Source organism: Lithobates pipiens, unplaced genomic scaffold (assembly GCF_037356315.1).
Source record: "Lithobates pipiens isolate NorthernLeopardFrog02 unplaced genomic scaffold, aLitPip1_a1.2 Scaffold_8, whole genome shotgun sequence".
Classification (NCBI taxonomy): domain Eukaryota; kingdom Metazoa; phylum Chordata; class Amphibia; order Anura; family Ranidae; genus Lithobates; species Lithobates pipiens.
In genome coordinates, this window is record NW_027507903.1 from 491,985,051 (window position 1) to 492,057,139 (window position 72,089).

At 43.2% G+C, this 72,089-nt stretch overlaps 1 protein-coding gene across 1 annotated transcript; it reads right to left on the reverse strand.

Annotated features, from left to right (window-relative positions):
* Positions 1-1,360: 1,360 nt before the first annotated feature.
* On the reverse strand, positions 1,361-51,208 carry SSPN (sarcospan). The gene is made up of 3 exons (XM_077469088.1): positions 49,711-51,208; positions 7,613-7,699; positions 1,361-2,579 (listed from the first exon to the last, which is right to left on the reverse strand). The coding sequence occupies exons 1-3, from the start codon at positions 50,002-50,004 to the stop codon at positions 2,214-2,216; spliced, it is 747 nt and encodes a 248-aa protein (XP_077325214.1). The 5' UTR covers positions 50,005-51,208; the 3' UTR covers positions 1,361-2,213.
* Positions 51,209-72,089: the final 20,881 nt, after the last annotated feature.

Below are 72,089 nucleotides of genomic sequence, written 5' to 3' on the forward strand. Positions count from 1 at the left end.
CTCTTCTCTACTATCAGAGGACTGCCAGGAGTGAGTCACAATTGGTTGGCGTTAATTGCGGCTTTCATTAATCTCTGGACCCTTCACCCGTGAATGACACACTCTCAGGTCGAATTTCATGTGATTGGGATCTTGATTGGATGCCTGTAGATATTCACCAATCACGTGAGGATTAACCCTTAAACCTTTGCTGCTGTGGATGAATAAACATGAGGATTTCTATAATCTCCTACCTGTAGTTATAGACCATGGTGAATTTTGGTCACGCTATATCCGATTTTTTCCAAAAACCCTTTCTATCTGCTTTTTAAGTGTATCTCTAGCATAAACCATTTTAGTTTTGGAAGGAATGTGGGATGGTTAGAACTCCCCAGTTTATATTGCTGTCTGTGTCCCCATTGGAATAAATTAATCTTCTCTATGTCTCCTGGTTGCTATTGTCCAGAGTAAACATGACACCAATAAAAAAAAAATTAATAGTTTTAATAGCAAAGAAAGACTACAAAAGCGATGGCGAATCTATGACATGTGCTCCACAGCTGGCACACGGAACCTCTCTGCTGGCACGCAAGCTAAGCCGCCGGATTGCTACCCAGGTCACATGGCCTCTAGCCGGGCCGCCTTGTGATTGGTGCGCTGAGACAGATGTGGATGGATTGAAAAACCCAGAGTGTGCAGTCCAGTCCATTGATTGCAAGTAGAGGGAGATCCTCTGCCATATCCTTCGGCCTGGAGCTTTGCTACAGCTGATCCCAATCACCACACTCAGCTGACAGCCATCACCAGCTCTATATAACGGGCGGGCAGGGAGGAAGGGGCAGTGCTGTGCTCAATGAAGAGTGTGCGCTGGTACGGCTCTACAGTGCAGAGATTTACCATGTAAGTTACTTCAGTTCTATAATCTGATGCTGGATGGGTCAATGTAGTCTGAGCAGTGCTGGGTGTCACTGCTGCCCCTGGAAGATGGGAATTATTGGGGGCTCAGAGCGCGCTGCACAGGTGAGAGGGGAGGGGGTGCTGCACCTGTCGTGGGAGGTGGGCCATTACTGTAGTGGACCGTGTGTGATCTTCTCCCGGGATCGGTGATATAGTGGGGTGAGCGGAGTTCTGTTCCCCCCCTTCTTCTCTGGATGCAGTCACATGACTTTTGTCACACCGCTCTGTACACCTGTTGTAGTTGGGACACTCTGGCTCAAAAAGGTTCACCATCACTGGGCTAGAATATATTTTAACATTTTATAGCTGTCTGCGCTCACTTTGGAGTATCTTTGTTAATTCCTGCCCCAGTGGCTACACACCATCCAACTAAAAAGTAAAAAATTGTCCATAGGTATCAATAAAAAATAGAAATATATATCACTTATTTCAAAAATCATCTGTTTATTAACGATCAGCATTTATTTGCTTGACAAATTTTTTGGTTGAGGCCACCAGCAGGTTGACCCAACCCTGGTGGTAACTCATGTGTACAATTCAGAGCATAGATATGGCTTCAAAGTTCACACTAAAGGTTCCCATGAGTATAAAGTAAATAAAATACATTGCTTTTCTTCAAATAAACATTTCACCTCTCAGTTTTAAACACCAGCACACAAGGTCGCCAGTTTTATGACCCCCTTTTAATAAAATTGAAAGCAAGTCCCATTTTTAGCAACCAGGCCAGTAAATTATCAACTAGGGGCCAACCTTACATTCAGACCCCACCCAAATCTTTTCACCCACAGCCTTAGTCCTCTGAAATGTCTCCCATTTTTCATCACCCTCACCTTCCAGGGAGTCCAAACGATGTACCTTCCCTGGGAAAAAGGAGCTTGGTTTGGAGATGTGTAAACACCAAAGCCCCTGATCTATTTTACATTCAAGAGGTTCTATCAGAAATGGCCATAGGATTTGTTTTAGAAGTGGTCATCCATGGCAAAATAAGGCAAGAGGTGATCACCCAGCAACAGATGGTTCCCTTCCTGCAGAGACAGAACCGAAACTTCAGCCAAAAAGCTAATGAATGGTGTAAAGGGAGGTCACAAATTACTTGGTGGTCACAGAAAATGAAGGAATCTTATTATAATAACAAGTTTGAATGGGTCCTCTCTTCTATGGGACCCCAGTCTCTTTGGACTGCCCACTGTAATCTCATTTCTTGTATAAATATGACGTGATCTCTTTTCTTGCAGGAAGGTGAGTTTATAGAGTTCTTAAGTCCTCTGTACAAGATACTATACTTTTTGTTGTGGGGTCTCATTAGTGGCAGAGCCTTGAAACCAGGTGCCTGCGTAGAACACCTGGTAACGATCCTTCCACATGACAAAGCAAGCAGCTAGGCAGACAAGGGACAGCAGTAAGTTCAGTGCGATTTGCAGAAGGACGAAGAGCTTCATAGTGCTGGTGACCATGTTGCAGTCCGCCACAGTCTGGTAAAGAAAAGTGCGGCTTAGTGGGTCGGAAGGGTCCAATGTGCACTGGCAGGAGTCCTCTGCCATCTTGCAGGAATATTGTGTGATGTTGGTGTAATGGTGAGCTGCAAAGGCCACGGCTAGAACACAGATGATAATGCCAAGGGCACTCAGAAGGAAATACAAGAGCTGGAAAAGAAAAAAAAGACAATCATTTAAAAAAAGAAGATTTATAAAACGTGGAGCAAAGAAAAATGTAACTTTTGCATGGTTAATTGATGAGGTTCCTTATTTTTTCTCAGATGGAAAGGGAATCTTCCATGTGACCTGCATAATAAACTCCTTGCCTGCCATCTGGGGTGGCCACATTACTGAAAACCACCAAGATCATGGACTAAAGAGCATACCTCTCAACATTTTCAGATGGGAATGAGGGACATCTACTAACAAATGTATGTAGGCATAGGACACGCCCCCTACCACACCCCCTTAAAGGACAATTAACCAAAAAAAAAAGGTTACTTAAATCCACAAGGACTTTTTTTACCACTACTATTCCTTTATATCGGCTTTTAAAATGTACAAATGCAGCAATATAGTAATTGGATGAAAGGTTTAGCACTGGGAAACACTTTTTGAAAGATAAAAATTGCATTTTATATACAACTATATAGATCAGACCAAAATGAGGAGGGACAGATGAGGTGGAATGAGGGACAGAGGGACATTTCTCCAAGTCAGGGACAGTCCCTCGAAATCAGGGACAGTTGGGAGCTATACAAAGAGTGTTTGCTGATGTTAGGCTACTTTCAGACTGGCTCGGGCGGGTGCCAGTGGTAAAGCCCCCCCCCCACTAGCAGCCAAAAAAGGGTTAAAACCACCCATAAAGCACCACTTTGCCAGTGGGTTTGCGGCGCTGCCCCATTGTTTCCATGGGTAGGGGTGCTTTAGGAGCGGTAAATACACCGCTCCAATAGCGCTGCAAAGATGCGGCTTGCAGGACTTTTTTGACGGTCCTGCATGCACACCGCTTTCACACTGGAGACACAGAAGAGGTGCTTTACAGGCGCTATACAGGCATTGTGCTTTACAGGCACTATACAGGTGCTGTGTGAAAGTAGCCTGAGGGTTTCCCCTTAAAGTAAAATATCTAATTGGTTTCTACAAGGAATAGCTCTATTTTACCTCTGATAAATCATTACACTTAGAGACAGTAGGTAAGTGGAGGGAAAGAGGAAGTGAGAAAAGAAGAGACATGGGATGCAGAAATAGAGAATGAGGAGAGACATAGAGTGTTAGGGGGTTAGATAGATAGATAGATAGATAGATAGATAGATAGATAGATAGATAGATAGATAGATAGATAGATACGTAGGTAAGAGAAAATGAGTGAAGAGATAGGAAGAATAGTTTATTATTAATATATAATATATGATGTAGGCATGAAGTATAATGGATTGTGTTATATATGGATTATTTTTGCACAAAACATTTTTGTTGCAATTTTGGAACATTAGGAATATTACATCTGAACTATATCTAGGCCCCTTTCACATGAGGTGGATCCACCCGAGCGGGATCCGTCTGCTCAGAGGGGATTTTTCCTCTGATCCCCGCTGAGCAGGTGGATGACTGGTCCTGTCCGCTCCGCTATGCAGAGTTGACAAGGACAGAGCACGGTTTCCTCTTTGGGGCAATCAGGTGGAAATAGGCTTTATGTCCATGTCTATACGATTGTTATCCGGCTCGCTGTATGGATGGCAAACGTATCGCAACACATGTCCGCTAACATCCGCCTCCCCATAGTGGGCAATGAGTGGCCTGAGTCCGCCTGAAAAACAGACAGGCAGACCTGATCGGTCCAATCGCGTGAAAGGGGCCTAATAGTGCAGAAGACTGAACGAAAAAAATAAACTACTAGTGTGTACTAGGCTTAAAGGCTTTAATCAAAGTCCATGTAATTCTACAAGCCCATGAGTAGTGGCACAGACTGCACAATACAATAGAAAATGTATGATGTTCTTTTGTTCTGTACTAGTGGGAGTCATTAAGTCATATTGTCCTTAAATGGTGTGGAGTGAATACCGCACTCCAGAAAAAATATTTCCCACCCCTCCTAAAGTTTAGCACCGCAAAATTCCAAATCGGTTAATAATGTCTTAGGACATGAAATGTGTATAAATGACATTTTTGTCTGAAAATTACTTCTCGGATAAGGTTTTATTACAAAGGTGACATTTTTTGGTCAACTGGTTTACTTACAAATCACTTCATTTCGGTGCCCCTGAGGGGAGATTTTAATACCGCTTGGTAGATTAAAGATTTATTTAATGACATAATAAAGTGAAACCATAAAATTCATTTAATTGGCAGGAGATTTTTTTTTTTTATAATACAAACCTGTCGTATGTGAAATAGCTACTTGTTCCCTATCTTGTCATCCTGATCCTCTAGCATCTTTACTAGGTATGGCACTGACCCAAATATGCCAATTCACTCTCCCAGGGGAAACACTTTACTCGTGCACAGATGAAGGGGTCCACTGGCCGGTGAAGTTTCTCCACTTTGGGGCACCAGTCATGCAGCGCTTACTACCTTGACCTCTGCTCACCAACTAAATGGATCAATAGGAATAAAGCATTTTGGGAGCACCCTGTCATTATTAGGTCCATAAACCTGACTATCTGATTTTACAATATCTTTGAAAACTGCCAACACTTATTAAAACTCAACTCCGGGCAAAAAAAAAAAAGTTTTCCCATGCAGTGAGGCCGTGACTGCACTGCATAAGGGTTAAATGCTTGTTTTTGTCTAGGGAAGAGGAGGAAGGAGATATACTTATCGAAACCTCCAATCCTCCTAGCACAAGACCGGTCTGGCACCCCATGCTCCAGCAGTCTTGATTTGTGGACTGTTTCTGGAGTCATCAAGCCCAAAGCAGGCTCCATAGACCAGGAACAGTCCACCGCTGGCCTGTGGGGGAGCACCGTTTTCCAGTGGAACGTAGGATTGAGTATAAGCTTTCTCTTCATCCCTAGACAAAATGAACAGCTGACCCATGCCATGCAGCCATGGCCCCACTGCATGGGAATTTTTTTTCTTGCCCGGAGTTGAGCTGTAGGTATTAAAGTCTAGCTGATGGCACACAAATTAAATGTTCGGTGAGTGATTCTACCTAGTAGTTTTGGAGGATGTAACTAAGGTTGAAGAAAGATTGTACACCAAAGTGGTAATGTGTGAACTGGCCAAATATATAGGTCATCCAATATAATGATCATCAAGTGCATGCAGGTGAGGACTAGGAACCTTTGGCCTGGAGGCAAAAACAACCAACTAGTCCTTTCATGGTATTGACAGATGTCTGTGGACTAAATGAAGTGTACCTTTCAAAGTGTGTATGGAACCTCATTGATTGGTGGGGCATTCTGAAAGGACGTGGTTTGCTGAGACACAAGTATCCAAGTTTCCATTGCAGCTCGTGGCATTGGGGGTTATTTACTAAAGGAAAATCCACTTTGCACTACAAGTGCACTGAAATTGCACTTGGAAGTGCAGTCGCTGTAGATCCGAGGGGGACATGCATGGAAAATAAAAAAACTGCATTTTAGCTTATGATAAAATCAGCAGAGCTTCCCCCCATTTCAGATCTACCCCTCAGATTTACAGCGACTGCACTTCCAAATGCACCTTCAGTGCACTTGTAATGCAAAGTGGATTTGCCTTTCGTAAAATAACCCCCATTCAGTCACATGACAGAGCTCTGCCATATGATGGCAGATCGAACATGGAGCAGGTAGCTATATAACACCCAGCATGTATCACTGACTGTGGGTCTTGCTATGATTGATATCTGGCTGATAAAGTATCTCCACTTTGGGGCACCAGTCATGCAAATCTTATAGGAACTGACTCGGTGGGAAAATGCACTTTGCCCTCAAGCCCAGTTCTCCACTGAGTGTAAGTGTGGGAGGGGGTTTCAGGATAGAGATCCATCATGAGAATCTGAAGATTGAAGGGTTGGATATATTACCAGCAAGAGGATTTGCTAATCACTATAAAAGAAAAAAACAATATACTCACTTAGCTCAATAAACTGGAAATGGGAGCACAAAAATGTAATAATACCATCATAAATGGAGCTTTATATTATTGTTCTCTCTGGGAAGGGCACGCAGGTGCCTTCTGTATACAGAGAGCACGGACTGTCAACAATAACCCAATAATAAAACTGTGATATAAACTAAGCAGAAAGAGAGAAAGAAAAAATCACTTTATACAGTGTCATAGCCCGCCTTGTGTTACCAGCTGACAAGTGGCTGTTTGGTGTAAGGACCATATAGCAGCTATAGGATCACCCTGCATTGGCTTTTTGCTGCTACAAAAAAATGAATTGCAGTCAGTGAAGGGCCTGCACACTTGGAAACATGTGTCAGTGCGCATGCGGGTGCTTTACATAACCCACAGTTTACCACTGCGTACAGCCACCTCTTCTAATGCATTTCAATGGGTGGCTGTACGTAGTGCCAGCGGGTCCTGGGAGTGTCATTACATAGGCACTCCATGCTGTACGGCCCTCTACACGAGACCACACTGGCCAGATTAACAAATACACAATATGAAAAAAGGCTAGAAAACGAATGCAGCCACCACATCTAAGAACTGACAAAGCTGCAACATTTTTGTGTTTGTGTTTAATACTACTTTGAAGATAAACTCCAGGCTGAAAAAGTCAAAAATAAAATGCAGCACGGTAATCATCATTAATACATAATTTTTTTTTTTTTAAAGCAGTATCTGAATGTGCTCTGGCATTAGTATTTTGCAGCTGCTCTACAGCAGAGCTCAGACTGGGAGAGGGAGACAAGCAACATAAGGAACCAGTCAGTTATGCTGCAGTGCAAGGAACAAGCTGATTGGAGGAAGAGATCGGAGAGATGAACTCATCCATCTTCTGCTTCTCCTTTCACTGTCCAGTTATAGGTGAGGTGAGCCACAAAACTTGCAAGTGTTGCTAACCTGTAGCGGAGAAAAATCCTACACTGTATTCTTCCCCGCCAGACAGAGTTATGCTGTGTGGCAGAGCTGATTAAAGTGCAATCTTTACCAAAAATCATGTTTTTAAATATTTAAATAGAAAATTAGTCCTCAGCAAACCTTTAACATGCATGAATCACATCAAGTTATTTTCTTATTATAGGATGAATTATTTGGATTCTTCTTACCTTCAAGGCAAACTGGCCGGATGTCTTCTCATCTGGCTGATATGGGAGGCAGAGCAATATCAAACCTAAAATGGCCACCACACTGACCTGAAAGAAAAAAGGATTCGCTTAAAGGAACAATCCACTCCTCTAAATAACGAAACTAGGCCTGTCTTATAACAGCAAGAATAAAGAAGACAATTTTTCTTCACAAAACACTATTTTGCTTATAATGAGAAGAAAAAGAATTTTGGGACTTTAAATGAGGCAGGAACCAAAGGCATAACTGCCTCCATCCCTATCATTGATTAAAATTGAGAGCAAGTGGTGGGACTTTATATGAAGCACACAGCAGTACAAAAGGAAGTCAAGTGACTGGGAAATACTGTTTATTCATGTTGTATAATCTAACATACAACTAAATGGGTATATAACCTCCAAAAGCATTTGATCATTTACAACATAAGTTACATAGTAGTCCTCACTCATTGGAACAGTATGCAACCTGGTAACAAACCTTTATATACAATTTTTTTCTTTTATTTACCTAAGTCAAATCAATGATCCTTTTGACCATTTAGAATTAATATTTTTTGTTTTTAGATATTTTACATGGTTTATGCTTCTGATGAGCGGCTATAAGGCCACGAAACGCGCCAAGCCTTACATTTTACTACCATTCTACCGTGGACCAATTTATATTTTCTACAGTTTTATTCTTGTCTATAATCATTCAGTATAGGAATTATGCTTATTCCTTTTTATTTTTCATTTTCTTTCTTTTTACCCCTCATTTTTTTGTTATATTTAGTTTTGTTTTTTATTTACCTATGTTTGTAAAAATGTATCTATTGCCTGTTCTACAACTGTTTCAATGAGTGCGGACTACTATGTAACTTATGTTGTAAATGATCAAATGCTTTTGGAGGTTATATACCCATTTAGTTGTATGTTAGATTATACAGCATGAATAAACAGTATTCCCAAGTCACTTGACTTCCTTTTGTGCTGCTGCGTGCTTCATATAAAGTCCCACCACTTGCTCTCAATTTTAACTTTTTTTGTTTATAGTCATAATCCTGAAACAAGCCACAAAAGTCAAAATTTGAACGTGCAAACTCTGTATAGCCTTCTTTATATTAACCAACATCTATGCAATGTGTAAGCCTATCTGGTGATATATAAATTGAATGGATTGTTTAAGAATGCCTTCACGCTGCACGGCAGTAAGAAATGTTAAAGAACATTTTACAGAAATTGTACAATGTGTGTGTGTGGTTAGTTAGTTAGTGGTTAGTGTTCCCCTTCTCTCTGCTTTATAAAAGATTTTAGAGAGAGGTGAAGGAGCTGGGCCAGCACAGACAGAAAATAGACACTCCTAAAAGAGGAGAGGGATATGGCATGAAAGGAGGGAGTGGGGCTATGCTAAGGTATTGAAACTTCCTGAAGAAGTTGAATTTTTTGGAAAAAAAAGCGGCAAGCAATTATGTGTCCAGAACAAATGTGCAAATTCAGATCCAAAACAACCACCGTGGACCCCCAATGGAGTATGCTTACCTCCCAAATGAGCCCTAATACATTAGGGCAACTGGAGCTTTATATAACCCGAAATTTGGATCAATAACTTGCAGGTAGATGCCTCAGTGTTTGATCAATGGATTTGATAACAAACACCACACAGTCAAACGCCACTCAAATAAGAGAAAAAAGCCTCATAGTGTAGACCGCATTAAAAATGTATTGATTTAAAACATACATGCATTCGCATTTACATTTGCATTCTCAACAGCAGGCGCATCAAAGTGCCAAGCCGTCACCTCCCCAGCACTAACCACTAATTAACTAAGAATTCTCTCTGTCCATGAAGTCCATGAAGCTTCGCCCTATGCGTTTTGTCAAATTGACGTTGTCAAGGGTACAGCCAAACACTAACCAGGAGGGAGATTTATATGTGGAAAGCTTCAGCTCCACCTCCGGCTCTATCACTACTACATTGCAGCCTAAGGATTTCTTGTTGCGCAAACTAATTGAATAAAATAATAATAATAATAAAAAAAACAATAAAACTAATATAAGCATTTAAAATACTTGATTTTTCTGTGCTTTTACCTGCAGTGGATATGTGAAGGCCCTAGTCTGCACCTGATTATGATATTACTCTGTGATCGGAACTTCAGATCAGATTGATGTTTGAGTCTCTATAAGTGTGCTACAATGGATACCTATATATTATTGTGTGGTGGGTATCTCAAAGGTCTATTTGCTATACCTATCCTTTATATCTGCAGTATATGCCTTCTATTAAGGTAGCTTCCTTCCTTCTCTGTGAACTTTAACAAACATATACTGGTAAATTTTCTTCTCAACTTTCAACAAACTGACATATAATCACACTATGCATTTATACCTCTGTGACAAGTGCCCTTTAAGGCAAACCTCGACGGCGTGTTTACAGTTCACATGTCCGGGATCCTGGATATTCCTGGTTAAACTACAACCCCGCCCTATGTACAAAGAACACGCATATTTCTGATGATAATTCGTGAACCAAGATGACCTCTCTCGTGTTGGCAGTCTGCTGACTCCCTTGTGACAAATTCAGAAATTCGACAAAACAATCACAACATCAACAACAAAAATGACTGAAAAGCAAAAAAAAAGGTAAAGGCAAATCAGGTTGTTTCATTCACCTCTCAACATGGTAGAAAGAAAAAAAGTGGAACGCTCTATGCTTCACCCAAATGGCACCAAACCCATTCTATTCCTAGTCAGAAAATTGAGACCAATAAAAACTAGCCATATGTGGAGTGATCTGATAATTTCCCAATTAAAAACAAATAATTTGATGACTGCTTAGTAAACGATTTGTAGAAATCACATGACTGAGGGACCCGCAGATTGCAGAGGCTCCGATTATGTATAAAACTTTACACACTTGACCAATACCCCCTTCCAAAATTACCAGATGACACATTATTTGGAGTCGAATGGCCATAGCAGCCTTTTACTAAAAAACATTAAATACAACATTCACAAGAAAACAAGTTCAATGCATATAATAGTCAATGCATAACAAATAAACCAACCTCAGCTTATGCCTGGTCTAAGGTCTTTGAAGGCCTATATAATCAGGATTAACTGGTTGTATCTACCACCCAATCAAAGGCCCCCAGCGGCAACTACATCAGCTCAGGGACAATTAAACACTTACGTACAACCAGATACAAAATAATTAATACCCCAATGTTACCACCGTATTGTTAGAAAGGGACACCCATACCTCAGATGGCCCCAACCTACAATTTACCACAGTTCGGAAGGGACACCCATACCTCAGATGGGCCCAACCCACAATTTACCACAGTTCAGAAGGGGCACCCCTACCTCAGATGGGCCCAACCTACAATTTATCACAGTTCGAAAGGGACACCCATACCTCGGATGGACCCAATCCACAATTTTCGCCAATTATTTAACCAGCGCCACCTTAAAAGACCCAATAGACCCCCTGCCTGCTGCTATGACAAGAAAATAAGGTCTAAGGTCTTTGAAAGCCTATATACTTACCATTAACGGGTTGTATCTGCCACCCAATCAAAGGCCCCCAGCCGCAGCTACACCAGCTCAGGGATAATTAAACACTTATGTACTACCAGATACAACCTAATTAATACCCAATGTTATCACCATATTGCTAGGAAGGTACACCCATACCTCAGATGGGCCCAACCTACAATTTTCAACAGTTAGGAAGGGACACCCATACCTCAGATGGGCCCAACCCACAATTTACCAAAGTTCAGAAGGGACACCCATACCTCAGATGGGCCCACTACAGGACACACCCTCTGCCTTGAACTCTTAAATCTGCTAAGTACACCCCTCACATTTTTGTAAATATTTTATTATATCTTTTCATGTGACGACACTGAAGAAATTACACTTTGCTATAATGTAAAGTATTGAGTGTATAGCTTGTATAACAGTGTACAGTCTGTCAGTGCGCAGACCATACACCGCACACTGCATCAAATTGGTCTACATGGCTGTCATCCCAGAAGGAAGCCTCTTCTAAAGTTGATGCACAAGAAAGCCCACAAACACTTTGCTGAAGACAAGCAGACTAAGGTTTTGGATTACTGGAATCGTGTCCTGTAGTCTGATGAGACCAAGATAAACGTATTTGGTTCAGATGGTGTCAAGTGTGTGTGCTGGCAACCAGGTGAAGAGTACAAAGACAAATGTGTCTTGCCTACAGTCAAGCATGGTGGTGGGAGTGTCATGGTCTGGGGCTGCATGAGTGCTGCCGGCACTGGGGAGCTACAGTTTCTTCTAGGGAACCATGAATGCCAACATGTACTGTGACATACTGAAGCAGAGCATGATCCCCTCCCTTCGGAGACTGGGCCGCAGGGCAGTATTCCAAACATGATAACGACCCCAAACACACCTCCAAGAAAACCACTGCCTTGCTAAAGAAGCTGAGGGTAAAGGTGATGGACTGGCCAAGCATGTTTCCAGACCTAATCCCTTTTGAGCATCTGTGGGACATCCTCAAATGAAAGGTGGAGGAGCGCAAGGTCTCTAACACCCACCAGCTCCACGATGTCATCATGGAGGAGTGAAAGAGGACACCAGTGGCAACCTGTGAAGCTCTGGTGAACTCCATGCCCAAGAGGGTTAAGGCAGTGCTGGAAAATAATGGTGGCCACACTAAATATTGACACTCTGAGCCCAATTTTGACATTTTCACTTAGGGGTGTACTCACTTTTGTTGCCAGTGGTTTAGACATTAATGGCTGTGTGTTGAGTTATTTTGAGGGGGCAGCAAATTTACAATATACAATATACAATACACAAGCTGTACACTCACTACTTTACATTTTAGCAAAGTGCCATTTCTGCAGTGCTGCCACATGAAAAGATATAATAAAATATTGACAGAAATGTGAGGGGTGTACTCACTTTTGTGAGATACTGTACATAGATGTCAATTCTGCCAAACATACCAAAACAGTGCTGCATCTTGGCCTTCTGCCCCATTGATACTGTGTCCCAAGCTGTCCTGGGATTGCCATATTTTAATTATTGCAGATGTGCAGTAACATAAAAGGAGTGGCGGCTGGTGCTCAATTTTTTTGGTGGGGGGCAACAAACAAACCGGGCCTCCTCACTCGAACTACACCCCCCCCCCCCCGGGGCACTCAATCAATCAAATGAACTGGAAGGCAGGGCCTTACCTAGTCTTTAGCTGTCAATCTGGGTGGCCTCCTCTTGCTGTTAGAGGTGCAGGGAGGGGGGTGGTGATGAGGTGGTGGTGTTGGTGTACTGTTGGATCTGGGGTAGGTCTCCTGGAAGAGGCTGTTGCTGCCCCTCCACCTACTGCTCCTTGCTGCACATGGCCTGAAGCTTGTGGAGGGAAGAGCTAATGCTGTTGCTTTTCCTCCCGGATGAACAGGAAGATGGTCCCGAGGCCCGATTGGCTGGGAGTCCTAAGACTCCCTGGCCAATCGGGTCTCAGCACTTGCTAATTCGCTAATATCACACAAGTGAGTGGGGTCGGAGAGCAGTGCTCTGCGCCCCGGGCCCACCCTTTTTGAAGCCAATTAGAGCCTCAGGCTCTAATCGTGTGCTTAAAAAAAAAAACACATTGACATCCATGTGTCCAGCGCTCTTCATGTAGATTAGGAGCTGGACACATGGTTTAGGGGGGTGGCGCCCCTGGCCTGCATGAGCGGCCGCCACTGCACAAAAGCCATTCATTGTGGGGACGGGTGCTGTGAGTGGATCGTCCCTGCATATTTAGAAACAATGCCATCCAGTAAAGTGGGCATGATAGGTCCCTGCATATTAAGATATGGGATTCAGACAGGACCAACCCGTAAAGTGGATGTTATTCAGTTATGCCCACCCATAAAGTGGGTTAAAGAAATATGGACTGTGGGTGGAGTTAACAGTATCCTGGCGTTCAGGGCCATAATGTTGGTAAGTATTATTATTATTATATATAATACAGGATTTATATAGCACCAACAGTAGAATTAGAATACAGAGCAATACCGAAGGAACAGAAGGGCCAAGCTCATACAAGCTAAAGGAAGGGGGAGGTGGTACAAAAGGTAATAGCTGTGGAGGATGATCTGATGGAGGTAACTCGGGTACAGTTCTTAGGTGGGGGCAGGGAGTTCCAGAGGATGGGAGAGGCTCTTGAGAAGTCCTGGACGAGAGCACGTGATTAGGTAACAAGTGGAGGAGCAGAGAGGATGATTTGGGCAATATCTGCAAATGAGGTTGGTGATGAAGCTGGGGGCGATGCTGTGGATGGCTTTGTGTGTTGTGTTTAGTATTTTGAATTTTATATGTTGGGGTAGTGGAAGACAGTAAAGTGATTGGCAGAGAGGAGCAGCAGTCATGAATTGGTTGGTAAGGTGTATTAGTCTAGCAGCAACATTCATAATAGACTTAAGGAGGGATAGCTTGTGTAAAGGCAGGCCAGTGAGGAGGAAGTTGCAGTAGTCAAGGCTGGAAATAACCAAATAGTGAATAAGTTGTTTTTTGGTGTTAGTCAGGAAGGGCGAAGTCTGAAAATGTTGTGGAGGTTGAGGTGGCAAGATGTAGCCAGTGATTGGATGTGGGGGCTGCTGGAGAGATCAGAGTCTAGGATTATACCTAACACCTTGGCGTTTTGTGGAGGGACCAATGGTTGTGCCATTGATCTCAATGATAAATTATGGGGAGGAAATATTACAAGCTCAGTTTTAGAAAGATTGAGTTTGAGGAAGTGGTGTGACATCCATACTGGTATGTCGCTCAGTGAGTTTGTGATACGAGGGGAGATTGAGGGGGTGTGTTGAGGAGCAGAAATATAGATCTGGGCGTCATCAGCATAGAGGTGGTATTGGAAACCATGGGAGGTTATGAACTGGTCCAGCGAAAGTAGGCAATACGTTTCCAATAATGTATATTTATGCAATTGGGACACTTACTCTGGTGACAACTGTCTAAGAAGGGTCAACCCTTTGCTTTAAACAGATTTACTACTTCCCTCTGTGTGTCTCTGAGACAGGAATTGAAGATGAAATACAACAGTTTCTTTACTCTGTCCATAAGTACAGAAAACGTTTTGGCTTCAGATACACTGCAGAAAAGACAAGATGGCTAGAAGTTAATGAAAAGATTTTTTTTGCCTACAATCCCCTTTAAGTATGTCCCTAAATGTCCTAGGTAAAGCGCAAAACACAACAAATAGACTAATATTAGACTTTTTAGCACTCCAAATATACTTGTCTCTGACTGTTATTTGCCGAGACATCAAAGCCATCACTGGCAGGTCTTGTGACAATCACACGGCTTTGAATCTGTTTCTTTCACTGTTCATTATGCTGTTGACATGAGGACTCGACAAAAGCTTCATCTATGAGAAGCGCCGTCTCCGGCACATGTCCTGAAAACAGCTCGTAAATGTGACTCGGAGCGAGAAAGACATTTTCCCGTCAATAAAGAGCGATTTCACTTAAAACTCTCCGTCACCTTGTACGCATTTTCTGCCCATCACACTCTTGCTGTGCACCCTGCACTTCTTTTTTTGTGTGCTTTTATTGGAGCTGAATTCTAAATCATCAATACAATTCTGTAAAATAAATGTAAGTATCTGTAAATCATTACAAAAGGCACATTTATTGTTTAGTCACAGTCCTTGCTGATCCTAATGAACTTGTTATGGCTGCTCACTCCTAGAATTGTGATCAATAAAAGTACACTTATGGTGCCTCCCTTCTACCATGTTTAGTCATGTGATGTAAAGGTAATTTGGGAGGTCACCATCAGCATTTGGGAGGCAGATGTGCACACTGAAGGTAAGGCAAGAAGGTAAGAATTGCGAACGAAAATTCTTAAGAAAAGAATAGTGTAAAGAAAGTGTGTTCATTTTTCCAATCAGTGGGTCAAATCGATGTTAATTTTCAACCACAATGACAAGAAAATTGAAACAAGCAGAATGGAAAAAAAAAATGTTCTCGAACCAACAAATTTCTATCAGTGTATGTGGTTTTCATTCGGTAAAGTCCATTGTTTCCAAAATCAAATGTTTTAAAAGCATACTAAAATCTTTTGTATGACATTCAAATGTTCCCAGGGAATGTTCTGAAAACTTTTGTAGGAATTCTCCTAATGCCGCGTACACACGGTCGAACTGTTTGACGTACTTAGTCCGTCATACAATCCGACGGACAATCCGGCGTACTTTCCAATGAACGGACTTGACCACACACGGATACACAAACAGTCCGACGAAAGCTTGCGCGATGACGTACAGCACGTACGACGGGACTAGAAATAGGAAGTCCAAGACACAGCAAAGCCCTGTAAATCCTTTCTGGGCATGCGCCATTCTTAGTCCGTCGGACTAGCATACTGTCCGCTGAAGCCCACACACGAGCGGATTGTCCGCTGAAATGTGTTTCAACGGACTAAGTACATCAAACAGTTTGACCGTGTGTACGCGGCATAATACGCTTCCTAAGCCCTTGTATACACGGCCGGAGAATCTGTCGGAATGAGTCTTATCGGACCGTGTCGTCAGATAATCCGACTGTGTGTGGTATGCATCGGACTGATTCCGTCCGAATCTCCGTCCGACCCAATTTTCCAACATGTTGTAAATATTTCCCGACCAACTGGGCCGGACGGACCTAATCCGATCATGTGTAGAGCATTTTCATCGGACCAAGTGCCACGCATGCTCAGATCAAATTCCTACATCAAAGCTATTGGCTACTAGCCTGAATGTAGTCCCATCGTAACGAAATTACGTCATCACGTTCTGAAAGATCGGATTTTTCACCAACTTGGCCCGACCGTGTGTATGCAACAGTTTCGGACACAATCCGTCGGACTAAATCCGACGGGCAAAATCAGACGGATTTGGTTGGCAAAATCTCCGACCGTGTGTACGTGGGCTGAGACTTCATGTACACTGGCGGCTCCCAGGCAGCTGCAAAACTGGAGTTTAGGAGCTTTTGGCATTTTGTTTGCCAAAGATAAACTCAACTTCATAAAGGCCTATGGGGTTGATTTACTAAAGACAAATACACTGTGCACTTTGCAAGGTGCAGTTGCAGTCTGCAAGAGCAGTTGCTCCAGATATTTACCCGATTTACCTCATTTACTAAGCTCTGGAGCCACTGCACTTGCAGAGTGCAACTGTATTTTGCAAAGTGCACAGTCTATTGGCCTTTAGTATATCAACCCCTATGGGGTTGATTTACTAAAGGCAGATAGACTGTGCGCATTGCAAGTGCAGTTGCTCCAGAGCTTAATAAATGGGAGAAAGCTCTGCTGACTTCCACCATCCAATCATGTGCAAGCTAAAATGCTTTTTCTTTTTTTTCTTTGCAAAGTGAAGATTCACCTCAATTACAAAGCTCTGGAGCAACTGCACTTGCAAAGTGTACACTCTATCTGTCTTTAGTAAGTCAACCCCAATGCGTACACATACTTTTTAGCAGAGTTTAGGAGCTGCCGTGTTTAGGTGAGGTTAAACCTCCCTCTCCTGAACATAGACGAATCACATTCAGGATAGGAATGTTTTGGCCATGGCAAAACTCAAATCACAGTAAAATTGCAGGAAAAATTCACTTTACATCTTTGCCACATTTTGTGTTTTCCTGTGGCCGTGGTCAGGGTAGGCTAGTGTAGCCTAAGAATGTATGCATGCACTTAACATGCCCAAATACTGTATATCTGACGCTAGGTCCACTTTATAGACACTTGCTATTTCTTGGACTTAATAGCCAACTAACACCAAAAAGAGTTTAACAATAAGTTGATACAAGTGTTAGGCCCCTTTCACACAGGGCTGATCCACACAGCGGAGACCGCCAGCTCAGCGGAAGATTTTTCCGTTGATCTCCACTGAGCGGATGACAGGTCCATCTCTGCTTACTGAGCAGGGAGGGACCTGTCAAAGCCCCGCTGATCTCTATGGGGATATCGGTCGAAAATGGACAGCATGTCCATTTTCATCAGCTCTCAGCCGATCCGCCAAGACGGACGACAGACATATCGCCATATGTCTGTCTTGAGCGGATTGGAAGACAGGCAGGTGTCAGGGGACACATCTTCTCTGACACCCGCCTGCCCATAGGAGTCAATGGGTGGCCCACTCGCATCTGCCTGAAAAACGGACAGGCGGATCCGAGCAGGCTTATCGTGTGAAAGGGGCCTTAGAAAGAGTTTCACTCTGCCCAGTGTTGTCCTGTTTCTCTGTCCTCTCACACTACAAATATTTACAAAAAAAAATCCACTTTATGACATGAATTCCACTGGTATCACTCAGTAGCATAAGAGTAACCTGATATTATCAGCGGTATAATTTGATCACATTTAATTCCACTTGCTGCATCCAAGGCAGGGACTGATGCAGATGGTTTCAAGGCACTGGTGTCCAACCAGTTGCCTAGGGTTGCATGCATATTTTTGATATTTATTGTGTGGTCCTTGGACCTTAGCAGTCAGCAGTGGAAGCATAGATATCTAAAGGAGCTTCAGTGGCAGTGATCTCTAGCAGTCTTATGTAACATCTCCCAGGTCCCCATCTCCAGCAGCATGGGTCCAGTTGCCAACCAAGCTAAAGTTGTCTCCACTCTCTGACCATCTCATGCAATATGTCCCCAGTCTCTGACCATCTCTCATGGTATATCTGTGGTATGTCATCATCTCCTGTGGTATCTCCTCATACTCTGACCATCTTCTATAGTATGTCCACAGTTTCTGACTATCTCATGTAGTATATCCACCTTCTCTGACCATCTCCAGTACTACATCCCCAGTCTCTGACCATCTACTGTAGTATGCCAAACATTTCTGATCATCTTCTGTATTATGCCCCCAGTCAATGACAATCTCCTGTATTAAATCTACCTGTATTATGTCCCCATTCTATGACCATATCCTGTATTATGTCCTCAGTCTATAATCGCTGGTGCAATGTAGGGCTCCAGCAGACTGTCAATGTAATCTGTCTGCCTGTACATCATACAGGCAGTTTCACACTGACAGGAAGAAACAATGAACTACCACAGCGCTCAACAGTGCTGTGGTTGTTCATTGAGAACTACAAGTCGACAGCTGCAAATTATGTTGGTACTTGTAATTTATTCATTCACAGAACTCTTTTCAAAAAGTGACAACTGGTACAGGGAACTTATACCCATATTGCTGTCACACAGAGGGCTTGGATCGCCGAGCCACTGCAGGAGCAGAAAACATGATACATGTCATAGGCACCTCAACGCATGCGTTTATGTTTGTACGTTCGTATATGTGGGGTGGGGAGCCCCCATTTTATGTGCTTGGGTGTAACTTTAATTTTTTACAGTTAAAAAAAGCATTTTTTTTACTTAACTTTTTTTCATCAGATAGGGGACAAAAAGTCTACATGTGAATGTTTTTTGGTGACAGGTTCTCTTTAATGAAACATGCAGGGTCTAAAAGACCCTGGATGTTTCCTCTGTGCTCCACTGAATGTAAAGCAGTGCATTAAAGTGAACATGGACCTGTCATCTGCCTTCCCAGCAGGGCTAAGCAGGGAGATCCTCTACTGAGCGGACAGATCCACTGGCGGACTCCCATCAGTGTGAAAGAGGCATAAAAGCCAAAACAATGGGATTTTTACCTCTTTGACAACATCCTAATAGAGAGTTACAGGTGCAATTGTGTAAGATTTCTCACCTGCAATCGACTAAATAATTGAATGAATGAATGAATGAAATACTTATATAGCGCACAATGCGAACTGAATCGCCTCTAGGCAATAATTGAGCCAGTCCTTTATCCCCACAAGCTCACAAGCATATTTTCATATCAAATTCTTTTTCACTTGTAACGCAGACTATAAATTGTATATGTTGGAATGCCCACGTGGCCTCCAATATGCAGAAAGAATTACAAAAAAATAAGAAATGGCCAAAAAATATATAAAAAAATAAACTTCCTTGTGTATGGTCTGATATAAACCATCCTGTCATTTGCAGCCCTCATAGTTTAATACAGACTGTACCTGTATACTCCACATGCTGGAACGCAACAAGCCAGAAATAATAAAGGCACTGGAATGCTTGCTCTGCATCTTAAAGTGTAACCCAAGTAGAACATTTTATATATGGCAGCTTACCAGCCCATGGATGTGCTGGCTACATTCATTTTTTTTATTTCAGGGTTTTGTGCTTTATTTTCACCTGACCTAACACACTTCTTGTCCTGTTTCAATGGGCAGGGCATTTTGGGAGCGGTGTATACACCACTCCCACACTGCCCCAAATATGCTGAATGCAGGACATTTTTCCCATACTGCAAGCACACCGCCCCAAAGCACTCGGGCTTTCACACTGGGGTGGCTCGAGAGGAGCTTTTCACTATTTTTAGCGCTAAAACGCCTGAAAAGCGCCCCAGTGTGAAAGGGGTCTTAAGGCTGTGGGAGCTCACACACCCATACATAAAAGGTAACTGCTCACCCTTTTCCATAACCAACCAGAACTTTTATTATCTTTCGAATATTAGCTTTTACCACTGTTTGGATCATTTCTTTTCACAGGAATACTTCCTTTTTTTCCCACACAACTATCAAGCTCAAACTTCATGCACATCTGAAGTATAATCTTACTCATTCTCTATCAGTTTCATTCCACATCTTCAATGGCATGTACATTGTGCTTCACTCCCATAGCAAATTAATTAATTATTTATTTGATTATTTATTATTTATAGCTATCGATTTATTCAGTTACCTTTAGTTTATACCAAATGTTTTTATATAAGTTATATATTCTAAAAAGGGACAATGACGATCAGTACTAATGCTGCATAAAGTACTAAAGTACTAATACTCATAAATGATAATCGATTGGCTTGTCATCTGCATGCATTTTGTTTCATTTTTCACTTATTTTTTATTTGGTGGTTTTTCTCAAGAGAAAACTTCAAAGTTTCTACCTTCACACCTCGCTCTCTGTTATATACCAGGATCCCAATACTGGTTAGAACTTGATCATCCGAAAAACACCTCAACAAGCATCAAGCATGACAACCCAGTATATGTGTGGAGACAGATATGTTCTCCACAAGCTTGAAAATAAGTTGCTTGATCCCCGACCAGGCTTCCTGTAACCTGACAAATGTGAGGATACACACCAAAAATACTGTGATTTTAGCCATAGCCTGTACACTACTACACTTACATTTATCTCCCTGGGCATTCTATCTGGGGCTCAGGCAGCAGGAGAAAGAGAATGGTGCACAGAAAGGGTGGTTAATGTGGTGGGGGTTGGGCAATTACTGGCACCTGTATAGCTCTCTCTGCAGCAGCTGAAATCCAGCTGGAGGTAAAGGAGGAGAAGCCTGCTTTCAGCAGCTACAAAGAGTGCCATACAGGGTATTGGTTTCCCCCTCCCTGCCCACATTCAGTTCCCCCTGCTAACCGGGTCACCCTGCTGGCCCTGGCCATGTACTGAAGGACTGGTGGTACCCCCCTACCTAGAAGTGAGAGTATGGATATGTAAAGGGACTGCAATGGCAGTGATCTCTAGCAGTCTTACCGTATATACTCGAGTATAGGCCGACCCGAATATAAGCCGAGGCCCCCAATTTACCCCCAAAAAACTGGAAAACTTATTGACTCGTGTATAAGCCGAGGGTGAGACATGGCTGTCCATCCCTGTGTGTCCGTCCATCCCTGTGTGTGTGTCCGTCCATCCATCCCTGTGTGTGTGTCCATCCATCCATCCATCCATCCATCCCTGTGTGTGTGTCCGTCCATCCATCCCTGTGTGTGTATCCATCCATCCATCCATCCCTGTGTGTGTGTGTGTGTGTGTGTGTGTGTGTGTATTCATCCATCCATCCATCCCTGTGTGTGTGTGTGTGTGTATCCATCCATCCATCCCTGTGTGTGTGTGTGTGTGTGTGTGTGTGTGTGTGTATCCATCCATCCATCCATCCATCCCTGTGTGTGTGTGTGTGTGTGTGTGTGTGTGTGTGTGTGTGTGTGTGTGTGTGTGTGTGTGTGTGTGTGTGTGTCCGTGCAGCCTTGTGTGTGTGTCCAGCCTACCTGTGTCCCAAGCCTCCGTCCCGAGCCGCCGTCGTCCCGAGCCTCCTCTGTCCCGTGCCTCCTCTGTCCCGTGCCTCCTCTGTCCCGTGCCTCCTCTGTCCCGTGCCTCCTCCGTCCCGTGTCGTGCCGATGGATCGCCGCTCTTCTCGGCGGCCATTCTACAATTCAAAAGCCGCGCCTCCGTCCTCCGCCTGTGATAGGCGGAACACTCAATTTCCCAGCAGCCTGTGTTCCGCCTATCACGGACATCCTCTCATACTCGTCCGTAGTATGAGAATGAACGGATGTCCGTGATAGGCGGAACACTGACTGCTGGGAAATTCAGTGTTCCGCCTATCACAGGCGGAGGCGGAGAAGGAGGCGCGGCTTTTGAATTTTAATGTCCGCCGTCTGTCTGCTCGATACGCTGATCGAGCAGTCAGACAGCGGTGACTCGAGTATAAGCCGAGGGGGCACTTTCAGCCTCAAAAAAGAGGCTGAAAATCTCGGCTTATACTCGAGTATATACGGTATATAACATGTCTCTAGTCTCCTAGCATGTTACAATCTCTGACCATCACCTGTCAGTACAGGGACAAGGGGTGGGCAGGAGGGAAAGCTGCCCTGGGCACTGTGGTATAATGTGAGGTACTGAGGGCACCACAAGGAGATTGGGGGAGGGAATTTGTGTTAAGATGGGGAATTTTAGGGGGTGGCAGGGGGTAAGGATTTTTAGGGAAATCTGGGTAGGTGTGCTAGGAGTAGTGATTTGGGGGGATTTGTGTTGGGAGGGCAGATGGGTGAAGATTTTTTGTGCTAAAATCGTTTTTTTTTTTGGAGAGGGTATCTGTGCTAGTAGGGTTGATTGGGGGGTATTTGTGCTAGGAGGGGGGAATTGCAGTGGGGAGAGAGTATTTGTGCTTGGAGGGGAAATTTGAAGGGTAGAGGATTTGTGCAAGGAGGGGGAAGTTTTTTTTGGGGGGTGGGGGGGAATTTGTGCTGGGGTCATATAGGGTAAGATTGATTTGAGCTGGGGGGGATAAAGATTTAAGCCAGGAGGGGGGATGTCAGCAGGGGGTGGATTTGTACTAGGAGGAAGAGGGATTTATGCTTAAAGGACAGGCATGCAGATTCGTTTTTGATTTTATTCTTTTTGGTGAGAGGGTGATTTTTGCTGACACATAATTTTACATCTTGATGGGGGGGGGGCACAATTTGGCATGTTTGCCCTGGGCTCCAGATGACCTTGTCTCTGCCCTGTCTCCTGTAGTATGTCTGCAATCTCTGACCATCACTTGTTTTATGTCTATAGTCTCTGACTATCTCTTGTAGGATGTGCACAATCTCTGACCATCTTCTGTAGAATGTTCATGGTCTCTGACCATCTACTGCAGTATGTCCACAGTTTCTGTCCATCTCCTGTAGTATGCCCTCAGTTTCTGACCATCTCTTGTAGTAAGTCCCTAGTCTCTGACCTCCTGTATAATTTTTATGGTTTCTGTCCATTTTCTGTAGTATGCCCACAGTCTTTGACCATCTCCTGTAGAATGTATTATGTCTGCAGTCTGACCACCTCCATTAGGATGTTTACAGTTTCTAAGTTTCTAGCCATCTCTTGCATTAAGTGCACAGTCTCTGACCACCTCTAATAGAATGTTCACTGTTTCTCTCCATCTCCTGTAGTATACCCACAGTCTCCTGTAGCTTGCCTATATTCCCTGACCATCTCCTGTGGCAAACCTGAAGTATCTGACCATCTCCTGTATGTCTCCAGCCTCTGACCATCTCTGGAAGCTTGCTCCCAGTCTCTGACCATCTCTGGAAGCTTGCTCCCAGCCTCTGACCATCTCTGGAAGCTTGCTCCCAGCCTCTGACCATCTCTGGAAGCTTGCTCCCAGTCTCTGACCATCGGCTTAGTATGTCCACCATCTTTGTACGTATCCTGTAGTATGTACATCTCCAGTAACCTCCTCAGTCTCTGACCAACTTCTCTAGTATGCCCACAGAGTCCAACAATCTTCTGCATTACTATTGCAGAGTATTAATATGCAGTCCCGTTATGATCCTCTATATCTAGTAAGTTGCCCAATGCTATGTGGTTCATTTTTAAAGCGCACTATACATTATACAATCTGATTGTACAATCTCCCTGCCAACTACCATGAAGTGTAGGAGCGTGCATAATTGAATTAATTGTTCAGGTTTGTCTATATTCTAAACTTAAAAATGAAGTTTTTCTCTGACAAATGTTATTGTGTTGTGCTCTGCTCACTGCGGAAATTTGTCAATATCAAGTAAATTTAAAGTCCTGTCATGTGCCCAAATGTCACAGGTTTGTCAGCGTTTAGACATCTCTCTGTATGACACCATTTCAAATTCCTACTCTGCTGGATAGAAAGAAATAAACACTCAGGCTCCCCCGGGGAGCCGCGAGGAGGGTGTACATAACGTTGAAGGGATTGGGGTTTTGGTAAACGCAGGAAGGTATTGAAAGTCACACACCACAAGTTGGTGGAGGAGCCTTCACATCTTTTATGATTTGAGTTTGCATCTATGGAAGAACATTATCCTTAACAGCAAACAAGAAAAAAACTGCCTATCTGGATGATATTTTGCTAAAACACATGTATATCAAAAAGCAATTTGCATGTATAAAGTGCATAGAATGCATTAAGATAAAAAAAATCTTCTGCTTTTACAACCACTTTAATTTGCAGGAACTTTCTCTCATTTCCTGTTTTAGCTATGGGAAAAAGAGGGCAAAAATAAGCTTTACGGGGGCTTGCTCTATCCAAAAAAAAAAAAAAAAAAAGTTTTGCCTATACAGTAGTTCTAAGTGGTTGTAAACCTCAGACATGAAATCTGAAAAAAGCACATACTTCTATAGTACTTATTTGGCTCTCCCCAAAGCACTAACGGGTTGATTTACTGAAGGCAAATAGACTGTGCACTTTGCAGTTGCTCCAGAGCTTAATAAATGAGCAGAAGCTCTGCTGACTTCCGTCATCCAATCATGTGCAAGCAAAAATGACGCTTTTTTCCTTGCATGTGATTGAGTATTCCTTGTATAGTGAATATTTACCTTATTCACTAAGCTCTGGAGCTACTGCAGTCTATTTGCCTTATGTAAATCAATCCCTTGTGTCATTTCTTTCCGCAGCCTCCTTCCTCTGGTATCATCATGAGTTACTTCTGACAGGTTTTCCTGACACCAAAAGAAAAATGGTGACAGAGCTCCAGCAGATTGACAGCCTCATCTCTGTTCCTGTGTGAGTGTGTGTGTGTGAGGGGGGGGGGGGAGTGTCTCTTCCCTTCCCTCCCCTCCCCTCCAATCAGCTCTCAGAGCTCTTGTACAGAGTAGCTCTCTGCGCACTTTTGTAAGTCAGTGAAAAATCTTTTTTTTTTTACAAGTTTGAAGTTTTACAGGGTTTTACAAAGATGTACAGGTCAAATGGCTGCAAATAAAAAAGTAAAACTTATGTAGAAGGATTTGTTTTACCTCTGTTTCACCTAAGGCTAGTCACTTCACTGGGTATAGTAAGTAAAGCGCCTCAGTGTGGAAACAGCCTAAGTGGGGCCTTTCCTTAAAAAATCTCAGGTAACCCGGCCACAAAGGTCTTTGTTTAGGTACTTCCTGTTATAGGGTGACAACGCTCCCTGCCTCACATCTGGGCTTCTGCGTTATTACTCTTTACATGGACTTTCGATGGAGACTTCAAGCAGCCATTTCAACACGTTACACAGGCATGTCCCACTGTGGTCACCCTCACCATGCTGAGAAATTCCATGCAGCCATCGCTGGCGTGCAAGTACATACCTCCCATCATTTTGAGATGGAAACGAGGGACACCTATTAGCCAAAGTATGTAGACATAGGACGTACCCCCTGTCACAACCTCTTAAAGGAAAATTATACAAAAAAAAATAAAAATTGTTAATACCTGTTTTTTTTTTGTTTGTCACTACTATTCCTTTATATTGGCTTTTGAAATTTATAAATGCAGCAATTTAGAAATTGGATGGAAGGTTTAGCACCGGGAAACACTTTTTGAAAATAGTACATTTTAAACTATATAAATTAGACCAAAATGTGGGGCAAATGAAAGAGGGACATTGTTCCAAATTAGGGACAGTCCCTCCAAATCAGAGACAGGATAGGCATGTAAACAGAAAGTGGCTGCAAAGAGGTTGCAGGAGATCAACAGCAGTGAGAGGCAACAAAGGATGAACATAAAGTGAAAACGAGTATTACTGTTAATAATAAAGTTTCAAATTGTTTACAACTCACAGTTCTCTAGCAAACAAAATATCATTCAGTTAGGGGCTTAGTGCGTCCATTTGGCACTTGGCCCTCTACAGACCCCAGTGGTCAGTAGAAGGAGCATTCTTCTAAAAATAAGCTACATAGTCAGGATCTCTAGCAGTCTCATGTTGCACATCCCCGGTCTCTGATTGTTTCCTATAGTGTGTCTTCAGCCTCCATCCACACCTATTGCAAATTCTCATTCTCCTCTAAGCCCTTGTACACACGGTCGGACATTCTGACAACCAAATCCGTTGGATTTTGTCTGACGGATTCTGTCCGAAACTGTTGTATACACACGGTCGGACAAAGTTGTCGGAAAATCCGATTGTACATAATGTGATGACGTTATTTCGTTACGATGGGACTACGTTCAGGCTAGTAGCCAATAGCTTTGGTCTAGGAATTAGATCTGAGCATGCGTGGCACTTTGTCCGTCGGAGTAGGCTACACATGATCGGAGTATGTCTGATCGGAGCATTTTGTCGGAAAGTTTTACCGGCAAGTTGGAAAAGTTGGTCTGTCGGATATTCTGACGGAAACAGTCCGATGTAGACCACACACAGTCGGAATATCCGACAAAACGGTGCGATAGGACACATTCCGTTGGAATCTCCGACCGTGTGTACAAGGGCTAATATATTTGAAGGCTTTGACAATCTTTTGTCTTATATTGAATATTATGGGGTTGTAAGCTCTAAAGAGCAGGGCCCTACTGTATTAAAGTGTATTGTATTTGTACTGTCTACCCTCAAGTTGTAAAGCACTACGTAAACTATTGGCGCTATATAAAACCTGTATAATAATAATAATAATATGGGCTTGATTTACCAAAGGAAAAAAGACTGTTGCTCCAGAGCTTAGTAAATGAGCGGAACGGAAATGACTTTCATCATCCAATCATGTGCAAGCAAAAATTATGTTTTTTTAATTTACCTTGCATATGTTTGGGTATCTTTTCAAAGTTAAGCATTATCTCCTTTACTAAGCTCTGGAGCAACTGCGCTTGTAGAGAGCTATTGCACTTTGCAAAGTGCACAGTCTATTTGCCTTTAGTAAATCAGCCCCTATGTGTGGCCCGTTGGAGCTGTCAGGGGCTATAGTTGAGCACTCCTATATTTCATAAATTGGCAACCACTGAGATAGGGTGTACATCTACTTTAATTCGTAATGCTTACCAATTGCATATATATGTGGTGGTGGGCTATACTACCAAGCTGAGCTGCCACATAAGGATATTCATAAAGCTGGTATCCCTTGTTTGTGCTGGGAGCGTGCACACTTGGCAGCCCCTGTCACTGCTTATGATTGGGAACTGGTAGGGTGGGCTCCTGATCGGGTAGGCTCCTGATCAGGCGATCACTTTGACAGCCAATCACATTGTTCAAATGGCTGGGAAGCCCATTTACATTATGAACATGTAAAGACTGTCAAAGGCTAATAAGGATCACAAGACGGCCTATGATTACAAACTATTTTTATCCAATACTGTCATCGTGTCGTAAAACATAAAAAATAAACGGATGTGTGTTGACCACAAGGGGAAAGTTTTGCAATGCAAACCACTGAATCACAATTTTTTGATTCCTCTGATCATTATTCACCCACTTAACTGGAGGTTAAAGAACTCTAATTAAAAAGCGGGATATTACTTTAACCACTATAGATCTACTCAGCCAGGGCATGCGGGGTCGGGGAATGGCAGCACACAGGGGTAATATTTCACACTGTCCATTGTAGATAGCTGTAGACAGTTGCAGAAAGACAATATGACTCCCAGTAAAAATGGAACATCTTTCACTTGGTGCAAGTTATACTACATTATCCTGTACAGGCATAACAGGACAAGATCCAACATAATCACAAACTTTTCTAAGTCACTCTCCAGCCTGTAAGTGACACCTTGATCAAAACGAGCGGAAAAAAGCAGAGCTTGGTAAAATGAAGAGTTGGATGGGCTCTATTGGGTTGTGGGCCCAATCAGACAATGCACAAAGATGTTTTAACTCAATGTGGTGTCATGCGTCAATGCCCCCTGCATTAAATCTGACCTGAAAATCTGCAAATATTGTCCAAAGACAAGAGACATATACTCTTACTTGAGTCTTGGCGTGCTTTGTAGATCTGCACAGTAATCCAGCGTGAAACTATACCTCTGTGAAATAAAGACCGGTCACTGCTGCTCTCTCCCCTTATGCAGAGTGACTGGTCTTGTCTCTGCCCCCCCCCCCCCCCCTATAGTTTTCTGCAGGCAGCCTGTTGTGGGTGGGGGCTGCTGGGCCACACCCCCTTACAGATCTGTTTTTGGATGTATAGCCGTGTACAGTGTTTTTTGTAATGCATGTTTATGGGCAAAAATACATTGCAGCTCTGGGCACCACAGAAGTTGTAATTTATTCTGTATGCCCATATGCTTGTGCAAGAGCTCTATTTGTGCCTTGAGCAACTGTATAGTATATCTACAGTGTGAGATCATCTAAGGCCCTGTTGCCTCTCACTGCTAGTATCACCAGATTTGAAGTAAGATTTGGTGATCTCCCTATTGTGCTGCTCACTGTTCTCCTTGCTGGATAGGAAGATGTACCTGAGGACCTGCTTGTGCTTCATCATTCTGTGATTCCTCTACTTCTCCTGATGCTTTTTAATCATTATCACACTACTCATGGGGGGGGGGGCGCTTTGACATAAGAAAGCAAAGCCCTGCTCCTCTACCGAGATGGCTGCCTCAAAACAGATAGACAATGAGAACCAAGGCAGGTTAAAGGGCCAAATATTGGATGGGATTGGCCAGTTTAATAGAAACCGGATGACATTTGGCCTGTGTGTAAGGCAGCCTGTCCAACCAGCTTCTGCGAAAGGGGCATGACTGAAAAAGCTCTGCCAATCAGCATCTGATCAGTGCTTTCAGCCAATGGCTGCTCACAGGAGTTGGCTGGCTGGTCACAGGAGTAGGGAGGAAATCACAAGGTAAAAGAAAAGGAAAATGTTTCCCTTTTTAAAAAAAAGAAAACAAATGCAAGCACCATATCTAAGCAGTGGTGGCTGCTGCTCATTATATTTTTTTTTGGGGGGGGGGGCGGCAAACAAATGTCCCCCCCTCACTCACACCACCGCCACCCCCATCCACGGGAGATGGACGGGAAGGCCACCTTACCTTAGGAGATGACGAAGATCGTGGACGAGGGCCAGGTATGGCTGCTGCTCCTTGCTCCAGCCAAAGGAAGAGCTGGGGCTTCTCCCCCCTAGACAGATATTGCTTCTGCTCCTGGTCGAACAGGAACTGGGTCCTGAGACCTGATTGGCCTGGAGTACAAAGACTGGCCTGGGCCAATCGGGTCTCAGGACTCACTTGCAGAATGGCTGGGAGGAGAATCAGGAAGACATTAGCAAATATTAATTCACTATTGTCCCACAACTCGGTGGGCTCAGGGTGCAGTGCTCTGCTCCCCGAACCCAACCTTTTTTTAAGCCAATTAGAGCCTCAGGCTCTAATCACGTGCTTCTAAAATATAAAACCCCATTGGAATCCATGCGTCCGGGACCATGCATGTAGATTAGGGGACAGGCGCATGGCTTAGGGGAATGGGCCACCGCTGTATTTAAGGGCTGATAATGTGCAAAATATTACAAATTTGATTCCTGGGTTTAGATATACCGTACTTTAAATATACTCCATTGTTTCCATTTAACTCTAACATTTTAGATAGCTCTTTTCCTTGTAATTTAAATTTAGCTTTCGAGGCACTGACAGACAGCATATTATTAGAGATTAAGGGTCAGGGTACAGATTGCAGTGCAGGGATGGGCAGAGAGCTGGTGCCATGAATCCGCCAACTCCCTTGAACAGTCTGCAGTGTATTTAGCACGGGGGGGGGGGGGGGGGGGGCTGAAGAAGAGCCAACAATCAGCTGACCAACCCGGCATGAAACAACTCTGTCTGTGACCTGGAGTTTTCCGTGCCCTTAGGATCACAGTCATTCTGATCATAAGGCCTTGGCTGTTTTTATTACTTTAATAGGTTGCTATACTGTATAGTGCCCAAAACAGTGTAGCAACCTGTTTAGCTGAGGTGCTGGGGAAGACAACAGCAGTTTGTTAAATGATTACCATCAAAAAGTAAGTGATCACTAGGCAGTTGCTAATACTTGATTTTTTTTTTGTTAAAGCTGTTGGGGCTGTGTGACTGTTATAGGTCCAGAACCATCCAGCAACAGTTTTTAATGTAGGTAGCAATGTAATTGTTAAATACTATTGAATGTAATAAATGTATATAGAGTTTCTATACAACTACTATGAAAAAAAAAAAAGAATATTCCTAGGCATGGCTTTTGAGATAGAGATTGGGATTGGCTTTCATAGGTTTGCCATGAGGTCCTGTCTCACATATGTGCACATTCTTGCCATTGTATGTGTGCACTCACAGCTCTTTTTACGGGGGAAGGTGCGTGCACTCAGTGCTGGGACAAGGTCATCCAGCGCCCAGGGCAAAGATGCCAAACTGCGCCCCCCTTTCCCTTAGGGTTAGGGTCAGGGTGCCCCCTACCTCTGCAATAAACTATTGCGCCAGGGGCAGCCATCCCTCCTGCCCACCCCTTGTCCCGGCCCTGCATGCACTCATGCAGCAAAATATATTTTATACATTGCATCTCCCTGCTGTCTCTATCCTTATCGAAGAAAATCTCCATCACTTTCTGTCCTCAAGACTGACCTGGTTAGTTTTCTGGCCTGGCTAATGAAAATGGGACCCGTTGATAATATTATCTCTAAATAAAGAAGTAACAAAAATCGTGTAAGTATCTCAGGCAACCTTACATAACGCATATTGAGTGTCACAAGAACAGAAAGTGAGGGTGAATCTCCCAAGTGGGGACACAGACAGCATTTATAATTTGTCCCCACTCTATCCAAAGCTTTGGCTGAAGTTGGGCCTTATGCAGGGCCATCTTTAATATTGATTGGGCCCTGGGCAAAACTTTTCTTGGGCCCCCCCTCCCCCCCCCCCCCCCCCCATGCAGTTTTGCTCTCTGTCTGCTCTGAGACATACAATAAATAGCAGCTAGGCTCAAAATCAGTTTACTGAATCAGATCAGGCAACTATTGCGATTGGTTGCCAGAGGTTACAGTGTACCATTACCGCTCACTGACTGGTTGCTAGAGGTTACAGCACACATTAAGGCTCACTGATTAGTTGCTAGAGGTTACAGCACATGATTTCTGCTTGCTGATTGGTTGCTAGAGATTACTGTGGATATGACCTCAGGGGGGCATGTTATACATATCCATGCCGCCGGCCACCCCTATTTACATATAAATGCTGGTAATTTACATGTAAACACAGGGTCTGCAGGGGAGTCATCTGTACACAAGAATAGGGCAGAGCTGGGCAGAATTAGTAGCAGCACTTCACAGATATGAGATATCAGGACACAGCACAGGACTAAAACCTCAAGGGACAAGGGAATTTAAACCAGGATAGTTGGCAAGTATGAGGCAGCTGCATTGGGCCCCACAACAATGACAGGGCCCAGGGCAGCTGCCCCTTTTGCCCTGCCTTAAAAACGGCCCTGGCCTTATGGAATTAAAGCTTTGAACTGAAAATTAAAGCTTTAGTCTGTTAAAGTGTTACAAAACCCAGGACTCTGCATTCACTATATCTGGTCTCCCACAGTACACAGAAATGCATCTATTTTGGTAAAAATAAACTGCTAAATACCTTTTCTGATCAGCAGTTAGAGCAGTCTTGTGACTTCTATCAGTGTCCAGCCAAGCACTGGTTAAAGCTTGTAGGAGGAGTTTTCTGACTGTCCTATGAGACTGCAAAATTCCAGACCCTCTGTCTGAATAGTGCTGATTGGCCCTGTGCTGATCACGTGCACTCTCCCAAGAAAAAAAATATCTCTAGCAAAGCACACTAAACTGAGAATATGCAGCCTGACTCCATAGATTCTGTGTTATCAGGAAAATATCAGGGGACAGTGCAAGGAGGGGTCAATGCGTGATGAGTGAAAATGCTCCAACACCCCCCCCCCCCGCAAAAAAACAAAAACAAAAACGTATGTGGGAATGTGAGTTTCCGCTATGCAGAGTGTGAACGGGGCTTGACAGCTGAGTGTTTCTGTCCACTTCCTCTTATGTACTTACATAAAGATGCTTTGCAGATTCTTGCATTCCTCCTATGTACTTGCATATGTAGGTATATATTGTGTATTTAGTGAGAAGGGTGATCACTGATTGATTGCATTTAATTTAAAAAACTTGCACCTGGGAATGGGTGGATAGGTAGGAGGCTGGATGATTCAGGGTGTGTGCAAATGAGGTCAGCTGGTCAACTCCTTCCTGTGTCATCTAGTCTTTCCAGGAAGTAAGGCATTACTAATGAATAAGTTTGGAAAAACGGATGAGGACAAGTGAATAAGTGTCTGTATATATAATGGAAAGCTTTGATATATTTTTGCAAAATAACTACATTAATGCTATATTGGTACATAGAGGGGCTGGAATTTAGAAAAAAAAAATTAACAAAGGTGAACTTATCCTTTAAAGAGGACTTCCCCTCCATTCTTACTCTTTAAACCTCTATACCCTAATAAGGGGGGGGGGGGGACAATCATAGTTACCTATATCCTGTAACTTTTTCTTAATACTTACCGATTTTTGTCCTGCCTCTGTGGTACCTGGTTCCATGTTCCCATGTCGCCAGTTGAAAAATATCTGTGATGCTGCACATGCGCAACATGCGATACATGACACTAAAGGTATCTGTTGGGGCAAAAAAAATTCCTTGCGAGATCTTGTGGAGGAACTTTTTTCCCCCAGAAAATGATTTTCATTTTGTACAGCATATACGCAAAATAGGGCACATGCCTGACATCACGTGCTTCATCTCACGAACATGCAGTATGACAGTACTGCAATATCTCGTGATTTCCCTAAAGGCAATGGTGACATTGCCTTCCCAGGGGGTACCTGCACAGCCAGGGCTATGTGACCGCTGCCTACAGGGAAGTGAAAAAAAGGTAAGTAGAGCGAAAAAGCATTTTAAAAAGAGGTGTTAGGCAATTTTACATTAGCATGCAGACCTGCATGCTGATGTTACATTTAGGGAAAGAGGGGAAGGTCTGCTTTAATTGATTAAGCCATCAAAATTCTTATCTTGGCTACAGAATAAATAGTCCTCCATGCTGTGAAAATGATTACAGTGGTTTAATAAATAATAACTGAGCAGGGATGACACCTCTCAGTCTACAAAAATGCTGTGGGTTGTTAGATCACACCAGAATACATTTCTGGCAGATTAACAGGCGTTTTTCTGTAGTTGCACTGGGTTGTATTGCAGAGGTGTACTGTATATTTCATTTTTTTCCATGACATACACAAAAACCAAAAGCATAAGTATGTGTAAATCTGGCCTCTTCCCCTTTTAGTAATAATGCCATAGTTATTATAGTACATGCCACAACCAATATTTCACCACTTCAAGACCACAATACGTACATATACGTTGCGGTTTTGAAGAGGTTTACGTGGGCTATGGCTACAGCCGTCAGCCATAACCCCAGTATTGTTTTTTTTTTAGCTGGCGATATTGTTTCTAATAAAAGTGATCCAGGCAGCTGATTAGCCGCTGGATCTCTTTTAGAAGCAGCAAGAGGGGTCACCCCTCTCCTGCCACACTCCTGTGTTTCTCAGGCTTACTATTCTCACCGGCGAGCCTAGGAAACGGCGGTTCACATGGCTGGCCATAGAGGTGAAGAGAGACCAGATCGTCACTTAAAGTTTAGGGCAGATGTAAATTATCATTATTATTTTTTTTTAAAGCATCACATAAATGCATTTTATTTTGATCTGATGCTTTCAAAGGTAGAGGAGACACTCCAGATGAGATGAAGAGGGCCTGTCGTGTCTTTTTTGTTATCACAAGGGATGTTTACATTTCTTGTGATAGCAATAAATGTTAAATATTTTTTTTTAAATAAAATAAATAATACATTTTTTTTTATAGCACCCTAGTCCCCCTGTGCTTGCTCGCTGAGGCGAATGCATACGTAGGTTGCGCACACATATGTTCACAGTGTTCATACCGCACATGTGAGGTATCACTGCAAAAGTTATAGTTAGGCCGCGTACACGCGGGCGGACTGTTCGCCCAACTTTGTTCGTCAAACAATCCGACAAACAGTCCGCTCAAAATTTGCATGAACGGACTTGACCACACACGATGAACGAACAGTCCGCTGAAAGCGTGCGCGATGACGTGAACGGCACGTACGACGGGACGAGAAATTCGACGTCCAATACACTGCAATGGAACCTTCGCCGTGTAAATCCTTTCTGAGCATGCGCGAAACTTAGTTTGTCGAACAAGCCTACACACGAGCGGACTGTCCGCTCAAACCAAGTTTCAGCGGACTGTCTTACGGAAATTCCGAAAAACTTTGTTCGTCAGACTGTCCGCTGAAACTGTCCGCTGAAGCCCACACACGAGCGGACTGTCCGCTGAAACACTGTTCAGCGGACAAAGTTGGGCGAACAGTCCGCCCGTGTGTACGCGGCCTTAGAGCAACAGTTCTAGCTCTAGGCCTACTTTGTAGCTCTAAAGTGGTAACCTGCAAAAATGTTTAAAGCAGTTCCTATGGAGATTTCTAAGTATCATAATTTGTTGCCATTCCACAAGTATGCGCGACATGTTAGGTATATATTCACTTGGTGTAACCTCACCCTTTTCATTTTACCAAAAATTGGGTTATATAGTGTATTAAAAAAATAAATAATTGTGTTTGGAAAAACTGCTGCGCAAATACCGGGTACCACAATATAAAAAACAATTACAATGACCACCATTTTATTCACTAGGGTCTCTACTAAAAAATATATATATATGTAATGTTTGGGGGTTCTAAGTAATTTTATAGCAAAAAAATACAGATTCTTACTTGTAAACAAAAAGTGTTAGAAAAGGCTTGGTCTTAATGTGGTTAATACAAGTGACTAGAAATGATTATGGATTCATAAACAGTTTCCAGCATATTGTAAAATCATTATGACTGATTTGTCCTATTTTTAATCACCTTTTCTGCCCACAAAATTTCAAATTTCAGATGAGCCCATGACTAATAGCAGAACTGAAAAACAATACAAATGTTGCCACTTAAAGTCACATCACGAAAGCCACTACGGTGGTTTCCAATATGTTCTTAGCTAATGGACTCGTGACAGTTCTGATCACACAACAAAATAAACAATTGTCCAAGCAAGGAGACATCACTGTCAACAATAATAATAAAAAAAAAAAAAGTCCAGGAATGCTTTAAAGAAGTAAAACTATGGGTAAAATATTTAATTTTATCTTGGATAGAGCAAGGAGGGGTTAGGGCAGCGGCCCAATAAACCATACACCAAGCTCTACATGCCGAGTCTTCTCATTGCATGTCCAAAGGAAGTGTTCAACGCAGATTGGCAGCACATGCTGGCCACTGGAACGCAAGAGACTAAACAATGTATCTTTCTTGCGCACAGTGATCTTGTAGTTTGGGAAATGTAGTGTATTTAAAGCGGAGGTTCACACAAAAATTGAACTTCCACTTTTTGGAACCCTCCCCCCCCTGGTGTCACATTTGGCACCTTTCAGGGGGGGTGCAGATACTTGTCTAAGATAGGTATTTGCACCCACTTCCGGGAATAGACTCCCGTGGGAGTCTACGCCTCTTCCCGTCCCACAGCGCTGTCTGCTAGGACACACACGGGTCCCAGAGACAGCAGGGACCATTCTGATTGCGCAGCGCAACTCGCGCATGCGCAGCAGGGAAACGGGAAGTGAAGCCACAAGGCTTAATTTCCTGATTCCCTCAACGAATATGGCGGCGGCAGCATCCGAGGACCGAGGGACTGTTTGGCCTCGGGTGCCGACATTGCGGGCACCATGGACAGGTAAGTGTCCTTATTTTAAAAGTCAGCAGCTGCAGTATTTGTAGCTGCTGACTTTAAAAAAAAAAATTTTTCACGAGACTTACGCTTTAAGTGATCACAAAACATCTATATAGGGGAGGGGGGCATTACCCACTAAAACCAATAAAAGGGACGTAAATTTGGCTATACACTAGTAGAATTTCATTAGAAATATTTCATTTTAAGAACGTTCATTTGACTTTCTAAGCATATTGGGTCAAATAAACGCTCGTTTTTGACCGCAGTGAGTGGAAAATTCGAAGGAACAGGATGGAAAATTTTCTCAAATTCATTTCTAACAGTATGTGGTTTTTGTTTGGCAAATTACATTCATTCCAAAAGTGAATACATTTTAAAGTATTTTCGAGTGTTATTCACCCATTCAACTTTGTATGAATATGTGTAGGAATTTTCGTACAAACATTAATTTAAAAATCAAATGATTTACAGCCAGCTTTATGACACAAAACACGGGATGCTAATCTTCTCACAACCCCAACAACAAGAAACTATTCTTCCCACTGACACCAACACTGAAAACAATTCCTCCTGCTGACACCAACAATGAAGCAGCATTCCTTTCACTGACACCAAAAATGGGACACCATTCTTCTTACTGACACCTATGGGGCATATTCCTCTCACTGATACCAACAACAGGGCACCATTCCTTTCATTCAAGGATATGCGGTGAGGTCAGTGGCTGGTGACACACTGGCTAGTATCAGAGCCAGATACACACAGATTAAATACGCCACAAAAGTTAGAGCGAGAGCAATAATTCTAGCACTATACCCCCTCTGTAACTCTAAACAGGTAACCTGTAAACATTTTACAACGTCATCGATGAAGACTTCTAAGTACTGAAGTTTGTCGCCATTCCACAAGTGTGCACAATTTTAAAGCGTCACAAGTTAGGTATCTATTTACTCGACATAACATCATCTTTCACATTATATAAAAACATTTGGTCTCTCTCTCTAGTGTTTTTTTGTTTTTTTTTATTTATGAAACAGTTTCTTTCCGACCACCATTTTATTCCCTAGGGTGTCTGCTAGAATAAAAAAAAAAAAAAATATATATATATATATATATATATATATATATATATATATATATATATATAATGTTTGGGAGTTCTGACTAATTTCCTAGCAAAATAATTATTATTTTTACATGTAGGAGAGAAGTGTCACAATTGGCCTGGGTGGCAAGGGGTTAATTACCATAAGTAAGTAATATACAAATAATTGTTATATAATGTTTTTAAGGTAATTTACTATATTTTCAAAAACTGTACTCAAGTTGGTGGCTTAACGGACAAATTACTGAAGTTTGAAGTTATAAATTCCAACCAGTAATTTCACAGTAAATAGATACTGTAAATAATAAATGATTATGTTATAACATATAGCATATAAATATATAATTTACCTTGATTAAAATAGTACCTTTTGAACAGCAGCAGATTCTCATTCTCCCTCTTACCTGTTTGAGAAAAACATGGGATTGTGGGTAAGTCTATATACCCATAAATCCATGTTTTTTCCTTCAATTTATGAGGGTTGGGCTGGAAGGGAGCTTGTGTCTAATGACACTGCAGTTTGAGGCGTGCCTCCACTGCAGCATTTTTATTGGACAGCTTGGGCCAATGGTACTTTACCATTGGTCCAAGACTCCAAGCTGTCCATTGAGCTTAGTGCCTCTGACAAAAAGTGAGGAGAGACACTGTGAGCTCATCCTCTCAGTCTACTGCAAACTTTTATTTAAACTGTATGTAGCTTCTGACAGATTGTGCAAGGAGCCCCATATCTCCAGAACCATAGTGGTGGGGTAAGACTTCTGACTTCTGTGACCTCAGGTCGCCGAGCTACGACCCTCAAAGCTTGTTTTTTTTATGTTTTATTTTTATGCTTTAATTGACACCAATAATGGGGAACTATTCCTCTGCCAGTGCCAAGGCAGGGTCATCCAGTGCCTCCCCCCCAGTGAAGAGGGTAAATTGCACCCCACCTTCGAGGTGGAGTTGGTGATGCTAATAGAAGCAAGCATGCAATGAGCTGTGTCGAACAGGGCCGTCCTTTCGCATGGGCACGCTGGGCAGTTGCCCGGGGCCCCACCAGCCAAGCATCATTTAGATGTTACAAAGTTTGCTACCGCATTGTGCCAGTGCTGTGCAAGGGCATCACCAGCGTGGGGCCACGACCCCCCTGATTTTACTCTGTGCCCCCCCAAATTAAGTGCTGTACTCAGTGGCGTAACTAGAACCTTCAGGGCCCCAATGCAAGAAACCATGAAGGGCCCCCCTGAACCCCAGCCAGGGCCCTTCCCTCCGAGTCCGGCGGTGGAACTCCAGGGTGTGGTCACAGGTATGACCTTTGTGAGCCCTGTAGTTCCACTGCTGGTATCAGTATTTTTTTTTTATTAGTTTTTTTTTTTAGGTGCCCCATTGGGGGACTGTCCCTGTCTGGCTGGGGAGAACAGACATCGGACTGAGTGGCAATGCATGGAGCAGCAGAGGGGTACTCTGAGGAGCCGGCTGAGGACGCAGGTCATGCAGGGAATGCACAACTAAAGAGCAGCCAATGCGATAGTCGAGCATGGAGCTCTGCTAGTCACCCTCCACCTCCAGCCACCCGTGTGCATGGTGCATTGGTACCCCTAGCTGCCTATGCTGCTGCCGGCCATATGTAGAGGGGGCTGCATGGGCCCCCTGCAGCACAGGGCCCGGTTGCGGTCGCAACTGCTGCACCCCCTATAGTTACACCCCTGGCTGTACTGTTTTTGTATAACCGAAACAATGGCCACCAGCCGGCGGCGCGGCTGTCCGAGTGTCCGCCCGCTGATCGCTGAATTACTCATTAACAGCCGCTGCTGTTGTTTATGGGAGTTGTAGACTGTGGTGACGGCTGCATGCTCAAGCTCCCTTCCCCTGGGGGGTGGAGTCAGTCTGAGGAGAGAAGTGCACCCAGCCTACAGCGTGCTACAACTCCCATCGCCGCAGTCGGAATCCAGGATATTTTGCCTGCCCAAGTGCCTCTGCTTGGATGGACACTGTGTAAAAACACCACATGATGTGGCTGGCCTGGGCGCTCCGCTGCTGACTGGTGGTACAATAACAGTACTGTGGAGTAGATGTGACCCCCCCCGGCCAGGAGCACCATCCTCACCCACTCCCCAGGACTGGAGGAAGGAGGAAGAGAGGACTTGTCCTGCTGCTGCTGAGCACTGATGCTGCCGAGCAAGTTGTGGTGAGAGACCCTGACATCCCCACAGGATCAATCATCCCATTGATCTGCCCTCCATACACCTCATTTACCTTGCCCACGGCCTACAGGCTAGCAGGACCCACATGCCATGGTCGGTTCCCAGCAGGACCCACAGACCATGGCCAGCAGGACCCATAGGCTATTGTCTGCTCCCAGCAGAACCCACAGGTCAGTGGCCAGCTCCCAGCAGGATCAACAGGTCCGCAGCCAGCTCCCAGAAGGACCCACAGTTCATTGTCCAGCAGGACCCACAGGTCCGCAGCTTGTGGGTCCTGCTGGGATCTGGCCACTGACCTGTAGGTCCTGCTGGCCACATACCTGTGGGTCCTGCTGGCCACTGACCTATGGGTCCTGCTGGCCACTGACCTGTGGGTCCTACTGGCCACTGACCTGTGGGCCCTGCTGGCCACTAGCCTAGGGTAACCAGAAGTCCCCAGCACCACCAGATTACAAATATCTCCCCCTTACACATAATTAGTGCTTTTGTACAGTCCCATTTTAATCTGTAATTTCTTGTTTTTCAATTTCTTGCTTTTCAAGCTCGTGATATATTTCCCAAACGTTGTGTTAATGTTTAAAGAGGAAGTAAACCCTGATGGGTTTACTTCCTCTTTCATTCCCTGCAAAGGTAAAGCATAATGGACTACTATGCATCGCATAGTAGTCCATTATGTGTCACTTACCTGACACCTGTCACCGCTGTCCCCTGTAGTCCAGCGCATCCATCTTCTCGGTGGGTCTCGCTGCTCCGCCGCTGTCATTCGGCGAAGCCGCGATGACGTCACTCCCGCGCATGCGCACGGGAGCTGCCACTTGCGGCATATCGCCGTTGACCGCGGCGCACTCAGTGCATGCGCCGTAGACAGCGGTGCCTGTCTTTCGGCAAGTATCTCCTAAACCTACACGGTTTAGGAGATATTTCTTGGACCTACAGGTAAGCCTTAATCTAGGCTTACCTGTAGGTCAAAGTTGGTTGTAAGGGTTTACAACCACTTTAAACACTGATTTTGTTGGAAGTACCAATAAATATAGCTTTATTGATAATTTGCATTTTTATTCTCGTGCGTGATTGTGTAGACAGGGCCCCAGTGCACTGTATGGCCCGGGGGCCTATAATGCTCTTAAGATGGCACTGGTGTTGAAATTTATCTAATGATTCTGGAAAGTGCTGAAATTATTCCAATAGTTGTGGTGCACTGAAACAAACCGGAAAGTTTAAAATCAGTGCACAAATATGGGGCTAACAATTGTGAAGGAATAAAATCTCCTAGCATCGGTGGTGTCACTGAAAGGAAAAATGTCCCTGCCTCTGTGGTATCCCTGGAAGGAAAAATGTCCCTGCATAGGTGGTATCCCTAGAAGGAAAAATGTCCCTGCATAGGTGGTGTCACTGAAAGAAAAAGAATGTCCCAGCTTCAGTGGTGTCACTGGAAAAAATAAATGTCTCTGCTCTAGTGGTGCTACTGTAAATAAAAAATGTCCCTGTGTTGGTGGTGACAGTCCGAAGAGGACTGCTTTGGCATCTGTGCAAGTGGGATGCAGAGAGGGAGGGGAGGTAGGTGCAGTAGGGTGCATAGAACTAAAGGAACCTGGGGGCCTCTGAGTGAGGAAGGGCAGATAAAAGGCTCAATGGATGATAGGGGGTCCAATGACACAGATGGAAATCCATTCTTCTCAATTACATCAACAAGGGGCAACATTCCTCTGACTGAAACCAATGGGGCACCCTTCCTTTCACTGACACCAAAAAGGCACCATTGCTCTCACTGACACCAACAATGGACCGCATTCCCCTGACTGAAGCCAACGGGACACCCCTTCTTTCACTGGCACCATTCTTCTCACTAACACCAACAATGGAGCACTATTCCTCTGACCGATACCTAAGGGGCACCATTCCTTCCCCTGATACTCAAGATGAAGAAAAAGGAACGTGGTCAGCGGGACTTTAAATGAGGCCAATCACTGGAGGGAGGGAGTAGTGCCGTCCCTACGTGGCGCAAGTGCGCCCCTGGGGCATATAAAAATATACCCCTGGTTCCCCTTTATGTGCCAAGTGGCAGCAAATGGTATATGGTGCACCAGACCACTAAATGACCAAAGCACCAAAATAAATTTGCCTCCATCACAAATTTTAGACAAAGAAAAGGGAAAGTGGTCAGCGGGATTTGAAATGAGGCCAATCACTATATAAAGTAAACATGTGGGATATAAAACACAGTGCTACTTTTATGGGTTGCAACAAAAAGGGAGAACCCCTAAATAGTGGTCTGGTGCACCATATACCAATTGCTGCCACTTAGCACATAAAGGGGAATCAGGGGTATATTTTTATATACCCTCTAATGTAACTGAATTAGGACAATTCTGCAAAGATGAGTGGGCCAAAATTCCTCCAGGACGCTGTAAAAGCCTCATTGCACGTTATCGCAAACGCTTGGTTGCAGTTGTTGCTGCTAAGGGTGGCCCAACCAGTTATTAGGTTTAGGGGGCAATCACTTTTTCACACAGGGCCATGATGGTTTGGATTTTTTTTCACCTTTAATAATAAACACCTTCATTTACAAATTGCATTTTGTGTTTACTTGTGTTGTCCTTGACTATTGTTTAAATTGGTTTGATGTTCCGAAACACTTAAGTGTGACAAACATGCAAAGGAACAGGAAATGAGGCAAACACTTTTTCACACCACTGTATATAGTGATTGGCCTCATTTAAAGTCCCGCTGAAAACTTTCCCTTTTCTTTGTCTAAAATTTGGGATGGAGGCCAATTACTTTTGGTGCCTTGGACCACATCATTCCTTATTGTTGATACTCAAGATGAAGCACCATTCTTTCCAACGACCACCAACACAAGAGCATATTTTTATTTGATTGGCTGTTATGGGCAATGGCTGTTTTTCTCAGATAATTTTGTGTATGAGGCCACCAATAAGATTAAAAAGTTCAGAAAACTGTCTGGATTTAGCACGAAGGCTGAACCTGTATAATATTATCCAGGTACCCAACTGGCACAGAACAATTTTTTTGGTATGATAACCCACAGCAACCAGCCACAATTCAGTCTGCTGAAATCAGGCCAGAGCAAGATAAATTCTTATTGATTGCCATCTGTTACTGCCCTTTACGTATACACTATATTGTCAAAAGTATTGGGACACCTGCCTTTACAGGCACATGCACTTTAATGGTATCCCAGTCTTAGTCCGTAGGGTTCAATATTGAGTTGGCCCACCCTTTGCTGCTATAACAGCTTCAACTCTTCTGGAAAGGCTGTCCACAAGGTTAAGGAGTGTGTCTATGGGAATGTTTAACCATTCTTCCAGAAGTGCACTTGTAAGGTCAGGCTGATGTGGATGAGAAGGCCTGGCTCGTAGTCTCTCAAATTCATCCCAAAGGTGTTCTATCAGGTTGTGGTCAGGACTCTGTGTAGGCCAGTCAAGTTCCTCCACCCCAAACACCCTTGTCCATGTCTTTATGGACTTTGCTTTGTGCACTGGTCCAAATAATTTGGTGGAGGGGGGATTATGGTGTGGGGTTGTTTTTCAGGGGTTGGGCTTGACCTCTTAGTTCTGTTAAAGGTAACTCTTAAAGCATCAGCAGACCAAGACATTTTGAACAATTTCATGTTCCCAACTTTGTGGGAACAGTTTGGGGATGGCCTCTTCCTGTTCCAACATGACTGCACATCAGTGCACAAAGCTTGGTCCATAAAGACATGGATGAGTGAGTTTGGGGTAGAGGAACTTGACTGGCCTGCACAGTGTCTGTTAGGATTAACGGCTTCCTGACCGCCTCACGCAGATATACTGCGGCAGAAGGGCACGTATGGGCAGATTAGCGTACCTGTATGTTGCCCTTTAAGAGGCGGCTCGAGGGCGCGCCTGCCGCGATCTACATGACAGCGATCGTCTCACGGTAAGGAGGAACGGGGAGATGCTAATGTAAACAAGCATCTCCCCGGTCTGCCTAGTGACACTGTCACTGATCAGCTTTCCCGGTAATCGCAAGCACTGATCAGTGACGTTTCACACACAGCCCCTCCCCCCCACAGTTAGAATCACTCCTTAGGACACACTCAACCCCTACAGCGCCACCTAGTGGTTAACCCCTTCACTGCCAGTGACATTTTTACAATAATCAATGCAATTTTTTAGCATTGATCGCTGTATTAATGCCAAAGGTCCCAGAAATGTGTCAAAATTGTCTGCTGTGTCTGCCATAATGTCGCAGTCACGATAAAAATCACTGATCGCCGCCATTACTAGTAAAACAAAAATGTATCAATTAACATGCCATAAAACTAACCCCTATTCTGTAGACACTATAATTTTTTCGCAAACCAATCAATAAACGCTTATTGTGATTTTTTTTACCAAAAATATGTAGAAGAATACGTATTGGCCTAAACTGAGGGAAAGTTTTTTAAAATATTTTTTGGGGATATTTATTATAGCAAAAAGTAAAAAATAATGCTTTTTTTCAAAATTGTCGCTATTTTTTTGTTTATAGCGCAAAAAATAAAAACAGCAGAGGTGATCAAATACCACCAAAAGAACACTCTGTTTGTGGGAAAAAAAGAACGTAAATTTTGTTTGGGAGCCACGTCACAGGACCACGCAATTGTCAGTTAAAGCGACGCAGTGCAGAATCGTAAAAAGTGCTCTGGTCAGGAAGGGGGTAAATTCTTCCGGGGCTGAAGTGGTTAATTAGAGCAGAGACTGCGAGCCAGGACTTCTCATCCAACATCAGTGCCTGACCTCACAGATGTACTTCTGGAAGAATGATCAAACATTCCCACAGACGTACTTCTAAACCTTGTGGACAGCCTTCCCAGAAGAGTTGAAGCTGTTATAGCTGCAAAGGGTGGACCAACTCAATATTGAACCCTACAGACTTAGCCCTTGTACACACGGTCGGAGATTCCGACGGAATGTGTCCCATCAGACCGTTTTGTCGGATATTCCGACTGTGTGTGGTCTCTATTGGACTGTTTCCGTCGGAGTATCTGACGGACCAAGTTTTCCAACTTGTTGGTAAAATTTTCCGACAAAATGCTCTGATCGGACATACTCCGATCATGTGTAGAGAATTCCGATCAGACAAAGTGCCACGCATGCTCAGATCAAATTCCTACACCAAAGCTATTGGCTACTAGAGTGAACGTAGTCCCGTCGTAACGGAATAACGTCATCACGTCGGATTTTCCGACAACTTTGTCCGACCGTGTGTATGCAACAGTTTCGGACAAAATCCGACAGACAAAATCCGACGGATTTGGTTGTCGGAATCTCCGACCGTGTGTACAAGGGCTAAGACTGGGATGCCATTAAAGTTAATATGTGTGTAAAGGGAGGATTCCCAATACTTTTGACAATATCGTGTATCTATAGCCAAAAACGTCTTTTAGCTTTTGATAGAGTGGCAACTGTTGCCAGTCGGGTGGGTTTTTTTTTTTTTGACTGAGAACCATAGGGGGAAATTTCTGTTGATTTTCTGTTATGGAGACACAACAGGAAGTAGGGGGAATCTTTCTAAAGTTGTCATTGGAACAGGTGTCCCAATTGGAAGATTGTTCTAATGGCAGCTGTAAAATTTTGGATTGCCCATAGTTTTGGACAAACTGAGAGGTGAATGTGACCAGCAGGGACACAGACAGTGATAAAACCCCTGTCTGGGATTCTAACCCCTACCCTACTCCATCTGAAACATTTTTTTTTTCTTTACAAATGAATTATTCCCCCCCCCCCCCCCCCCCCCCCTGCTCTCTTCACATAACATGGAAGTTCATTGCTTATTTTTCTCAGAAAAACACTCACAGCCCTGCCATAGAAAACAGCGTCATGCAGTTTCAAGCACCACTCTAGAAATATATTAAAGCTGAACTGTAGGTAGATATAAAATACACAAATTAATGCAGCTCCTCTTTCCATGGATACATCATTAAATAAATTTTTTAATGCAAACAGTTTAAGAAACTTAATTTGACCTCGGCCTCTTGCAGTCCCAGTTCAGTAGGGTCGGAGAGTGAGAGGAAGAAGCAGTAGCAGGAGTCAGTCAGTTGATGTGTTGACAAGAAGCATGCTAAAAGGAGCAGAGAGCAGAGTGACAGAGACACAAGCTAATCGCTGTGCTGCTTCTCCTTTCACTGTCCAGTCACATGCTGCGGTGGGTCGGGGATGACCTGTACTCGAAAGTGGGTTGACTGATGCTGGCAGCAGAAAAAAGTACAGCAGTGGAAATCTCTGCTTTCAGGGTGAATACTCACTTCTGGACCGCCGCACTATGATATACGTCCTTACTTTGAAGGGGAATATCGTTGTTATGGCAGCAGCTAGCTGCCATAACCCCGGTATTCTCTTCTTTGGCCGACGATCTGCCTTCCGATAAGAGTGGTCTCTGTTGTGGATTCGCCGCAAGATCACTTTTATCGGCAGCAGGAGAGGGGCCCCTCCCGCCGAGCTCCGGTGCCCTCCGCCGTTTACCAGAGCCATCAGCAGCGGCGGAGGTGATCGGATCTTCACCCTTGCTGGGCATTGAGACGAGTGAGGGGAAGATAGCCCCCACCCATCTCCATAACAATGCAGGGGGGAAGTGACATCAAAATGTCACTTCTGCCCATAGCTCTGAAAGGGCCATTTAAAAAAATAATAATAATTAAATTACAAATTTTTATTTTATTTTTATTTATTGCATTTAAGTTAAATATGAGATCTGAGGTCTTTTTGACCCCAGATCTCATATTTAAGAGGTCCTGTCATGCTTTTTTTCTATTACAAGGGATGTTTAAATAAAAAATAAAAAATAAACTGTGTAAAAATAAAAGGTAAAATAAATAAGAAAAAAAATGTTTAAACGCTCCCCGTCCTGCCGAGCTCGCGTGCAGAAGCAAACACACACGTCAGTAGAGCCCGCTGGGAAACCGAAGTGGTGTTAAAACCACACACCACATATCACCACGATTGGTAGAGTGAGAGCAATAATTCTAGCTCTAGACCTCCTCTGTAACTTAAAACATGCAACCTGTATAATTTTTTAAACGTTGCCTATGGAGATTTTTAAGGGTAAATGTTTGTCGCCATTCCACGAACTGGCGCAATTTCAAAGTGTGACATGTTGGGTATCAATTTACTCGGCATAACATTATCTTTCACAATATAAAAAATAATTGGGCTAATTTTACTGTTTTCTTATTTTTTAATTCCAAAAATGTTATTTTTTTTCAAAAAAATTGCGCTTATAAGACCGCTGCGCAAATACGGTATGACAGAAAGTATTGCAACGACCGCCATTTTATTCTCTAGGGTTAGAAAAAAAATGTATAATGTTTGGGGGTTCTAAATAAATTTCTAGCAAAAAAATATGTTTTTAACTTGTAAACAACAAATCTCAAAAAGAGGCTCGGTCCTTAATGCCGCGTACACACGAGCGGACTGTATGGCGTACTTAGTCCGTCATACAATCCGACGGACAGTCCGTCATACTTTCGACTGAATGGACTTGACCACACACGGATGCACAAACAGTCCGTCGAAAGCTTGCGCGATGACGTGTACAGCACGTACGACGGGGCTAGAAATAGGAAGTCCAATACACAGCAATGCACCCTTCCACCGTGTAAATCCTTTCTGGGCATGCGCCATTCTTAGTCCGTCGAACTAGCATACTGACGAGCGGATTGTCCGCTGAAACCAAAGTACGACGGACAGAATTTCGAAAAATCTGAAATACTTAGTACGCCGGACTGCACGCTGAAAAAGTCCCCTGAAGCCCACACACGAGCGGACTGTCCGCTGAAATGTGTTCCGACGGACTAAGTACACCATACAATCCGCCCGTGTGTACGCAGCATTAGTGGATACTGCAGCAAACGTAGGTCTTGTTTTTTCTTTTAATGAGCTACTTACTTCTATCTTGCTATTTTGAAGTGGAGTTCTGCTTTAATATAAAAAGCCAAGACAATGCAGACAGCAGGAAATTAATAATAAAAAAAAAAAAACACATTTTATTTTAACTATGATTAAGCAAGGAACCTGAAACCTTTTGGGGGCCTATTTTAAAAAAGCATTTGCAACCATTTCTGTTTTGTCGTTTCCTGCATCTCTAAGCCTTGGACAAGTTTGTCCCCTGCGATTTATAAAGCTATGACCTGAAGAGCTAAAAAAATTAAAAGATATTTCAAATAAAAAAAGTTGAATAGCAATTAGTGCATAGTATGAAAGCCTCATAGGAAAAAAATAATTGCAAAATAAGTGAAGTTATTATAAAGCCTTTCTTTTTAGTTTTGACGCTTAGACCCCTTTCACACCACACTGCCCATAGCGTGGGCGGTAAAACGCCGCTATTTTTAGCGGCGTTTTACCGCCGGATTTGAAGCGCATTTCGACCCCTAGCGGGGCGCTTTTACCCCCGCTAGCGGCCGAGAAAGGGTTAAAACCTCTGGAAATACACTGCAATAGCGGTGTTTTGCCGGCAGTATTACAGCGCTGCCCCATTGATTTCAATGGGGAGCAGCGGTGGAGGAGCGGTAAACACACCGCTCCTTCACCGCTCCAAAGAAGCTGCTGGCAGGACTTTTCCCTAACGTGTTGCCAGCGCACCGCTACAGTGTGAAAGCCCTCGGGCTTTCACACTACAGACAATGGTGCAGCTTTTTTAGGGCGGATTGCAGGCGCTATTTCTAACGCTATAGCGCCTGCAAAACGCTCTGGTGTGAAAGGGGTCTTAGAAAAGGTTAAAGCTGAATCCTGGGATAAGAAAATATTATTTAAATATAAGAGGCTCATGTAGTATACCTTGGTGTCCTTTGGGAAATTTTCCCAGAGCTGTGCAGTCATCCAGTGCTTAACTTTGTTTCTGTGCAGGAACTTCCTGTAATAAAGACCGGTCACTGCTGCTCTCTCTCTCCTTGTGCAGAGTGACTGGTCTTGTCTCCGCCCCCTCCTGTAGTTTTCTGCAGGCAGACTGTAGAGGGTGGAGCCTGCTGAGTTCTACCTAGGGTTGCCACCTCATCCCTTTAAATCCGAACACATCTGAATTACACAGGTTCTGAGGCTAATTTAAAGCAGATAAGGCACTAAGTGAGTTTAATTACCACCTTAATCAGCCACAGAATCTGTGCAATTCATATGTGTTTGGTTTTAAAGAGATGAGGTGGCAACCCTAGTTCTGCCCATGCCTCTAATCTCTGCACAGGACATGTACAGCACAGTGATGGCATCACTGCTACTTTAATAAAAAATAATAAGAAAATGTAATAAGAAAATATCTTTAAAAAAATATATATTTTTTTGTTTGTGCCCCCTTCTGGGGAGATTTTCCACCACTTCCTGTCCTTGTTATGCAAGAAATGGAGGAGTGGTTGTCACTGTTACAAAAACAATGCTAGAAGTGCTAACCCTTCCCCACTTTGGTAAAAACATGTCTTGGAGACATGTCCCAACATTTTGTCCAGATTGCAGATGAGGAGAAATCTCCACAAATGGCGATAAAAAAAAAACTGGACTTGAAACTGAAAAATGGCATACAGCAAGTAAAAAAATAAAAAAATTGAGCCTTCTAACCCTTTGCTGTTCTATCCAAAGCAAAAAAAAAAAGTTTTAGTCTGGATTAGGCTTTAAAAAAAGAAGCCAGGGTCACATTTCAAGTACTCACACATGTCATTTAAAAGCGGAATACTATTTTCGTGAGCCAAGTCCTGAATTCACTGTCTTTATACGCACATTGACATTAATGGAATAAAAGAAAAAAGTTTTAAGAGTTTAATATTTAAGTGCCAAATTCAGTGATTAAAAAAGACAAACAAAACCCTGGATTAAGCTTTTATAATCAAAAATTCAAAATGAATGGTTAAAGCCAAAAAAGCATCAATCTGACCGTTTTCCACTTTTTATAAATAGGCCCCCTTGAAGGGACAAGATTTTGAGGGACAAAGCTTTGGAATCTGCAAAGTTCCCTTGAAATGTTGGGTGGCACAGACAGAGGCATGAGACCGGGGCACGTGGCAGTGAAAGGGTTAGCAGACACTCGTGTTGGAGCACAATAGACGGGGATGGGGTGATGGGTATTCCCAGAATTGCAGAGCTCTCAGGCTCACAATGGATGTCACGATTAACCCCTTTCGCAGCTGCTGTCTAGCCAAGAAAATATTGAATTGCGATGCACAGCGGGGTCCCCGGCTGGCTCTTTAAATTTGGTTGCCGTAGTAACGGCACACACCATCCGCTTGCTAATTGCAAAGCGTCTGGGACATTTTCCACTTCAATTTGCAGAAGCGGGGCTACTCAGTGCTGCAAAGGGTAACCGGGTGCGTCACCTAATCTCTTTGCTCAAAGGCCCCTTGGTTATTTGTACACCCCCCCCCCTCCCCACCAACCAACCACCACTCCACCCCAATCCCGAGGCGGCCCACAGCCCCGCACATCCTTGTTAGTGCGCTGGTGCAGAAGAGGTTAAGTGAGCGTGACATGCACATGGGGTTATTGCCTGCTGGATCATGCAGCAACCAGATTTGCTTACAATAATCCCGGCCCAGTGTGGGGTGTCTCTGACTAGTAATGAGGAGCAGTTCGCTGCCATGATGAAGGCCACCGTGGCGACAGACACGCCGAGGGTCAGCTGGAGCAGGGCCACCAAAAGAGGGAAGCGGCAGCCGCAGCAAGTGTGCGCATCATCCTGCTGTCCGGCCTTGGCGACTTTCTTCTCTTTTTTCTGCTTTTTCTGGTCGGCTTTTTTGTCCTGGCCTTCTCCTTGGCCCTTCACCGGCTGCTCTTGGCTGGCTGGGGATGGCTTGTGTTTGTTGTCCGCTCCCATTTGGATGCCGTGTGCGTGAAATCAGGCTGGACTGCTGTTTCTTTCTCTCTCTCCTCTCACTCTCTTCCCTTTCTATTTCTATCTCCTACACTCTCTCTCTCTCCCCCTCCCTCCCTATCTCTCTCTTGTCCCACTTACGCTCTCTTCTCTCCTCTCCCCCCTGCTCCCTTTCCTCCTTCTCTATGTCTCTCGACCCTTTCTGTCACTCCTCTCTCTCTCTCTCTCTCTCAACTCTTTTCTGTATCTTTCACACTTTATCCCACTATCTCTTTCTCTACTGTCTCTACCTTACCTTTCCCTATTGCACACCCTTCTCCTTTACTCTTCTTCTCTCTCCCTTTTTGCACTCTCCTCTCCCCTTTTCTCTCTATTGATCTTATCACTCTCTCCTCTTATTTGCTACATTTGCCCCTTGTTTTCCTCCCTTTTGTTCCCTTTTTTTGCTCTCTGCTATCCCCCTCTTCTCCCTCTCACCCCTTTTCTCTCTCTTTTCTCCTATCTCTCCTACTCCTTTGTCTCTTCTCTCACTCTTTCTTTTCTTTCTCTCTTGCTATCTGCCCCTCTTATATTTACACTCTCTCTTTCCTCTCACCTATCTCTTTTATGTCTCTCTCTTTTTTTCTTTTCTCTCTTTCTGACCACTTTATCTCTCACTGCCCCTTTACCTCTTTTTCTTCTGTTTCTCTCCCTGTCTCTTGCTGTTTCTTCTTCTTTCTCTGTTTCTCTCCCTGTCTTTTTCTTTCTATTGTTGTCACTCACTGTCTTTCTCTCTCAATGTCTCTATGTCTTGCTCTCTCTTTTTCTTATTTTTCTATATCTTCCTGTCTTTTCTTCTTTCTTCCTCTTTTTCCCTGTCTCTTTCGCTCTCTTTTTCTTCTGTTTCTCTCCCTGTCTCTTGCCGTTTCTTCTTCTTTCTCTGTTTCTCTCCCTGTCTTTTGCTGTCTTTTTCTTTCTCTATTGTCACTCACGCTCTCTCTCTCTCTCTCTCTCTCTCTCTCTCTCTCTCTCTCTCTCAATGTCTCTACGTCTTACTCTCTTTTTCTTATTTTTCTATATCTTCCTCTCTTTTCTTCTTTCTTCCTCTTTTTCCCTGTCTCTCTCTCTTTTTCTTTCTCTCTCACTGTCTCTTCCTCTTTCTTCTCTGTCTCGTGCACACCCTGGCTGCCTGCAAGCCATGAAGGGATCCTGGTATTTGGGAATCACGGGGCTGAACTAATATGGAAAGCATTTGGAGCAGATTCTTCAGCCCTTAAATGCCACTTATAGGCGAGGGAACCAGAGGGGGGGCTTCAAGGGGTTAGCGGAGTGCCAACCTGCCAGGGCCCAGTGAGAAAATAGATTCTCGTCCGCCTGTGTGACAGAAATGAACGCTGGCTCGGCAGGGGCTAATGAAATGCAGAATACCAAAACGTGACAAGCAAGGCTTAAATATTTCAGTAGGCCCAAGGAAATGTTCCCAAGCAGCTCAGCACCCTGAGGCCTTTCTGAGCACTGGGGCCAGACAGGAACTGACTGCACACAAATTGCCATCACGCAGAGGGTGGGTGATGGAGCTGGCAGCTGGGTCCTCCCTGATATAATCATATATTAAGCCCCGACACTTCAAAACAAACACCACAGGCCTATGTACGCTGAGCGTGTTATTAGACGCACGTACATAATCAAATACGCAAACAGGCCCTCGCACCAGGATGTGTAATAGCCCAGCTGCCAATTTATTAAAAGCAAACTGCTCACAATAATGTCTTATCACACTATATACTCAATTATTGGACTGCTTTATAAGGATTGAGGAAACTCGCTGCTCTCACACTGCTGCACTGTTTTCTGCAACATTACTCTCAAAATTATAAAGAATTAAAATTCCATTAAAACTCAAGTTCCACGGTCCTCAACCCGGTGATTCCAAACACTGCTGAGTGCCAACTTTACAGGGGCCTTTCTCACTCAGTAGACAAACTGTGAAAGAAAGGGATAGAAGCGCACACTGGGAAGCAGCCTGATTAAGTGTTTAACAGATAGGCTTCATCTTCACCTACTCTCAAGCCACACCCTGCTAACGCATTTCACCCGCTCATGGGCTTCGTCTAGAGGTAATGGCCACCTGACGTTCATACCTAAAATGAGTTTGTTGGACATCCCATTCCAAAAACATGGACATGAATGGTGGCCATACACGCTTTAATAAATTATCGGTTTCTTTCCGATCAATCTGTAGGAAAAAATGTATCTATAGTTGACAAACCGTTTTCTTGATATGCCACACATGGGGAAGAGGATTTCGATCAATAGTTAGGATACAATCATTAATTTTATTTCATAATTAAAGTAGAACTATAGGCAAACCTTTTTATTTTTTTTTATTTTGGATAGAGCATGGGTCTCCAAACTTTCGAACCCAAGGACCAGTTTACTGTCCTTCAAGATTTAGGGGGCTGAACTGTAGCCAGTGGGAGTGGAAAATGCCCCGGCATTGTTGGGGGTAAACAATGCTATATGTCATTTTTTTTAACTCCCATTGACCACCAACCTATGTGGTCAATGGGAGTAAAAAAAAATTATATAATTGGTTTCAGTGGGAGGAATAGTGCCCCACAATTGGTGTCAGTGGGTGAGTTAGTTCCCCAGCTCTGATGTCGGGGGGGGGGGGGGGGATAAGTATCACATTGTTGATGTCAGTGGTGAAATAGTGCCTCATATCAGTGGAAGGAAAAGTACCTCAAGGGCCACATCCGGCACCAGGGGTTGGAGATCCTTGGGATATTATAAGGGAGGGTTATAATCCCTGTCCGATTTTTTTTCACCACCTGTGTCCCATTGTGGAGCTTTCCTTTCACTTCCTGTCCCATAGCCAAACACGAAGGGAGGGGAAACCTCTGCAAATTAAAGGAATTCCCTGCCCCCACCCAGGTTACTAGAACTAGTGTCCCCATTGGAATAGTCCCTTCTATTACTTTTCTGGGGACAACTCAAAATTTGGGATTTTCTTTTACATTCACTTTCAATGAAAATGGTAAACAGGACAACTAGAGAGGGTGAATCTCCTCATTGGAGGCACAAACAGCTATAAAAACTGAAGAGCTTTCTAATCCCTCTCCACTTTATCCAGAATGAATAAAAAAGGTTTTGCCTTTAGTTATACTTTAGGATACAATTTTAACTTACATCATAAATTATCAATCACATCATTGTTTTCACCTTGATATGATTGTATTCATGAACAAAGTATCTCGGTGTTGCCATTCGATGCAAAACAAACGAAAGTTTTCCACCCTGATCAACTCAGTTTGATTGAATCTGATCTAAACTGAGTCTAAAGCCCCATTCACAGTAAAGTGATTTTTCCTGTGTCTGTAATTGAGCTGTCATGCGCGCAAATTGAAATCCGATTTTTCTGTATGGTGCCCATTCACATCAATTGTTCCCTTATACTTCAGCAGCTCATGAAAAGTGCATGAAAAAATGCACAAAAAAATACATGTACAAGTGTTTTTAATACATTTTTGTGTTTAAGAACAAGTCTCTACCTTCTAAAAAAAAAATTGCATGAAGCATGAAAATGCATAAAAAAAACTAAAATTAGGTGTGGGTTACTGTAGCTTTCAGTGCCTTTAGGTAGTGCCTGCTGGTTACATAGTAAAATAAATATGCCTTGCGGTAGTGGGGTTAATTGCCTTGTGTGGCCGTTTGACTTCCACTTGACAGACACCTTCTTGACAGGGTTTCCAACCCCCACAACTTTTTTACACACTAACAAAACATTGAAAATCAGTACATTCCCCTCTTACAGAATGGCGGTCTGCCTTGTTTGCATAGGCAGACCGCCGTTCTGCCTGTCTCCTGAACAATGACAGTGGGAGTGGGTTGCCCGTGGTGCACACGAACCCACAAGCAGTTAAACAGAACCTAAACCCAGTTCCTGTATACACTATACACATATGTCACAGTCCCTGTGCCCACAAAATACTCCTAATTACTGTACCACAACTGACAGCCTCTGAAACACACATAAACCCCAGGACAAAGGATCATTAAAAAAAAGGAAGATTTTAATTTACATATGCTCATTTGCACACAAAAAGATATAATTTTGCCTGACTGAGCCTACCTTAACCACTTCAATACAGGGCCTATTCTGGCACTCCTCTCCTACATGTAAAATCATAATTTTTTTGCTAGAAAATTATTTAGAAACCTCAAACATTATATATATGTTTAAGCAGACACCCTAGGGAATAAAATGGTGGTCATTGCAACTTTTTATCTCACACGGTATTTGCACAATAATTTTTCAAACACCTTTTTTTTGGAAAAAAAAACAGTTTCATGAATTCAAAAATAAAAAAACAGTAAGGGCCGGTTCACACTGCGGGCGATGCGAGGCGACACGACTCGCCTCGCCGCAATCTGACAAGTCGCCCCCGTTCTGTACAATGGAACCGTTCTGAGAGGAGCGACTCGAGTCGCTCCGACTCGGAAAAAAGGTTCCTGTACTACTTCTGGGCGACTTGCATTGACTTCTATACAGAAGTCATCTGCAAGTTGCCGCTGAGGTCACGGCAGGTCGCGGCGAGGCAAGTCGGTGTCGCCTCACATCGCCTGCAGTGTGAACCGGTCCTAAAGTTAGCCCAATTTTTTTGTATAATGTGAAAGATAATGTTACGCAGAGTAAATAGATACCCAACATGTCACGCTTTAAAATTGCACACACTCATGGAATGGCGCCAAACTTCGGTACTTAAAAATCTCCATAGGCAATTCTTGAATTTTTATTTTACAGGTTACCCGTTTAGAGTTACAGAGGAGGTCTAGTGCTAGAATAGTTGCTCTCGCTCTAACGCACAGTTTACATATGTGGGTGGGACTTATGTGTGTGTTCGCTTCTGAGCACAAGCTAACGGGGACAGAGCAGTTTAAAACATTTAATAATATAATAATTTTACCTTTTTTTTTTTTTACACTTTTTTTTACATTACATTTTTTTGATCCCTTGTAATAGGAATCTATCGTGACAGTTGAATCTGTCGTGAATCTATCGTGACAGGTCCTCTTTAAGACCCCACATCTCTCCTCCAGGCTGAAGCATGATGAATGAACACAGTAATGATCAGTACTGATCAATCACTGTGTTTATTGAGGTAGAGGCTGGTAATCATGATATTTGTACCAGCTCCCCAGCCCACTCCCCACTCTTTATCCTGCCATCAATCTAAAGCCCCAGCAGCAGCTGCAGTCAGCGGGAGGGGGAGGAAGGGAAGCCTGTCAGCAGCCAGTGACTTTTTAATAAAATAATAAAAAGGAGTAACACTCACAATGCGCAGAGACACATCTATTCACAGCTTGCATATACACAGAGTACTGATACTGTGGAAGACTTACCTTTACTTGTGGTACGTGAACTATGGTGGTTTTCTTTTTTTGGGACACTTGTAATCTAATTGGATGATATTTGGGACTGTTCTCACATTTTTTTTACCTGCTACTTCATTGGATGATATATGGGATTGTTTTCACGTTTTTTAATGGACACTTACAATCTAATTTGATGATATTTGGGACTGTTCTCACATTTATTTATTTTTTTACTTACAACCTCATTGGATGATATATGGGATTGTTTTCATGTTTTTTCTGCACACTTACAATCTAATTTGATGATATTTGGGACTGTTCTCATGTTTTGTTTTGTTTTTACTTACAACCTCATTAGATGATATATGGGATTGTGTTCACATTTTTTGCACATGATTTATGTTTGTGTAATTTATGAGCTTTGTTGTTTATATGCCCATTTGCATCTACATTTGGTAATTCATAATAAAGAGGAACTGCAGTCTGCTCACATAATTTGTAATAAAAACATCTTTGCCATTCTGAAGCTTCCTTCCAACCACTTTGCATATTATTTTATATTTACTGTGATTCTGTACTTGCCAAATATGCTGCCGAAATCTCTCTCCACTAAGTCTGGCTACATCCATTTTAACTGTGGGCAGCTGAAGCTGCAGCCTGTTCATTACCTGGATTTACACAGACAAACAGAGGCACACCTCCAGCCCTGCTGCTCTCATTGGCCCTCTTATGACTCATCCCCCCTCCTTTCATGGCAAACTCTCACGAGAGTGAGACAGAGAGCTGTGCATGATGTCATAAGCCTAAGCTTTTTACCAGACAAGAAACATGAGGTGTGCTATACAAGGTATTTACTGGCAGAAAATAAAATGTTTTACAATCCAAAGTTAAAACAACAAGGGCAGGAGATTTAATAGATGGAAATGATGTTGTTAGTAGGTATATATTTATGGGTTGCCTAAGGCCATTTTTACACAGGGACTGCTGCCTACCATTTACGTTACAAAAACTCACAGTTCCAATTGAGCATGCAATGAAAACTCAAAAAGCAGAGAGTACCTTCATCGTGAATTGATCAGTTAATATAGAGACATAAACAACTTAAGTTATATACAGATCTTTTCATATAAACGTAACACTTACCCATGCCTCCTTTTCTCCTCCTAAGCATATTGATTAGCCAGTATGGCTGCGCCTCACATTGAAGGGCCAATAGATAGGCTTGTGAGGTGGGAAAGGTGGGTCCAACCTTGAAAATGACAGGAAACTTATGGATTTGCACATAAATTTAGCAGCATGTATTTTGAATATGATAGCAGTGTAGGTACCTGAATTTGAACTGGTATCAGCTTCTTGTAATCCCTATACGGCAGAGCTTAGAGGGAGAAGCAGCACAGGAAGCCAATCAGTTGTGCTGCATTTCCGATGCGCTAACAAGTAACATGGTGATAGGTGGAGATAGCAGAATGACAGAGAGATGAGCTCCCCAGTGGGCTGCTTCTCCTGCAGTGTCCAGTCACAGGCTTGGGGAGGGACAAGACCTGTAAGTGTTACATAACTGCAGCAGAGAACAGAAACAGTCTCCTGCCTTGCCAGACAGGGCTGTGTTGTGCAACAGAGCTGTGTAACCACAGGAACAGAAATACAAACTGTTGTTACAATGCCTTGCAAAAGTATTCAACCCCTTGGCTTTTTACCTATTTTGTTACATTACAGCCTTTGGTTACTTTTTTTAAAATCTGAATTATATGTGATGGATCAGAACACAATAGTCTAATGCTCTGTACACACGGTCGGACTTTCCGACGACAAAATCCATAGGATTTTTTCGGACGCATTTTGGCCCAAACTTGTCTTGCATACAAACGGCCCCACAAAGTTGTCGGAAAATCCGATCGTTCTGAACGCGGTGACGTATAACACGTACGACAGGACTATAAAGAGGCCAGTAGTCAATAGCTTTCGTCTCGTAATTTATTCTGAGCATGCATGGCACTTTTGTCCGTTGGAATTGTCTACACACGATCGGAATTTAAACGATCGGGTTTTGTTGTCAGAAAATTTTAGATCCAGCTCTCAAACTTTGTGTGTCGGAAATTCAGATGGAAAAAGTCAGATGGAGCCCACACACGATCGGATTTTCCGACAACGCGATCCGATCGCACATTTTCCATCGGAAAGTCCGACCGTTGGTGAAGTAAAATTAGAAAAATATATACATAAAACTATTTTTCTGAAATAAAAAACTGATAATTGCCATGTGCGTATGTATTCACCCCCTTTGTTATGAAGCCCATAAAAAGCTCTGGTGGAACCAATTACCTTCAGAAGTCACATAATTAGTGAATTGATGCCCACCTGTGTGTAATCTAAGTGTCACATGACCTGTCATTACATATATACACCTTTTTGAAAGTCCCCAGAGGCTGCAACACCTAAGCAAGAGGCACCACTAACCAAACACTGCCATGAAGACCAAGCAAGAGGCACCACTAACCAAACACTGCCATGAAGACCAAAGAACTCTCCAAACAAGTAAGGGACAATGTTGTTGAGAAGTACAAGTCAGGGTTAGGTTTTAAAAAAATATATTCAAATCTTTGATGATCTCTAGGAGCACCATCAAATCGAATATAACCAAATGGAAAGAACATGGCACAACGGCAAACATGCCAAGAGATGGCTGCACACCAAAACTCACGGACCGGGCAAGGAGGGAATTAATGAGAGAGGCAGCACAGAGACCTAAGGTAACAATGGAGGAGCTGCAGAGTTCCACAGCAGAGACTGGAGTATCTGTACATAGGATGACAATAAGCCCCACGTTCCATAGAGTTGAACTTTATGGCAGAAGAAAGCTTTCCTTACTTTCAGCAAAAAATTAAATAGCACATTTTGAGTTTGCGAAAAGGCATGTGTGAGACTCCCAAAATGTACGGAGGAAGGAGCTCTGGTCTGATGAGACTAAAATTGAAATTTTTGGTCATCAAAGAAAATGCTATGTCTGGCGCAAACCCAACACATCACGTCACACAAAGAACACCACCCCCACTGTGAAACATGATGGTGGCATCATCGTACTGTGGGGATGTTTTTCAGCAGTCTGGACTGAGAAACTGGTCAGAGTTGAGGGAAAGATGGATGGTGTTAAATACAGGGATATTCTTGAGCAAAACCTGTACCACTCTGTGTGTGATTTGAGGCTAGGGCGGAGGTTCACCTTCCAGAAGGACAATGACCCCAAACACACTGCTAAAGCAACACTTCAGTGGTTTAAGGGGAAACATGTAAATGTGTTGGAATGGCCTAGTCAAAGCCCAGACCTCAATCCAATAGAAAATCTGTGGTCAGACTTAAAGATTGCTGTTCACAACCCCAAACCATCCAACTTGAAGCAGCTGGAACAGTTTTGCAATGAGGAATTCACAAAAATCCCGGTGGTAAGATGTGACAAGCTCATAGAGACTTATCCAAATCGACTTGGAGTTGTGATAGCCGCAAAAGGTGGTTCTACAAAGTATTGACTTTAGGGGGGTGAATAGTTATGCACATTGACTTTTTCTGTTATTTTGTCCTATTTGTTGTTTGCTTCACAATAAAAAAAAAATCTTCAAAGTTGTGGGCATGTTCTGTAAAGTAAATGATGCAAATCCTCAAACAATTCATGTTAATCCTAGGTTGTGAGGCAACAAAACACGAAAAATGCCAACGGGGGTAAATACTTTTGCAAGGCACTGTAGGTAAAAAAGCTCCCATAAATGCTTTTCATCTGTATATTGAGCTTTTTGCCTGGAGTTCAGCTTTAAGGATTTGGACACAAGGATATAAGCAGTTCTGGTGGCTCAAACCGACCTGCGATTATCGTTATAAAATGATCAGAAAATAACGTCACATTAAATCCCCGCAGATTGAAGCGTTCCAGTTTTTCCCGGGGTGAATGATGCCAGTAGGTGTGTGGGAAGTGATAACCGGATTTCAGAATCTCCCTGTCACCGTTTCCCTCGGCTCTTTCCCAAATAATTCTGTTTCATGCTGAAATTTCCCGCTGGGTGGGAATTAAAAATACTTTCGATAGGTAAAAGTCATCAAGAAGGAGCATCAAGAATTTTTCTCACCTTATTTGTCAAGTTTGCTGAATGCAAAGCAATAGAAGGACAATTCTTCAATTATTTCAGGGAAAAAGAGACAACATGACTGTGTAAGAATGCATCAGCAATAGTGCAAGGACAAATTGACTAGAACAGATGATGTTCCTTACCTGTCCTGTTCTTATTATACTCCTGGAGAACAGAAGGCTAATAGAGCACATGACATGTCATGGGAGTAAGTAAACACTGGAAATCTCTGGAACACTGATTGACATCTCCTGCTGAGATTGTGATCCTTGATTCCTAATGAATGTTAACTGACAGCTCCTGCTGCGATTGTGATCTTTCAATTCCCAAAGAATGGTAAATGACATCTCTTGCTGACATTACGATCCATGATTCCCAAAGGGCTCATTTACACTTGCTTCAGCTTCAACACACATTAAAGCGCCTACCGCTTCAACATGCTTTTATGATTTGTTTGCGATGCTTCGGTGGTGCTTCGATGAAGCTTTGGCGATGCTTCGGGAAAGTTTTAGTGATGCTTCGGTGATGCTCTTTTGATGCTTGGAAGATGCTCTGTGTGTGTATCATTATCTCATGCCTGAAATTTCTCCAAATCAAAGGGAAGCTCAAGCTGAATTAAAGCCTCTCAAAAGCTACAGGTGCTTCAAGTGAGTTTTGCCATAGAGTTCTATGGAGGCTTTGAAGATGATTTGAAGCCCCACTAAAGCGACATGGGGTATAATTTTTGAAGTGAAGCCAAAGCTCATCAAAGCAAAAGCAAGGTGTAAACATGACTGTATGCTTTCCAATTTATTTAGTGACAAAACATCAAATTTGTTTTTTTTCAAGCAAATTTCATCTTGGTAGTTCCATGGCCAAAACTGAGTTTTTGCTTCAGTGATAGTTAAATTGGTAATTTTGCAGCTAAATCAGTTTTGTTGAAAATGCTTCATTCACACCTAGTATTGAGTACATTTTCAACACTGGTAGGTTGACCAGGCACAATTCAGTGGGAAGATATCACCAGATCAAGGCATCCAACCAGCTCTAGACAACCTCATTGGTTACTTACTACTTCTTTCTGCTGATGGACATGTACCCCTCAGGGGCGGGGTTTCTTCCATGGTGAAGGGAGGAGTAGTGGCAAAGAGGAAAAGCTTGAATTTCTGGAGGAAAAGACTGTTGCATATATAGCGCTAAAATGTTCACCTATTTTATAAAATGTTATTAAATTTAGCTCACACAAATTCTACAGCAGATATAGACAAGCAACAATCGTTGAGTTTTGATGGATGCTAACTTAGCAGTATACTCTTGGATTGTTGGATAACACCCAAGTACTGGGAGGAAAAGTACACAAACATAGATAATGTTCCGAAATAGAGATGAAGTTAGAGCTCCAGAGCTACAAGACAACTAATGCACTGTACACACGGTCGGATTTTCCAACTAAAAATGTGCGATCAGATCATGTTGTCAGAAAGTCTGATCTTGTGTGGGCTCCATCTGACTGCATCGGATTTTGACAACAAAATACGATCGCACAAATTCCGATCGTGTGTAGACAATTCCAACTGACAAAATGACACGCATGCTCAGAATAAACAAAGAGACGAAAGCTATTGGCTACTGGCCCGTTTATAGTCCCGACGTACGTGTTTGACATCACATCGTTCAGAACGATTGGATTTTCCGACAACTTTGTGCGACCGTGTGTGTATGCAACACAAGTTTCGGCCAAAATCTGTCAGAAAAAATTAGACGGATTTTGTGGTCGGAATGTCCGACCGTGTGTACAGGGCATTGCACCATGCTCCCAGTATACATAATGAATATTGTGGGCCTATGGGTGATATAATTTTTCAGAAACTTCATAGGGAGTTGGCAATCTATGAAAGGGCGCTTACTGAAAGCCCAAAAATTGGCTGCCGAGTTTTTGAAAAACAAAACAAAACACATGGTCGTGAGAGAAAACGATTTTGCCATCATGTAATGACCTAATTTTGATTGATAAATTGGTCAACTGACATAAATTAATACATTTTTCATTAGTTTTGTAACATAAGCCCAGTGCAAGTTGTTCGGGTGAAAAACACATTGAGACCCCTTTCACACTGAGCCTCCATCAGCATCAGCGGTAAAGCGGCGCTATTTTTAGCGCCGCTTTACCGTCGTTACTGTCTTATCCTAGCCATACAACTATCGAAATATTGTTCAAACGAGTTTTCGAAAAACAAACACATGGTTGTGAGAGAAAACAATTTTGCCATCATGTAATGACCTAAATTTGATTGATAAATTGGTCAACTGACATAAATTAATACATTTTTCATTAGTTTTGTAACATAAGCCCAGTGCAAGCTGTTCGGGTGAAAAACACATTGAGACCCCTTTCACACTGAGCATCCACCGGCATCAGCGGTAAAGCGGCGCTATTTTTAGCGCCCTTTTACCGTCGTTTTAGGGGTGCTATTCGGCCACTAGTGGGGCGGTTTTAACCCCCCCACTAGTGGCCGAAAAGGGGTTAACACACCGCTCCTTCACCGCTCCAAAGAAGCGGTGTGTTTACTGGTCTAACTTTTCAATTTATCATCCATTTGGCTGAAGTTTTTAAAACTTTTCCTTTGATTTTTTGGCTCAAAAACGTCACAATTGATTTTTGATCGTACCCATTAACTGGACGATAAACAAACAAACTGTCCAAATGACAGATTTTTGAATGATTTTTTTGTCTAGTGTATGGCCACTATTAGCCCATAGGGTTCAATATTGAGTCGGTCCACCCTTTGCAGCTATAACAGCTTTAACTCTTCTGGGAAAGCTGTCCACAAGATTTAGGAGCGTGTCTATGGGAATGTTTGACCATTCTTTGTGAGGTCAGGCACTGATGTTGGGCAAGAAGGCCAGGCTCACAGCCTCTGCTCTAATTCATCCCAAAGGTGTTCTTTCGGGTTGAGGTGCAGGCCAGTCAAGTTCCTCCACCCCAAACTTGCTCATCCATGTCAAAGGTCCTAGAAGATTGCCTGGCCACTAGAAGAGCACAGCACGACTTGCGCATGCGCAGTGCACACCCAGCCATGAAGCCACGAGCTGTCATAGCTGGGTTCCCGCAGTAATAATGATGGCGCAGTTGGAGAGGAGGGGGAGAGGAGTGATGCTTCGGGCAGCCACATCGCTGGACCTTGGGACAGGTGAATGTCTGTTTATTAAAAGTCAGCAGCTACACTTTTTGTAGCTGCTGACTTTTAATAAACTTACAAAACAGTGGAACTCCACTTTAAGAGTTCCCTTCACTAGAACTAAGGGGCTAAGCCCAACCCCTGAAAAACAACCCCACACCATAATCCCCCCTCCACCAAATGATTTGGATCAGTGCACAAAGCAAGGTCCATAAAAACATGGATGAGCGTGTTTGGGGTGGAGGAATTAGAGTGGAGACTACGAGCCGGGCCTTCTCGTCCAATATCAGTGCCTGACCTCACGAATGTGCTTCTGGAAGAATGGTCATTCTCATAGACACTCTTCTAAATCTTGTGGACTGCCTTCCCAGAAGAGTTAAAGCTGTTATAGCTGCAAAGGGTGGGCCAACTCAATATTGAACCCTACGGGCCAAGACTGGGATGCCATTAAAGTTCATGTGTGTGTAAAGGCAGGCGTCCCGATACTTTTGCCAATATAGTGTAGATGGCAAAAAAAAAAGCAGGAGTTGTAACCCTCCCTTACTCTATCCAAAATGAAAAAAATAAGTTTTTCCTGTAGTTCTACTTGAAGGGAAGGCTGGAGTTCAACTTTTAGTACGTGTAGCAATTCTTTAGTGAATACATACACTGGAGGAGTCTATATTGTTTCTCTGTTAAACGTGACAGCAATAGTTACAATGCCAATAAAACAAAAGATTGAAGTGATCTTGTTTGAGCAGACCTTGTTCCGCATCGAAATCAGCAGACAGCCAGCGATGTCAGCCGCGAAGTTCGAGGTGCGCTGACCCAGCATGGTGCTAATGACAGCGGTCTCAACTACACGTTTCATGCATTAATGACACGAAGGTGGGGAGGATCGGTGCAGAGGGATGGAGAGTCTATTGCTGATAATTCTCCATCTCTTCACCTCACAGATGATGGATCTTATTTATCAACAAGAGAAAGTGACATTTCTGTAATTCTATTACAAAAAATGTCCCCTTGATCAGTCTGTGCTGTTTGTGGAGGAAAACGGTCATAGTGGATAATGAGGAGTTGAATTTTTCCGAGTTTTCATTTTAGATGTCAAGTTCTTTTCACTGCCCAATGTAAAATTGATAGTATTAATGTATTTTTCAGTTTTGAATGGCAAAGGGCAACTTACTAACTCAATTCAAGAACAAAAATTGAATCTATTGTGGTTTACCAGTCTTTAAATATGGTGGTTGCATTTGTTTTTGTTTTTTTGGGGAGGGGGGGGTTCGACTTTCTTTTTCATATTCATTTTATTCACCTAGTGATCCTGGGAAAAATACACTTCCCGTCTTGACGCTCACTTGCTGCATTATGGGGGGGGGGGGGGGGGCATTTTCACTCTAGGCTGCTTTACTGATTTAGACCGCAAACTCCTACCCCTCTCCTCATCTCCATTACATAGGGAGGAGGTGTTCTGTAGTTCATAGAAGAGAACTTTAACAGGTCTTATAATGCTGCTTGGAATATCACTGCAGGAGGTTAGAAACTCATTGGATTATTGGGCCCGGTCAACCGGTTTTGCACTTATTGAATAGGAATGAGATTCAGGTTCGCCACTATCATGTGCTTGAGGTGAATCCTGTTTGTTTGAGATTCACAGGTCCGGTGGATATTTTTGCATATTCTGAGAATTTTTTGTTGACCCATAATGCACTGCATGACCTTTGAACTAAGGCCAGCAGGCTTAGACGGGCCAATTTTTTTGGATAAGCCAGATTCCTCACTAGGGGAGGGGGTACACAGTACAGCTATGGTGTCAGTGTATTGAAAGCTATTGTAAGGAAAGCTAACAAACTGCATAGCGAGAGATTATGATCGTTAGGAAACTATACTTTAATTACAGTTGCTAACTCTTTGGAAAATTATAGTGTGGTATTTGGGGACTTTTGTTTATTTATTTATTTCAGTTTGGGGTGTTTAAAGTGAAACATTTCACTGCTTCGTTTAAAACAGAAAAAAAAAGGAGCATGAATGATGTTCACCCAAACTACGTTTTATTATATCATTCACATTCACCTCACTGCCCTATCCCCATAGATAAAGTAAAAGTTAGGCACTCATCAGTTAGACCTATTATCCTTGATTAAAGCTGTCCTTCTTCTGTCCACTTTTACACTTTTGCATCCTCTGAGGTATCTCAATTCTTGCAGTAAAGCCCCAGCCAGTGTTGCTTGTCTCTAGTAAATTTGGGCCTAGTCATGCTCCGTAAAATTGTCCTGCTTGCAAAAATCTGCAGACTCCTGCGGCTGGAATTACAGATGTGTGTGAATCACTGTGGGCACTCAACTCATATATTGCAATGACAAGTTGTCGGTGGCTGTTCCTATTAGTGATTGTTCGCATAGCCAGTGATTACCTGCAGTGATTGCGGTTGAACACATTCCTAGATGCGATAAGCTGTATATCAACGTAGGCTCAACTCAAGGACACATACTGTTATCTATGAGATCTCAGCGCAGTAATGGTGGGAACCCCTAAGTAGAACACGTGTGCAGGCCTGGGGAACTCAGCACAGGAATGGTGGGAACTTAATGTACATTGCAGGCATAGAGGGCCAGGAACACAGGGCAAGGAGTGTGGGAACCCTTCATAATGGCTCAGAAGTTTGTGGACCTAGGAGCTCAGCACAGGGATGGTGGGAACCCCTCATAATAGGCATAGCATATCTCACCAATAGAGTCCTGAGCTATAGCAAACCATGAGATGCTTTAACTCTCCATCATCCAGAAAGCACACAAATATCAGTTTTGGATAGACTGACCTTTTGATATGCTTGAAGCTGTGTCTTCTTCTGCTCTTTTTAGAGATCACCATTTCTCATATTAAATAAGGAAATACATGTTTCAGTGTTTTTTTGTTTAAAAAAAAAAAAAGCAGCTGGTTAATGGCTACTATCAGTAACGGCTGGCTTCCATTGCTCCAAAATTCAGAAATTGCTGAATTACTAAAAACTCCAATTTGATTTAAGCCCTGGGGAGGCTTATGAAAATTCTTGAAGAATGGGACTCAATAGAATGATGTGCTGCTACAGGAGACAGGATTTAATCAGAAATACAGATTCATCTTTTGATATTAACATTCAGATCAAGCGTCAGCTCACCAATTAATTGGAGCCAAGGTGTCCTGAGCTGAAGAATAGTATGAGCTGTACTTTTTAGAAACAGAAAGTCAATCATATAAGTTGATGTGGAAATGTTATTTTACCTCTAGAATCTACAGGTATGTCAGTACATCCAGGAGCCTGATCCGTCTGGTCCATGTACAGTGTGTCACCAGTGCGTACTGGATGTGGTCTTTCAGCTATGGTTGGTTGTGAACATGCGCATGAGTGTGCAGGTGGCCCTGTGTTACAGTGCGTGCCTGATTCTAGACGTACAAAAAGGCCAAGGTGGGTATGTAAACTCATTCCCTTATGGTGGACGGTAGGGATTGTCCCGATGTTCGAATTGAACTTAAAGTGGTTGTAAACCCTTACAAACCACTTTGGCCTAAATGTAAGCCTAGATTAAGGCTTACCTGTAGGTCCAAGAAATATCTCCTAAACCGTATAGCGCCGGCGCACTGAGCGCGGCATTGTCAATGACAAAGTTGCCGTGCGTGTCGGCTCCCATGCGCATGCGCGGGAGTGACGTCATCGCGGCTTCGCCGAATGACAGCGGCAGAGCTGCAAGACCCTACCGAGAAGATGGATGCGCCAGACTACAGGGGACAGCGGTGACTTCGCTGGCTCCTGTGTCAGGTAAGTGACACATAATCGACTACTATGCGATGCATAGTAGTCCATTATGCTTTGCCTTTGCAGGGAATGAAAGAGGAAGTAAACTCATCAGGGTTTACTTCCTCTTTAAGTTTGACTAGAACATCCAGTGTTTGTTTGTCTGCAGACAAATCGAATATATGGGGCGCTCGTGGCAAATTCAAGCACCGCGGAGCACCCTATAATGCACTGCTAGATCGCAGTGCATTGACGGCTGCTGATTGGCCAAAGCATGGAACTGGTCTGCATGCTTTGGCCAATCACAGAGCAATCTGCTGGGAGAGCCATGATTGGCCAAAGGCAGCGTGCCTTTGGCCAATCATGGCTCAGGGGGCTAGGTCCACGCCCCACACTATATAAGGCTGCTTACATGGTGGCCTTATGTAGTATGATACATGGAGATCCATACCAGACCCTTATCCAAGCAAGCCGCCTGGCAGGCCAGGAAAGAGGGGGGGAGGGTGAGTGGGTGTCCCCCCCCCCCCCCCTGAACCATAAAGTAAAAACCACAACAGACAGTTTTTGTCAATTTCTTTATTTTAAAAAAAAAAAAGTGTCCCGTGATGTCCATTCATCTCCAATCACGCCACCTGACGGACCCTATATAGGCAAGGGCGGGGCCACCCAGGGACGTAACCAAGTGATCCCACCCCTTTCTGGCATCAGATAGGACGGTGTCATCCGGTTACCTCAGTGGGTGACCCCGCCCTTGCCTATATAACAGCTGTCAATGCCAAAAGTGAGCAGTCGCCAGAAGGCCTCCCATCGAAGCAGATATTTTTTGTTTTCTATTTTTTGATCCCCTTGGGCAGCGTGATTGACGATGGCTATACATCGCGGGACACTTTTTTCTTTTTTAATAAAGGAATTGTCAAAAACTGTCTTTTGTTTTGTGGTTTTTACTTTTTGAAATCTTTTTTGGTGAATGGGTAGGGGTACAATATACCTGATACCCATTCACATGGGGGGGCCAGGATCCTGGAACCCCCTTGTTAAAGGGGGCTTCCAGATTATGATAAACCCCGCCACCCACAGATCCTGACAACCTATGGCCAATGTTTTCGGCAAAAGGCCCTTGTCCCCATCCACATGCAGACAGGGTGCTTTGGGGGGACTCCAAAGCACCCCCCCCCCCATGTTGAGGACAAGCGGCCTGGTATGGTTCAGAAGGGGGAAGGCGCCCATCCCCCCTTTCCTGGCCTGTCAGACTGCTTGCTCGGAAAAGGGTCTGGTATGGATTTTGGAGGGGATTGGCATGGAGTTCCCCTTAAAAGCTATGCCAGATCCAAAGGGCCTGGTATGGATTTTGGGGGGCCCATGCTGTTTTTTTTTTCTAATTTTGGCATGGAGTTCCCCTTAAAATCCATGCCAGACCCGAAGGGCCCACGCCGATTTTTTTCCTGGATTTTTCACCTATATTGCCGGCAATACATTACAGCTGCGAGCAAGTTTAAATTACAATTTTTCCTTTAGAAATGTTATTGCCAGTACCCGGGTCCCCATACACTTTTTATGGCAATAACTTGCATATGAGCCTTTAAAATGAGCACTTTTGATTTTTCATATTCGTCTCCCATAGACTGGTGTGAAACGTGGTGTGAAATGTCCACAAGGTTCTCTTGGTAGACAGAACATGTTGTCTTTGCCATGGCTTTAGATGACATGATGGATTCTGTAGCAGCAGTGTTTTTCTAATTTGGGGCAAGCGGTACTTTTTCAATCTCAAAATGGGATTTAGTAATGCTGATTTGTGCCTCATTTATGCATACAAAGTGTTCTATTCCTTCCTCTATGAAGTCTCGTTTCTCCTGTTGCATTGATTGTTATGAAAATCTATGCGAGCAGTAATTTTTTCCTTTTCTATCTTACTCCGTAGACATGTTGGAATCGAATTGCTGTGGGCAGTACAACCTACAGTTTATTTATATTACAAAACCCATAACTGGCCTCAGAGAGGAGTTCCCCCTCCATCAAGGGAGGTGATTCACGTTTCACAGAAACATGAAGCACACTGGTGGGTGGGTGACCATGAGATGGTGAATACACAGAAATCACATCCCATGACTGCCCGCTTCCCCAATGTACAGAGGGCCCATTCCTCTACTCCAACATGGAGAGGTGATTGTACTGCAAACAGGAGGAAGACGGAGACAATAATCTATAATATTATTATCCGTTCCCCATGTAAAAGATAACCAAATATATCTATAAATTTGTACATGTATTATCTATCTATGTACTATCTAGGTTTTATTTATATCTCTTTCTCTATATCAACGTACTCTGTATCTTGGTTTTATCACTCTCTCTCTATGAATATCTATCTATTTATCTCTCCCCCTCTCATTCTCTCTCTCTCTCTATGAATATCTATCTATTTATCTGCCCCCCTGTCATTCTCTCTCTATTTATATATTCTCTATCTATCTATCTATCTATCTATCTATCTATCTATCTATCTATCTATCTCTCTCTCTCTCTCTCTCTCTCTATGAATATCTATCTATTTATCTCTCCCCCTCTCATTCTCTCTCTCTCTCTATCTATATATTATTTCTCTATCTATCTATCTATCTATCTATCTATCTATCTATCTATCTATCTATCTATCTATATATATATATATATATATATATATATATATATATATATATATATATATAGTATCTATCTGTCTATATATGTACTATCTATCTATCTATCTATCTATCTATCTATCTATCTATCTATCTCTCTCTATGAATATCTATCTATTTATCTCCCCCCTCTCATTCTCTCTCTCTATCTATCTATCTATCTATCTATCTATTATATATAGTATCTATCTATCTATATATGTACTATCTATCTAGTTTTTATCTATGTTTTATCTATCTCTCTATCTCTATACTACGTATCTTGGTTTTATCATTCTCTCTCTCTATCAATATCTATTTATCTCTCTCCCCCTTCCTCTCTCTCTCTCTCTCTATATATATATTATCTATCTATATAACTATCTATCTATCTATATATATATACCTATCTATTTATAAATCTGTCTATTGATTATGTATCTACGGAATTCCCACAGAGCGTGGTTCTGGAACAAGGCCTGAGTCTACCCAGGTGCTCAGCAGGCAGCCTGACACGATCACGGTTGGTATAATGAGCCAATGTCTATGTAATGGGCCATTTGCATTCATAGGAGGACTGTCAGTTACCTTCTGTTTTCTGTCAGCTGCCACGGCCTGGATTGGTCGGGGCAGATTAAAGATTCTGGCTCAGGACCAACATCTGGAACAGCATTTAAAGAGTTCCCATGGACTACAGAATGTATGAGCTTATTCAGTAAGGCAACCTAATTCCCAGCAATTTACTGCAGCCCAGTAAAATTTGATCCCATAAAACTGACTACACACATTACAATCTGATTGTACCTTCTCCTTTACAATCTGATAGTACTTTATTATTATTATTATTATTATTATTACACAGGATTTATATAGCGGCAACAGTTTGCGCAGTGCTTTATATCATCGGGGAAAACAGCCCAATTACAATACAATTCAATACAGGAAGGATCAGAGGGCCCTGCTCATTAGAGTTTACAATCTAAAAGGGAGGGTCCAGTGGAACAATGGGTAGTAGCTGTGGGGGATGATCAAAATGAAAAAATCAAAATACAGTTGTTAGGTGTGGGTAGGATAGGCTTCTCTGAAGAGAAGAGTTTTCAGGGATCGTCTAAAAGCTAATAGAGTATGAATGAATGAATGAATGAAATACTTATATAGCGCACAATGCGAACTAAAACGCCTCTAGGCGCTGTGGCGAGCTTTGATCATCTGCTAAAAGAGGAAGGTCTTGAGTTTTTTCCTAAAAGCCAGGTGATTTTCTTCCAGGCGGATGTTGATTGGTAGAGCATTCCATAGCAGAGGCCCTTGGACAGCGAATCTCCGATCACCCTTGGATTTATACCGGGCTTTGGGCACGAGGAGGAGGTTTTTGTTGGCTGATCGAAGACTGCGGTTTGGTGTGTAATGATTTATTTTCTCCATTAGGTATTGCGGAGCTTCTCTATGCACGCATTTGTGGGTGAGGCAAAGGGTCTTGAACGTGATCCGATTTTTTACGGTTAGCCAATGTAAGCTCCTCAGTGAAGGAGAAATGGATTCCCAGGGTTTTTTTCCTGTTATCAGCCTTGCCGCCGTGTTTTGGATCAGTTGTAATCGCGCAAGTTGATATTGTGGTAATCCTATGTAAAGCGAGTTTGCGTAGTCCAGTCCTGAATTAATGATTGTTCCAACTACCACTGCTTTGTCATTCTTTGGGATAAAAGGGATGAGTCTGCGAAGCATGCGCAGTAGATGGTGAGATCGACTGACTACAGATCCTATTTGCGCATCCATTGACATTTGTGCGTCTAAAATAACCCCGAGACTCTTCGCTTTGGTCTTTGGGGAGATAGTCTGCCCAAAGACGGTTGGTGGAGACCAGGAGGTTTTGGTTGCGGGCTTATGATTTGGGTGTAAGATAAGAAGCTCTGTCTTTGATTGGTTCAGCTGGAGGCAGTTTTCAAGTTGTTGTTGGTGATCTTTTTTTCCATTGATCCGGAAATAAAGTTGCGTGTCGTCAGCGTAAGAGTGGAAGCAGAGATCTGAGCATCTGATGATTTGAAGGAGTGGGCGAATGTAAATGTTGAAGAGAACGGGTGACAACGGAGAGCCTTGAGGGACTCCGCAGGTGACTGCCTGAGTTTCGGAGAGGAATTTTCCTAGTTTCACTGTCTGTGACCGATTTCCTAGGAAGGACGCGAACCAATGGAGATCTATGTCTTGGACTCCGGCTACTTCTGTGAGGCGGACGAGTAGAGTATTGTGATCTACTGTATCAAACGCTGCACTTAGGTCTAGCAGTACGAGGAGACACGGCTCTCCGTCATCTGCTGCTTCGAGGGCGTCATCCCAAATCTTGAGGAGAGCTGTTTCTGTTCCATGACCTGGGCGGAAGCCTGATTGCAGCGGGTCCAGGAGTTTGTGAGTATCCAGGTGAAGTTGTAGCTGATGTACTACAGCTTTCTCCATGATCTTAGAAATGGTGTTGAGGCTTGTAATCGGCCTACGGTTGTTTGGATCCTGAGGGTCCAGGTTTGGTTTCTTGAGTAGAGGTTTGACAATGCCTTGTTTGAGGATGCTGGGAACAATCCCTTCGTGGAATGATCGGTTTATGAGGTGGGTTATGGTTGGAGCCACGATGTCGGAGCATTCTTTCAGTAGTTTTGTGGGGATGATGTCAATAGGTGAGGTACTGTCACGCAGTTTATTAATGATGTTTTTCGGTGTCTACGGTAATTGGGGATAGTGAAAATTTTGGCGGTTGCGGTATGTTGGTGCGGACATCCTCTTTATGTATTTGCTGGCTGAGGTTGGATGTTTTCTTCTGACAAATTGTTTCCCTGATGGTTTTGACTTTATCGATGAAAAAATCCGACAGTTTGTCACAGTAATCCTGGGATTCGCTTTCTGGGGGTTCTAGGCACACCGGATTCATTGATTGATTAACCAGTTTAAACAGTTCCCGTGGTTGGTTTGCGGCCGTTGAGATTGTATATGAGAAGTGGTCCTTTTTGGCTTTGAAGATTGCTTTCCGATAATTCTCTGTCAGACCTTTGTAGTTAAATAGGTTTTC

Excerpts from the sequence above, each read along its gene's own strand:
- SSPN (XM_077469088.1), bottom strand. The coding sequence starts at position 50,004 with ATGGGAGCGGACAACAAACACAAGCCATCCCCAGCCAGCCAAGAGCAG. Across the intron at positions 7,700-49,710 it reads CACACTGGGCCGGGATTATT|GTCAGTGTGGTGGCCATTTT; the intron begins GTAAGCAAATCT and ends TTTTTCTTTCAG. Across the intron at positions 2,580-7,612 it reads CCGGCCAGTTTGCCTTGAAG|CTCTTGTATTTCCTTCTGAG; the intron begins GTAAGAAGAATC and ends TTTCTTTTCCAG.